Here is a 72,089-nt window from a genome sequence, read left to right as displayed (position 1 = left end):
ACTGATACCGGTTATGTAAGCGTTGTTGTCGAGTTTAGACGAAGTTGCTCTAACTTTCTTGAAATGTTATGATGGTAGTTTTTCTGGATATGTACAGCAGCTATTTACTCAGCCTGCATTGCTTGCTGTCGAATCACAGAAAAGTGACTGAATTTTTCAGCTATAATCTACTTCTCTACTGCCTGGCAAACAATCATGGCTTCATCTTATCGAGATCACGTTGGCATTTTAGGGACTCTCAACAGCTGTTCCTTGCCTTGGAAGGTTACTAATACCGCCAGTCCATCTACCTTGAAAACCTGGGAGCAACTTCCCTTTCCAGTCGCCAAGCAGGTGATCTCACGGAATTATCGCCACGACACTCGCTGCGGAAACCACAGTAGTCTCTTTGTTTGGTTTTAAGTGTTTGCCGCTATGGTGCAGCACTCTCCGATCTAGAGGAGAGTCTACTTTTACCTCCACCTGGCTACTACACTGTTAATGTTTCACTATTAATAAAATTATGATATTTATTATACAGGCTGTCCCATTTATCTTGACCACCCTAAATAACTGTTTGTCCAGATTAAAATTACAAAATGTTTCAAACAAATGTTCTTTAGCCGTGAGGGGGACATCAATCAGCATGATTGCCTTCGTTGTAGCTTTGTTTTTTAAAAAGATATGAACAGCGGCATGACTCTTTTAAATTGCATTCTGTGTTTCTTTTTCGGTAATTTATTTCCTCTCCTAAAGACCTATTCAGATATGTATTGCAGTGTCCCATTCACTGAAACACAACGTTATTAATTACATAACACAACATTGACGTAGACGCTCCCAGCGCTTAGTGCAAGTACTCGGGGTAATGGAACACATCCACGGGCTGACGTTGACAGAGGGCAAATGTAAACATAAGTAGAATGCACACCAGTCATTAAGTCAATCATCGTCAGTTGGTGTGAGTAGAACGTACACCAACGAAGAGAAGGTAGAAATATTTCTCATCTATGGGGAATTTAAATTAGCAGAACAGTAACTGGAATACTGTTTTCTGATGTACGGGTACATTCAGTATAGTAGATTAGTCCTTTTAAATACTGTTGTGTAGAGTAGGCATACAGTAAAGACTGTCCTTCCGCCAAAAGTGCATCGAAATACCGTTTCTTTTATTGTTGTTGTAGTTGTTGTTGAAGGTAGGCGAAATGCTACGCAGGCAGCGAACTGTACAGAGAGCGATAACCTGACAAGAACCCACCTTCCCGACGGATGTTTTCTCGTCTTGTTGGACCGCTTCAGGAAACAGGAAGTTTCAACTCACGACAACGCAATTGTCGTAGCACTCGCACAGTCGAAGCTGCCGCGGTCACCGTTCTCACTTCCGTTGCTATGAATCCACATGTGAGCACACGACAGCTTAACACGAGATTGGAATTCCTAAAACCAGTACACATCGTATTCTTACACTTCACCGATTCCATCCTTACCTTGTAGACCTACATCAAGAATTGCATGGGAATGATTTCCAGAATCGTGTACAGTTCTGTCAGTGGGCACAACAGCAAATCCTCGCCAACTCGAAATTCTTCTCCATTGTTCTATTTATCGATGACTGTTCCTTCTCAAACAGAGGACAGGTAAATACAAGGAACATGCATTATTGGTCCAGCGACAACCCACGATGGCTTAGACAGGTGGAACATCAGCGTCAATGGAGGGTTAACGTCTGGTGTGGGATGCTTGGTACTACAATTATTGGCTCTTATTTCATCAATGGTAGCCTAAACGGCACAGCGTATGCCAACTTCCTCAAACGAATTCTTCCTCCTCTTCTGGATGAAGTGCAGCTAAGAACCAGAATGCTTATGTGGTGTCAACACGATGGATGTCCAGCAGATAATGCCTTGCGTGCACGTCGTGTTCTGAACCGAAGGTAGCCTGCCAGATGGATTGATCAAGGAGGAACAGTTACTTAGCCTGCTAGGTCTCCTGATTTAAGTTATCTGGACTTTTATCTTTGGGAACGCATTAAAGACGTTGTATAATGCAATATTCCAACAACTCCAGAGGACATGCAGGAACTGTCGTGCTTGCCTATAATTCTCTTCAGCAGGCAACATTGGAAGCAGTTAATAACAGGTGCTTCAGTGTATCGGTGTCCAGGGCCACCACATCGAGCACCTTTGAATGTTCTACTCCTGGGATATATTACAGGAGAGTCAAAGTCAGTTTTGTGTATGTTTTTACTTAGTTTTCATTTGTTTTCTGACAACTCCAGCAAGTCGACCAGTTTGTGATCCGGGCTCAAAGTCAGTATTTTGTTATGTAATTAATAACGTTGTGTTTCAGTAAGTACACTGTGATACAGTTTTGAATAGGTTCTTAGGAGAGGAAATGAAATCGAATAAAAAACACATGTTTACATTTTAAAAAGTCACACCGCTGTTCATATCTTTGTAAAACACAGAGATACAACGAAAGCAATCATGCTGATTGATGTCCCCTTGACGGCTAAAGAACATTTGCTTGAAACATTATGTAGTTTGAATCTGGAAAAAACAGTTATTTAAGTTGGTCAAGATAAATGGGACACCCTGTATATTAGGATCAAAGTCTTAAAAGAGAGTTAGTAAAATGGGTATCTCTAATAATAAAACTTTATTTAATAACAACAGTAATGAGAAAGTGCACAACAAAATTCACATAGAAAACTTCATGATCGACTAGCGTCGTTATTTAGTTGTCCGACTGAGCTACAGTTTTGCGCATAGTGTTTTTTATTGACTAGGACAAAATAGGAGGGTGAGAGCTGAAAGCTGAAAAATAAGGGCCTCCCTAGTGTGCAAGTAAAGCTTTATCGATGGAAAGTGCATGATAGTGTACAATAAACAGATATTAAAAATCTCGTAAAAAGATAATATTATTTCTTGAAGAAAATGTGCCCGGGGCTGCAGGTTTCTACTATGCTATCACCGTACATCAATCCATACGACGTATGAGACGCCGAAGGAAACCGCAATGACAAACCTGTATTCCTTGAAATACAATCGATGTACCTTTCATGCATTAATCAGAATGTATTTTGCAGTGATCAGTACATTTTGCTATACAAGACCACTTATTTTGATACTAATTGAGCCATAGTGTTTCATGTAACTTTACTTGAATTAAAAAACCCACTTTCCATTGATAATGTTAAAATTGGTCCCTTTACAGAGTAATTGTGCAACGAGAGAGAGCTGATCTCTCTCACAGTCGTATCGGTTACACTCGCTGAATATTTTGCACGAATACTTCTATGGACTCATTCGGACTTGTAAATCAAATACATTCAATTACAGAACATGAAATTTTGTTTCGGTAATGTTCATTGATACTTGTACAACCCATAAGCACAATTACAGCATTTGAAGTTACTGTTGGGAGAACCTTCACATCGAAGGACGTAATGGTAGAAATGATTTAATGTACAACTCACTCAGCTCGGTAATGTAATCACCACCTTCACATCGAAGGACGTAATGGTAGAAATGATTTAATGTACAACTCACTCAGCTCGGTAATGTAATCACACTCATACGGCATACACAGATACTTACAGCATTTGAAATTTAGTTTGTGAGAACCCTCACATCTAAGGACGAAACTAAAATAATAGGGTCACAATCCTCCGGTTCCGACCAAGGTTTACGGATGGCTTCTCTTTTCTGTAAAGTATTTGCCATAACTGGTAAGCCTTCCCGTTACATCCCTCCCCCCTCCCCCACCTATTCATCCCCAGCTGTGATCCCCCATTGGCCCCATCTCAGCTTGTCTGAGAATTAGCTGTATAGAATCGCGACTCTTTAATGGGCGGGGTCTCGAACAGACTGCTTCACTCTAGGAGTGGAGAATGAAAAGATCAGAAAAATATGTTGTTGCAGGATGCGAAACGAACTCGTTAGACACATGATGATAAGAAATTACTCTCATTATATGATATAATACATTACAATAGTTGCCCCGTTGTTTCCTCGAGTTGAGTAATCCCAGAGAGCTTGTATCTATGCGTGGCCCAATTACCGTATCAAATACCTCACTACGAAAGTAATTTTTCGTCGATAATTACTGTGCATTTTGGCCACTTTCATAACAAGCTATGTCTATTATGTTTACAATTCCGATTAATCAGCGCTTCTTAACCATGTTATCTACCCACGTTATTGTCTGTGTTTGTCAGCTCCTTCATCTGTATTGTCTGTTTCCCTTACAGCAAGTGAACAAGTTTTTAAAACACTTCTTGAAACAGGACATCAATATAAAGTTGCTCTCCATTTCCATTTCTACACTGATTACATCAGCTTACTGACCGCTTTACACCTCATTTCTTCACTGAATCGGTCTTGTTGGCAACATCATTTCCAATTTCCTTACGCCAGTCTACTGAATTGTTTACATATTTCTGGCATGAACATTCTGGCATGTCCATTCCTCACAGCTTCATCACATAGCAGCATAGCTTTCCATGGTACACTGGTAAACCAGTGCCTGTTACCATATAGTCAACTAAACAAGAATGGTCTGTAATTACTTGTCTTATGCCTACTGGTATCAATGCTTCATGCTTCACTTGCCTAGATATTTTCCCAGTAGCACCTACTATTCTTAAACCAGACATTCTCATTACAATTAACGTATTCTTGTTAGGAATAGAATCCAAAGAAGCTTGGTACAACACACTTACTTCATTGCCACTATTGTGCCTGAAATATTTAATCCTGTAATAAGGTGGATTATTGTACTTTGTACACCTGCCGCACGAACTTCGTCAAGCAAATACTTTTCAATCAGTCTCCAGCTAAAACAATCTTTTTCAGTTGCAGTTACCATTACTCTTAGATTAATGGGATAACCAACAATCACATTTTCAGCTATCTTTTCTAACCTGTCCATCATCTTCAAATCAAAGTACTTGACGACGTCTTCTACCTTTGAGTGCTGTGTATTAGCTAAACGCTTTGAACAACAACGTTCCTTCGTATTATTGCTATATAGATTATAATCTGCTTCTCCTTATTTCAACAAGTTATCACAGCTCTTAGGTTCCTCAATCTTATTAAACTTCTGCCCCCTCCATCTATTAAATCAACCTCTTTGAAACTTTTCAGTACTGAAGCTTCTACCTCCACGGGAATTTTAGCGTGCTGATTGATAATTATCACAAATACAGGCACTTACCTTATCTTCGTTAGCACCTGTTCCAAAGGAGTTAGGTTGCTTTTCCCTGTATTTGTGGTGCTTTCCTTTTCAAGGTCCAGAACGCTTTCTATTAAATAGTGAGAATGTTAGAAGAAATCATCAGTGTTGATAATTGCTACCGAATCATCGTCCCTGTCATCTGTTTGTGTGCAGTTGTTTATCAGTTACTGATTGTGTTAGTGTCTCCGCCTAGTGAGTACCAGTTTCCTCATACACCGAAATTAGTCTCCTTCACGTGGCCTTTTACTTTCATTAAGAGCATTTTCAGATCGAATACGTTCGATTCTCCTCTCTGCCCAAGCTGTACATTCTCTGTCAGTCTGTTTTCGTTATGATTGTGATACAGAGGGAAAAAAGAGGAGGTTGCCTTCCTCCTCTTCTTCTACCTCGTCTACGTATTTCGAACTTCTAAACTTTGGTCATTTACGCTACCATTCTGATCGTTCGGTCGTTTACATTTCTTTCATAGGGAGGTATGCATCTGCTCTCCATTAGCAGATACCCTCTCTAAGCTTTCTAAATATTCTGTGAATCTATCAGCATTATTTCTAGGTGCAGAAATGATTCTTTCCTGACGATACCAACGCAATTTACTCTACAACACCATAATTATCATTTCCGGTGTCATCTTTTCTGTCAGATGCGAGAGACGCTAAACGCATTTCCTAGGGATTTTCTGTAATAGACTCACCAGGAGTGTGTTTTTTTTTACCAGTTCCGTATTCCCTTAATACAGAATTTTGTTTATTATTGGACCAATATTCTTTCAAGAAGGCAAATTTGAACTCAGTGTTTTATACTGTATCATGACATCATCTGACCTACGCAAAGCACCTTCCAACCATTGGCTTCTAACAAAGGAAATTTTCTCGCGTGAGACCACCCAATTTGCAACACATCTGCAACATCGATCCACAACCCTTAATGGATGTATTTGCTTGTCAAAACACAGAAATTGCCGATAACCGATAAAGCAGCGTCAATAGAAGCAGCATGTTGTACAGCAGCGTTACACAAAGATGCTACTCTACTTCCTAATCTTTTAATACATCCGCAACTTTCAAAATACTATGCAGTTTTGTTAACTGTTGCCCTACTGTGATCTTCAAATCATTGTGATTGGAATTAGTTTAAAAATGTAAGCTATCTGTGTCCGATTTCAACTCATCCCCCAGGGTATTATAACTGGGCTTCAACTCATGCTTCACACTACTCTTTATTTTATTATTACCGAACTCTGTCTCAGCAATAACTGATCCCAGTCCGACAACGTCTGCCTTTCCACTTTACACTGCAACTGGTTTCAAAGAAATCTCTTGCGTTGAAGTACTTGTTAGAACCCACGAATCGTCAAATCCAGTTTCGCTATCTGACCCTTCCACTGGCTTTCTCTTTACTTTTGAAAAACCATAATTTTTAAATTCTGCCTCTTCCACAATCTCTTCAGAGACAGACTGATACTAGTTTAGTTTTAACTCCGCGCTCTATTGAGGATTTAATTTTTGAAATACTAAACATTTCTCTCCCTTCATGCTCAGAATGTGGTTATACTTTAATTTTCTACTTTAATTTTTCTTAGAATTGGTTAGAAACAGTAAATATTTTAAGTACTCTTAACTTAAATGTCTGAATGCGGCAAGCGATGCCGGAGTGGCGTAGCAACAATAGTGTTGTGACACGTCACGACGAAATTCAGGGAGCAGCGGCAGTTGTGGGTATCGCCTACTGCGGTAACGCCATGGGGGAGGAAGAGGGAAAGGGGGGAGGGGGCAAAAGGGGGCTTAGCACCGTTGAATGCGCACAGCTACTAGAAGACCCATGCAGATCCGTGATGACACAACCCCCTCTGTTCTCAGCACCAAAGGTGCCCGCAGGGCAGCGCTATCTTCCTTCCTGCCGCCATACTTAACATCGGTGTGGATAGCACTCACTATTGAGGCTTCACACTCGCAAGTAACCCAGTTCTCACTGTTTATTTCACTGAATCCGGCATCTGTACGTTCTGTTTCTGTATCGTACTTAGGCCTACCGAGTTCACTTTTCATATAAATTATTTCACTGTTCACTTACCCAGACCGTACCAATGATATGTGGAGCGGCACGTGTAGAAATATACGGTTTATTATTACTTTTGTAAATGCGGACGCCAAAGTACACACTCGCACCAAAGTTTCTTTCAGTGTCAATCGCTGTAACCACACAGTACGCTTTTGGACAATTATATATATATATATATATATATATATATATATATATATATATATATCGTCGTTAGCTGAAGATCTACTCTGATCCCAAATTTTCTCTTAATACATCTGTGCTTTGTGTCAATTTTTCAGCCCGATAACTTTTAAAGTTTAGCTTCCAGGATTTTTCAAGCGGGACAGAGGTTATATAGTGGCCTTTCTTTACTTATTTCTGTACCATTCTTGAATTAAAATATCATAGCGAAAGTTGGTACAGTTTCGTTATTATTTATGACAAATATAATGCTGTCATTTTAGCTTTGTAATTATAGAGTAAGATAATTTAATCTAACCTGTTTTTATAGTTTCTGGCACCAAAACTAGTATAGGTTTCATAATTCAAATAGAAAAGGAAGCAGCCTCATGGAAATTTCTACCACAATTTTTTATAATAAACTGAACCATATTCCTAAAGTAGAACTTGCTACAGAATGTTTTATAACTAACTGAACCTAATTATAAAAGTAAAACTTTTAATTTTATTAATGTGTTTCGAAAAACTGGATTTTTGAAGAAACTAATTATCAAATTATGCTGAGACCCGAAACCTTTGACAATGGCTTAGTTTTACATGATGCGGCCAAGTATTGTAACAATATTTAAACATTTAATTTCGCATAAGATTATTATGCAATCTGTTCGTTTGCCCTGTTCATGGCATGCATTAGGTGTTGCACTTTGTCCTTGACTGAGAGAGAAAACAGCATTTGACTGGCCACACAAGACATATTGCTAAGTGCTTACTTGCCCAGAATAATAAAAAGCAAATGTAGAACTACTAGAAAATTTGTGGGGGTTAAGTAAAGAAAATTTAAAATTTGAAGAAGCTGTGAACACTGCAGGAGATGATGAGATAGAACCATTTAGTAAAAATCAAACATTCACCATGATAAAAGATTGTATACGTGAGGTAGCAAAGGATCTTTTAAGTGATACAAAATTAAAACATTTTATTGAAGAGACTCTGCCTATAAACAATATTAATGGGCGAGAAGTGCTATATGGGAAATATAACTCGGCACACTGCCTCACCAGTTCCAATCACTAGCAGCCAGCAGCAGTCGACAGATTCCCTGCGGAAGTAATTTGCTGATGTTCGTTGTCAACTGCCGCTGCTGATTGGCCACTGCGCTGTTGTATGCTGTGTCACAGGTCTGTGATTTGTTGCACTGTTTATCTGTGGAAGCTCAAAACACAGGTTTGCGTTACCTGCAATGAAAACTTCAGCTTGTGGAGGCAGAGCTCACTAACACCCACACCCCACCTTTCTCCACATCAAACCGAATCTGCTCTCCCGACACTACCTAAATCCTGCTTGTGATACGTCAAGTTATAATTCATGACTAGTATGTAAGACTGTTTTCATGAATACTGGGAACTCCATCTGCAGAATAGCAGAGAATTTTTATGAACATATTAAGAATAAGAATACAGTCGAAACTTTAGTCACGGTGTACGAATAAAATATGCTACTGCGATTTACCGTAGGCCTGTAAGCTAAGAAGTAGTTTTAGATGTAAACAGTGATGGAGAATTATTTAATCAAGCATTTCATGTGGTACCAAATATGAGTATAAATGTGGCACTTGCCATAGATTTCGTAGTAACCTTTGGGCATATATTGATTGTAAAGACCAGGTGCGGGAGTTGACTGCTGGAGAGAAAAGCAAGAGAGTTAAATTGAGAAGTTTTAAGATTTGAGGGCAAGCTCACACATAGCTCTGCGTTTAACGGATGAGATGGAGGTTGAGAAAAAAATAATAAATAAAGTGAGTGGTACAAAGGGTTCTAATTCGAGTAGAAAAGCAGTACTATATCAACTGTTCAGTGGGAATAAACATGTGTTTCCAGAACAACCAGGGAAGGTAGCAGCTTCATAATATTCATTAAGGTGAACCCACATGAACCCAGTATGACAGATAGGAGATCTGTTAGATTGGAAGTACAGCGTATGTTGGACTGGAAAGTGATAGATGCAGAAGTGAATATTCTAACATAATAACGTTCTCAGGAAAAAAATAGCAGTCTGTTGCTTTCATTTTACACGCTAGGAAGGAGACAAACAACCCAGAAATCATTAAAGAATTATTTCAGGGACTTGAAAATGTAAAGTTAATGACAAGCATGGATGTCGCTGCTGGGTTCTGGCAGGTGCCACTGGCAACAGAGAGCAAAACATATAACTCATTTCCATCTGAGGGGACATATCAATACCAAGTGGTCCCAGTTGGTTTGTGCGTTACCTATTGCAATATTTGTGAGGCCACTACGCTATGTCCTTGGAAACGAGCTAATGATAAGGCTTAGCATTTACGTGGTTGATATACTGATCACTAAATCTACCTCTTAGGACATCTTTTGTCATCAAAGGTGCTTGTACATAATGAAGACCAACAGAGAGCACAATGTGGTAAACCAAGGAACAGGAGGCAATTCAGTTCATATCTCAAAATGGCGAGCTTTTACCTTAAATTAATGAGTGATCGAAGTCTGAATTCACTGAACCCGTCACAGTTACTAAAGAAAGAAGTGTCATGGATGGAGACAGCTGACTGCTATAGCAACTTCAGGAAAGTAAAAGGCGGGTTATGTAATATTAAGTTATATTATATATACAAGACTATCTCAATGTTCCCTTTTAAGCAGAACCGCTGTCTCTCCACCTAGTCGGCCTTCTCTGTCCGTTCTATAGACGTACATGTTACGAAATATGAGCTCAGTTGTTGGACGAAGGTGCGTCTCCGATACAAGTGCGATGTCGATTTTGTGACGTTGTAAAAATTCAGTGCATTCTGTCTTCTTGTCTTTCAGTCCTTTGGCGTCCCATAAACAGATTTTCAGGCCTCTCGTAGACCCAGGGCGACCCATCTTAAGGTCTCCCAAAGGCCTTCAGTACACTTTCTATTAAAGAAAGTAAAATGGTTCAAATGGCTCTGAGCACTATGGGACTTAACATCTGTGGTCATCAGTCCCCTGGAACTTAGAACTACTTAAACCTAACTAACCTAAGGACAGCACACACATCCATCTCCGAGGCAGGATTCGAACCTGCGACCGTAGTGGATTAAAGAAATTACCCCCACTAGTTTTTGCTGCACGGCGGTGAGAAAACTGACGACATCAGAGAGCTCTGGAGCTATGGATTCCATCAAATGTGCTGGTGAGACGTAGGTTTCCGGTTCCGGTCGTCGTGGTGATGCTGGGTGGGCGTATGAATAATGCTGGCGCTGCTGTCGTGGTAGGTGTGCTTCAGGAGGAGGCTGTGGTACTGGCTGCCGTGTTGTCGTCGGCGGTTCTTGTGACGTTTGCTGACGGTGTGGCTGTGGGTGTGTCATCAAGTTAGATTTCCGTATTACGAGAGTCCTCCGATGAGAGGGCTGCGGCGGAGACTGTTGTCGATATTTCCTGAGAAGTTCCTGGTAAGTCTGGCAGCCACGCGATGTGGCAGGATGGTCCTTTTCCCATTTCACACATTTCGGTGGAGCTCCTACATGCTAAAGATCTGTGTTGTCCTCCACATGGAACGCAGCGAGCAGGCAAGCTGCAGTAATTAGCTGTATATTCAAATCGCTGGCAGTGGCGAGAGTGAACAGGTCCTTCTTGTCTGTTGTAGGTTTCAATAACGACTTTAGTATATCGAAGGTATTTGATGTTGTAAATATTGTAGTTTTGCTTTTGGGCTGGCAACGTGACGCAGTGAGCAGCTTGAGGTCTTAATTTCTTGGAGTTGTCGTGTCGATTTTTAAATTGGTGGACGTTGATGACCGGGAAACCCTTCTCTATCAGTGCATCTTTCAGTTTTTCCTCCGTAACTTCGGCGGATAGACGTTTAACAGCCACTTTGAGGTCATTGTCCTCTGCGGCCTGTGGCAAATACGACTAAATCCTATAAAATCTGAACCCAACTAGTGACCAGAAGCCAGTAACATGGTTACAAACACAACATGAAGACGAGCGGTTGCGTCAGAACGAGCTCGCGATATAAAGTGTAGTTTTGAAGTTATTTCGTGATAATTGGTTTAGGTATAAAATAAACTTTAAAAATTAATGACATTGCCTTCAGCGATTTTCGCAAACGAAGTATACTGATAGGGCTCATTACCAACTATAGGACAATTGTAGTAGATTTTTATAAACACCACGGCAAGAAAGAAAGAATGAATTGATTATTGGTGTTAATAACGATCATCCTCCTTTACCTCCTCTGCATTACTGCAGATGACGTGTCACTGAGCACATTTGTTCTGTGCATGCAGTACACGTGAGGCGCCTAGTTGTTTCCACTGCACTGTGTGGAATACGAAGGTTCTATTACAGTTCACTAACCTGCTGTCTGCAATTTGATGTCCCCAGCGCAGAAAACAGCACGCATGTCGTAGGTTCTGTATCTTGAGGCTGAAACTGACTTTAAGCGAAATTCTGTTCTGAAATAATGTATTACTTCTTTGGGATGCCACTCGCGCATTTTAATATAGCCACACGAGAAGACTACATGATCTTAACACAACACCTTCTGATACAGCAAAGTACATGATCAAATACAATGTTTACGAAAATGTTTGTGACACGTGTCTGTACCTCATGACTACCGGAGTGAATCTTTTAATACTGAATACTGGCAAACACATCCTACGATACACAATATGTCTGTTCTTTTCGACTGCCTAATCCAGAGTGAGGAACAGGAACTTAATTAAAAATTGGAAACACATCCTACGACAGACAAAATCTCTGTTCTTCTCGACTGCCTAATCGAGAGTAACGAACAGCGCCAAACACTTCGCGCGCCATACCAGAAAAGGCGTGACCCGAACGCTTCCGAAGTGCTTCGTCTGCAATTTCGTCAGTCTTTTGTTTTTGATTTAAATTGTTTTCAATGATTCCGAAATGACTGACTGATAGTCAGCTGTTTAGAGATATTTATATTAAAAAGTGAAGTCATTCCAGTGAGTAGTTTAACTAATAATAATAACTATACTTTAACGTTTTGGCTCCCTTGCTTCGAACACAGCAGCCAATCACGGAGCAGTAGCATTATGCAGGCGGTCTTTCGCACGGGAATGGTACCGAATGCAACATCTGTCACAGGTGTCTCACACCACATTTCATCATCTATATACCTCTTGCATATCAACTGCTCTGGGAACATCTTCTTGGAGCCTAATATGATGCCTGACTAAGCCAGAAATATTACAACACTACCTGCTTTGAATTACAGGCCAGACGGTACATTCTACGCGTAACTTCCTAAATTTTGGCATAAATAGGCTGCAAAACATTACTAACTAGACATTGTTAGGGATTTATCAGTGTACCTAGTTCTAATTGTGTACAATTTTTTGTAAAGTAACGCCGTAAAGTAATGTTAACCTTTACAAAATAATTATTTGTGAACGAACTCTTCATGTTTGAGAAAAACTAAAATGAGATACAAAGCTGGCGAAATTTACATGCAGATTCATAAGTAACACATTTAGTTATCATTACATCTAGATGTCACCTAGCGAACGGCAGATAGCACGTCACACCTTCGGCATCGTAGCTGGCTCACTGTAAGTGAATAGCGTATGGACTTGTAAGCCTGAGTATTTACTACTCTTTCTCTGAGGCAATGGTGTTATGTTTGGCCGAGGATGAATGCATTTGCCCTAGTTTTCCTGGCTCACCATCGCTCTTTGCCGCACCTTGTTGTCACAACAGCTTCCTTGCTTGGTGGTTTTCCGTGACGTCAGCGGGCTGGTAGGCGCTCTTATCTAACATCTACTTGTTCTTGCGGTGCCGCGCTGCCCTGTCGGAATGACGTTTTGATTCTTCCTCAGTGATGACATGTTGATGAATTGACCATTCAGACTTCTCACTAGAGCGAGGCTAAGAAATAGCTTCTCGGATGTGTCATACTATTTGCAGTATCAACTCTCTGCCTGCTTGTCATTCTGATTACTACATGACACACTGGCCTGGTTTGATTAGGGTTCACACTGGCTGGAGAATATCTTAAGAAAGTTTTTCATTTTCTCATGGTCTTTTTGTGGGGCAACAGCTCTTAAAATCACTGTCAAATTGACAGAAGATGATACATCGGTTCCTATTAAGCTTTCATTCAATTGTGTTAATGGGATCTTTTTTTTGGGGGGGGGGGGTGATTGTTGAATGGTGTCCTTGGGGGTGTACAGTCCAATTATTCAAAAATTGTACATAAAATAAAATAGACAACTCTGCTGTTTCCATTCTATGCACAATTTACAACTCGGTCATTTCACCTATCTGGATTTTCGTACGCCATTCTAAGTTCATTCATCATTCTGGCTCTAACATTCGATTTGACACATTTCTCCAATTTACTTTCACAACTTGTCGGCCCATTCTTACCTTACACATCCTCCTAGCTTCACACATATCCTCTCTCATATGCAGGCTCCAAGACCTAAATGAACGCTTCCAGAAAACTATGCCGTCAAGTGATACCCCTCTCGTCCAAGTAAGATAGAATACACTGACATCATGCAAGATTACTGCTTGCCACAGTGAGAGAAATTCATTTTAGACTCTTAATTATCATACAAGGCATAAAACGAAGAGCCTCGCAATATTATATCGTTCGTGGCAAAACGATGAAAATACGCTAACATTTCACGTTAAACAAATTTATATAATACTAACTGCAATTTCAGTGACAACTTTCACCCCACCCCGCTTCTAATCGGTCCTTTGGGACCGTACAGAAAATTAGTGTAATACTCACTCCAACACAGGCATATAATCTGTTATTATCACACAATTCACCCATGAATATAATAGGATGAAAACCTAACAGAAAAAAAAGATTCCTTTCCTACCGAGCTGAGAGCGAATAAATGACCGTAGAGGTAGATTGGCTTCGGGAAAACGGAAATGTAACATGAACAGTCGGCGAGCTATTGCGAGAATAGGAAAGTAGCTCATACAGATGATATAATCCAGAACAATAGCTAACAGCATTTAATCACCGCGACAGAGCGGTGGCCGAGATAAATCTCATTTAGTGGCGTTCGCAAAGAGCGTAAAATTTTATTAATGCGAAGCGTGTTCTGCTCTGTTCCACTTCATGAATGTTTAAACACCAAGCTTTATTAAAACCACTTCTGCATACATAAGTAGAGACATTTACTGATGGAATTATTTATTTGACGGTCTTTAAAGAAAAGTAACCACGAAAAGGCGAAGTAGTAGAAAAGTTTCGTGTGTCTTTTGAGGCGAAAGCCATTAAGCTCTGTCCATAACGTTAGTTCATTTGCTGCAGTGCTTGCAGTAGCGAAGTTTCGTCAAAGTGTTTGGCTGAACTCCCCTTTCCGATGTTGCAGTCCAGTTTCGTATATCACGGCTTAAATTTGTGTGCATCACCCACCCGTTTCATCGAGGTGTAAGCGCATGAAATACGCACGTGAGAGACTCACTGGTAGAAAATAGTGGTCACTTTTTTCCTTCAAAACTGTGAGATAGGTGACACCAGTTTAAAATCATGAAATAGGGTTGAGTACCATATGCACAAGCGTGGAAGATGGTGTCATAACGGCTGTACAAAGAAACGAACCACATTATACATTACCGTACTTAAAAGATCGCATAACACTCCAACGATTGTGATAGATCAAACATCTGCTTTGTGTTTTATATTTAATTTATACTCTATTACATCCAACATAATTATCACCTGTTCTCCAGCATAAACAACTTAGACTCAACACATGAAATTACATCTGTAATGTAATACACCTAAGTAATATAATATGATTGTAATATTGCGGCTGCGAGTACCAACGATGATGCGCTCCGGAATGTAATATGACAACATTCTTTGCTCTGACGACAACATAGAGGTCAACATGTAATCGCGATTTCAAGAATAAAAATTGAATTTTAGAAAAAGGTAAAGATCGTTTATGAACTTTTATTCGATGTTGGATACCCGGACCTTCATAAAAACTTTTAGTGTGTTTGGCAATGCAGTGCATAATCGTTTCTACGTGAATTAACAATACTGGGGGAATCTGCTACTATCATGGTCCGAACGACGTGCGTTATTTCGCCGTCAGCTTGTGTGTTCAAGACGCTCCCTAAGCGACAAGTTTGCTAGTCAGAAGATACCACACTGCCCTTGTTTGTTCAACCTTCTCATTTTGAAAGTGTTTTCAGAAAATCTTACGGCAACTGTGGGAACTTTTGTGGCCAAGAGAGAGACAAAGTCTACATCAATAGTTGTAGCAGTTTTCTCCAAACTTGCCTGGCGTTATCTGAGAACTGGAGAAACGGAAACCTCCGACCGCCAACTCACCCTGTAGCTAACTCGTTCTCTCCTTACAGCTGCCACAACAAGAACAAATTCATCTATAGTGAATTTTTTTTCACAGGTTTTTTATCTTAGGTAAAAATTTTGTAATGTATGCATCTAGGCAAAAAAATCAAAAGAGAGTTTTTTTTAATGCAATGCCTGTCTTGTCTCGACAAAAAGTCAACTGTAGAAATTACAGGCCTGTATCTCTACCCATCGCTTTTATTTCTCATTGTATACCAATGGTAAATCTTCCTCTTCGTAGTCAGCATTTGTTCCATAATGTAGGGTGGTCCGCTCTTTTGGCTGTTCCTACGTCATGATATTGTCCTTGCTGAGGGTAAGGGTCCACTACCTTGAGATTTATATGGAGGGTATTTAGCTAACGTTGTGTCGGTCTCCCCATAGGTGTTTTACCACCGACTTTCAACGGAAACCAACGGTTTGCTATTGTATCTTGATCTGCAAGAAGTTCGTGCCCATACCACAGCAGATGGCTTTGCTTCATCTTCTCAACAATACATGCCACTTCTGACTGCCAGTGTATTTCATCTTTGGCCAAATGATCATGAAGTGTCATTCTACACATCCACTGTAGCAGTCTGGTTTCCATTAAAACAAGTAGTTGCTCTGTGTCTTCTGTAGTGGGCCAATATTCTGCATCTTACAAGGCAACTAGACGGATTGAAGAACAGTGAATTTGGACTGAAATCTGTCTGGGATCTTCTAATCGGAATAACATCGATCATTGTTCGCCTTTTAAGCCTCGAATTGCTAACGCAGTATGTAATTACAGGAACAAGTATGCCATTGGCAGCGATTTTTGAGATAAGGTTCTCATCTGGTTTGTCTTCAGGAGATTTGTAACTTCGATCTTGAGTCGTTTTCATCTGTTGACAAGTATTCAGTTTTCTTTGTACTGATCCGTAGTCCATTCTTCCAAGCTGAGACTTGCCATTGGAAGTCGTTCTTGTTTTTGATTAGCAAGCAGACCATCATCAGCATACAGCAGGGTCCAAGGTGCTAATTTCTGAAGATCTCTGGTGTCCATTATCTTGATGAACAGATGGAAAGGAAGCGTGGGTCCCTGATGAACAATCAAAGAAACAAGAATGTCGTCTGATAAAAGAAGGCATTCTACTTCGAGGACAGTGGTAAAGTAGGCAGACCCGGTCAGTTAACGCTTAGAATGTATCATGCTCAGGGAGGGCAAATCATATTAGATGCAGTAGTAACCGGCCAAAAGACTCTATTTAAGTCCAGAAAAGTGAAGCGAAATTACCTGGAGCAGGTTTAGTTAATAAGCAAGCGAGCTTCGTGGATAGCATTGATGGCCCCACTGCCTTTCACAAAGCCACATTGATCGCCGACGGACTCCATTTCTGTTACCAGATTGGGACTATATTACTCAATGTCCACTCTGTTGGTATACTCTTCAATGATCTTGCTAGGGCAACCTGATAGTCTTAAAGCTGTCTCCCGATGCCTCGATCTCACTGTCAGCAGTTCTGCTGACAGATCATCTGCCCCACTGACCTTTTCAAGTATCGTCTTCTTATGTCTTGTAGAATTTGGGGCTTGGTTATCGACACGATTGGCTTTCGGACGGATGTGAACTGTTATACTAAGCAACACGGAAATTCTTAATTCGTGACTGTTTCACCAGCGCTCAGCTGCCTCCTTTCGGTCAACGGTAACTTTACCTTAATTGTCACAACACCACAGAATTTCTTTGTTTCTGCCTTAGGACTATGCCGGTTCTTTGACAGGCGACGGAAATCTTAATTTCCAGCTGGTTTGTCACGCCTTTTATGTATGTCTCTGTAATGGGCTGATTTCGCTGCTACAGTTTCCTTCTTAGTATTACTTCTAGCATCATAGTAGACACTGCTGTTTTCAGAACTTTTCGAAACAAGGAACTTGTGTTAGAACTCATTTTTTTCGCACTTCACTTCGTTATTAATTCTCTATACACAACAATATTTGATGTTTTATTGTACGGCGTCCAGTTTTTACACACATATTTGTTCACAGGTAATAGTTTCTTTTAATACACTGTATGTTGTTTCAACGCCAGTAATGGATGGAAGAAGGACTTTTGGAAAGATAACTTCGTATCATTTTTTGAACCGCCACAATTTATCCGTGCTTGGGCGTTTCGTTCTTTCTGTAAGTGGGCTGCTTCTGTGTTGGCAGCGCCGTGTAGCGCTTTGCATTGGATCTCTGACTGAGCTTTCTATGTAAGAGACTCTGTGGTTGACTGGACTCGTTGTTTTAAGTTAATCGCCAATACTGTTGGGCAGTTGGAAGTTAGTCGCCAGCACTGATGGAAGTACTGTTGGGCAGTTGGAGGTGAACAGTCAGCAGTGATGGATGTTAAATGTGAGAATTTAACATTGATGGAGGGTAGAGGTCTGAAGTCTTAGCGTAGGCTAACTATCTGGAAGTATCTGACTTGGAGATTGAAAATTGTTCATGATTGTACATCTTTGTACTGGATGTCAATGACGAATTATATTCGTGTTTGGACTGGATGTCACATTATTAAGGTAAAAAATACATTATTTGGTTTGCAACAAAATCTTTCCTTTGCTATGCCTATTAGTACTTAGTGGCTTTAGTAGTTAGAATCTTTTTATTTAGCTGGCAGTCCTGACGCTCGCCGTAGTGCAGTAGTTCGAGTAATGAAGATTTTTGTAAGTGCTTAATGAAATGTATAGGTTATTGTTAGGATTCCTTTTTACTCTGGGCCATTCTTTTGAATTAATTATTTGAAGACAGTTTTTTTTTTTTTGCGGTCAGGCTGCGTTGCGCTAGGATATAGTGGGCCTCTGTCATTCAGAAATTTAAGTACAGATTCACAGATTCACACAACCAAATAAAGAACTGTCATTTCTTCTTTGAAGTCGTTATTTTGACGCTCATTCGTGCATGACGTGGGCACTCTTTAAGAGCGACTGTTTCAAAAGGGTGGCCTTCGCGTCTATAACTAGTTGTGATTATGTTTTCAAACAAGTAGGGAGTCATTCAGGCTTATATTGCTGCCACTGTAGTACGTTCAATGATGCAATGATCGCTTCTTGAAAAACTTGTTTGTGATAATTAAATGGCGACCTTCGGCAAAATTTAATATTATCTTACCATTTTCATTCATTACGTCTGCATCAACATGTGCTGTGGCATCGATAACCATGTATTTTCGACCCAACAAAACCATTCAATAACCAGCGGTAATTATGGTATAAATCTATGACTCTTCCAGGGTCTTTTCATGGAGCATCTTCCGTATATCGTAAGTTAATGCCTTCAGGCAACCCAGACATTATATTTTAACTTCTTTGGGTAACCTATTTGCGGAGAGAACCGTGAGAAAATATGGCACTTCTGGGCATAACAGTGGCCAATGTGACAGCGAAATATTTCATTACGCACTTATTTTGTATAAAAGCTCTTAATATGCTCTATTGTATTGCATGTGACTGTGACGTAATACTGAAATTTCTGCTGTGATTGCCACGCGTAAAGCACTTGATTCAGTGTAAGTTGTGACACAGAATTGAACATGTACTTAGTATTTGGTGACTTCAAATGCAAAGGAGTGATATTCACACAATTACTAGATCAGGAACTTCACAGCCAACTGTTAGATATGCTGGTCAGGAATCTGAAGTATTTGATTTTGGAGAAATTTGTTGACCTTCATATATCTCAACTGCTATCCCCAGTTATTTGTTCAGTAACATTACGAGAACAATGGAAGTTAAGCTAAAATAGTATTTTATGTTTCGATCACAATTACCACTTTGGCAGTACTCTTAGTGCATTGAGGGATGCCATTAGTAATAACGTAAATGAGAAACTCGTGGAACTAAATTTATTTTAGGAACTTATGATTTTTGGCGGGTATCTACCACTTTTTACCGACAATTAGTAAACATTAGTATTCATAATGAATAAATCACAGGATAAATCATGTTAAAACATTAAAGTAGGTGTAGCAAAATTATAGAAAGAAAGAGCAAGTCAATAATGTATGAACACGCAGATTTGTATTTTGAAAGATCCTATACTTGTGATAAATAATTTCATTTAAAACAAAATTTCATTGCAAGAGAGTCAGGTGATCAGCATTCCTGCACAAAATAGTTGTATATAAAAGTAAATGTAATATGACAAATTAATTACCTATATTTTAATACCTATACTGGAAAGTTACTTACGATGGAAACAACTGCCACTTGATTAAAAGGTGTCTGTCTTCTCACTTTACCAATTCATTCATTAGTAAAAAAGGAGGTCTCAGTTCTGATATAAACATACATTATGGAAAAAGTTTATTTTATTATTATTCATCTATAAGCAAGTTAATGAATTCAAAGATAGAAGTAAAAAATGGAAAGTAACTAAAAACACAAGAATTTTCTGAAATAACTCAAGTCCTAGAAGTTTTAGTTACTTTAATTTTTCTTTTCTCTCAAATGAAAAATTCTTAAATATTATGCATTAAAACATTTTAGTAGGGCAAATAAATTTTATATTTAATTATTCTGAGTCCTACACCCATCACAAAATTTTCTGCTACTATTGATATTACCCATTACTCATCTGACCATAAATCCTTGTCTTCTTTCCATTTCACTTCACTGATCCCCACTATATCTAGATTGAGCGTTTGCATTGTCCCTTTAGACTTTGTAGCTTCTCTACCTCGTTCAAACTTCTGACATTCCATGCCCTGAATCATAGAACATTGTTCTTTCGTTGGTTATTGAATCCTTTTCTCGTGATTACCTCACCCTTTGCAGATCCGAGTAGCAGAATATTCCGCAATCTACATTTGCACCTACGTGATTACTCTGCAATTCACAATAAAGTGCCTAGCAGAGGGTTCAGTGAACCACCTTCAAGCTGTCTCTCTACCGTTCCACTCTCGAACGGCGTTCGGGAAAACGAGCCCTTAAATTTTTCTGGGAGTGCACTGATCTCTCTTATTTTATCGTGATGATCATTCCTCTGTATGTAGGTGGGTGCTAGCAGAATGTTTTCGCAATCGGAGCAGAAAACTGGTGATTAAAATTTCATAAGGTCCAGTCACAACGAAAAACACCTATGTTTTAATGAATGACAATCCATTTGAAGTATCATATATGTGGCACTACCTCACATATTTCGCGATAATACAAAACGAGCTGCCCTTCTTTGTACTTTTTCTATGTGATCCGTCAGTCTCACCTGATGCGGATTCCACACCGCACAGCAATACTCCAGAATAGGGCGGACAAGGACAAGACCTGTAGCACCTTCTAAGTGCACTGCCAATGAATCATAGTCTTTGGTTTTCTCTACCGACGACATTATCTATGTGATTGTCCCAATTTAGGTTATTTGAAACGTAATCGCTAAGCAATTAACTGAATTTACAGCCTTCATATTTGTGAGACTAATAGTGTAATCGAAATTTAGCGGATTTCTTTTAGTACTCATGTGAATAACTTCACACTTTTCTTTATGCCGGATCAATTGCCACTTTTCGAAACATACAAATATTTTATGTAAATCATTTTACAATTCGTTTTGGTCATCTGATGATTTTACAAGATGGTAAATGACAGCATCCTCCGCAAACAATCTAAGAGGGCTACTCTAATTGTCTCCTATGTTGTTAATATACACTCCTGGAAATTGAAATAAGAACACCGTGAATTCATTGTCCCAGGAAGGGGAAACTTTATTGACACATTCCTGGGGTCAGATACATCACATGATCACACTGACAGAACCACAGGCACATAGACACAGGCAACAGAGCATGCACAATGTCGGCACTAGTACAGTGTATATCCACCTTTCGCAGCAATGCAGGCTGCTATTCTCCCATGGAGACGATCGTAGAGATGCTGGATGTAGTCCTGTGGAACGGCTTGCCATGCCATTTCCACCTGGCGCCTCACTTGGACCAGCGTTCGTGCTGGACGTGCAGACCGCGTGAGACGACGCTTCATCCAGTCCCAAACATGCTGAATGGGGGACAGATCCGGAGATCTTGCTGGCCAGGGTAGTTGACTTACACCTTCTAGAGCACGTTGGGTGGCACGGGATACATGCGGACGTGCATTGTCCTGTTGGAACAGCAAGTTCCCTTGCCGGTCTAGGAATGGTAGAACGATGGGTTCGATGACGGTTTGGATGTACCGTGCCCTATTCAGTGTCCCCTCGACGATCACCAGTGGTGTACGGCCAGTGTAGGAGATCGCTCCCCACACCATGATGCCGGGTGTTGGCCCTGTGTGCCTCGGTCGTATGCAGTCCTGATTGTGGCGCTCACCTGCACGGCGCCAAACACGCATACGACCATCATTGGCACCAAGGCAGAAGCGACTCTCATCGCTGAAGACGACACGTCTCCATTCGTCCCTCCATTCACGCCTGTCGCGACGCCACTGGAGGCGGGCTGCACGATGTTGGGGCGTGAGCGGAAGACGGCCTAACGGGACCGTAGCCCAGCTTCATGGAGACGGTTGCGAATGGTCCTCGCCGATACCCCAGGAGCAACAGTGTCCCTAATTTGCTGGGAAGTGGGCGTGCGGTCCCCTACGGCACTGCGTAGGATCCTACGGTCTTGGCGTGCATCCGTGCGTCGCTGCGGTCCGGTCCCAGGTCGACGGGCACGTGCACCTTCCGCCGACCACTGGCGACAACATCGATGTACTGTGGAGACCTCACGCCCCACGTGTTGAGCAATTCGGCGGTACGTCCACCCGGCCTCCCGCATGCCCACTATACGCCCTCGCTCAAAGTCCGTCAACTGCACATACGGTTCACGTCCACGCTGTCGCGGCATGCTACCAGTGTTAAAGACTGCGATGGAGCTGCTATGCCACGGCAAACTGGCTGACACTGACGGCGGCGGTGCACAAATGCTGCGCAGCTAGCGCCATTCGACGGCCAACACCGCGGTTCCTGGTGTGTCCGCTGTGCCGTGCGTGTGATCATTGCTTTTACAGCCCTCTCGTAGTGTCCGGAGCAAGTATGGTGGGTCTGACACACCGGTGTCAATGTGTTCTTTTTTCCATTTCCAGGAGTGTAGATCATTAACAATAGAGGACCTACAACACTTCCTTGGGGAACGCCGGATATTACTTTTGCTTTACTCTACGACTTTCCGACTATTACTACGAACAACTGCAACATCTCGACTTCCTCAGCCACCTCTGTTGCTTGAATGTGATAGCACATGAGGGTATCGCTTGGTAAGTAATTGAAGCATAGTGCTTTATTTACTAGTTTTCTCTGTAAGAAGAATACCGACGTTTGGAAAGTTATGGACGTTTCCTGGTATGGTTTTAGACCTACAGATGTTGAATGAAACTAAAACACTATACATATAACTTCAACCAAAGAGATTACATTATGACTTTGTTATTCGCAGATGACCAAGTGTTAATTTCGAAAAATGGAGATGGACTGCAGAGAGATTCCTACAAACTAGTCGATTCGATAATTCTGTATTATTCTCTCCCCTTTGCTTAATGAATTTATCAAGCCTGAATCATTCTACTCAATGGTTTTGACATAACATTGTCCACTTGATAAAATGTACTGTGATTACTGCAATATTGAAAATTCTCGAACTTGACAAAATGTAGATTTCAAAGTATGCTATCACTTATCTTGACAAATATATTTTTAGATTAGTTACCAGAATTAAAATTAAAATTTCCAAATCAATGGAGATGACTACAAAATGTCAAGTCTTGAAAAAATGCTGAAATATTGGCACCAAATGATCAACATAGATCAGTATAGAAGGACAAGTAATTTTATCAGCCTACTTCTTTTGTCTAGTATCATTACAATAAAATTATTACTTTTGAATAAAAGAATACCTGGCTGAAGGACTAAATTAGATATACTTGTAAATTTATTAAATTCTGCTCCATATTTATGATATTCAGTCAATTTAGTAGGGCTCTCTGAATCAGGAACCTATCCAAGGTAATAACGACATAGGTCTATAATGTACTCTACCACACACAATCTACACTGACACAAAACATTACATTACAGGAAAATTACTTTTTTCAAAAGAGTCATTGGAATTTGTGGCACTCTTAGTACTATCATATTGGTGATATCGAATGTCGTAATCTTTGGAAGTGGTTGGTTGTCAGTAACAGTGGTCCATAACTGCTTCGTATTGGACAGCAACATCTGTTTAATATTGTGCACTTGGACAAACTTTTTGTCACAGTTCTGTCCACTGCAATTCGTTAGCACCACACCTGTGAGAATTTGCATGCTGTTCAGTCTCACCTGCTGGTAATGATGCATGCAGTGGCCGAATTGCCTCTGTGGCACATTAAGTTCCAAAGTCATTATTAAGTAGACGTAACTTTACGAATCTCTTTGTCTGTCGTTGCCCAGTGATTACAGCAAGCTATTTTTATTAAATTTGAGCTTCATAAAATATACATATTACTACCTTATACTGAGAAATAAATATTTATGCATAAAATACACTCTTTATGGCGTTACATGTGGCCTACCCTTTCTTGGTGAATGATTATATTCAGGGTAGGAAGGAAATATCAAGACAAACAACATATGAGTCACAACGATTCGGCGATCTGAAATACGAGCTTATAGTATCAAAATTCTTGAATAATGCTGTTGTAAAATTTAAAACTTGATGAATTATCCTTTGTGCATGAAACATATGTGTAGTTTTACATTATTTTGCCTGCATAACATTTTCTTATACACAACGTGTGCCATACATCAACAAAATTGTATTTATAGAAAATAACTTCTGGAAAAAAATTCCTGTCGCATTCACCTAAAACACAATAGTAGCCTGATGGTTGTATATTGTTAACAAAGTTGCTAAAACTATTCATTCATGAATCACATTTTTTAACTCTTATGCTTAAATAAAAGAATAATTGAATCATAACTTGCTAAAACTTCTTCTAAAAGTACTATTGTACAGCCATAGTTTATGCGCCTCTTCACCGACGAGGGTTGAACGAAAAGTAATGCCTCCACCTTCGTGAATTGGGTTTGCATAGGAACATCTTAATAAATCAGATGCAGAAGTAATACTTAGAGTGTGATCTTTAATTACCAATATTCACTTATACACATAATAACCATCCAAATGGATACATTTCTGTCAAGGATGAACAAGTTTTCTGAAACCGTCACAGAAGTAGACACGCTGTTTCGGCAATTACTGTCTCACAGTTCTCTCAACGTCTTCATCAGAAGCTTAATGATGTCTCCGCAGATCGACTTTCATTATCGGGAACAGATGGAAGTCAGATGGCGCTAAACCTCGAGGCTGCTGTACGGTGGTGGGATTCAGTTTCTGAAGTTCTGCTGTGGTGGCACGTGAGCCCATCGTGCACAGATCTTCCGATAGCCAAGCAAAGCAATAATGTGACCCACACGTTCTTGTGAAATGCCGATTGTGCTTGCAGTTTCTCTGTGACTGATACGACGATCGTCTTGAATCAATCTGTCAACATTTTGCTTGTGAAGCTCGGTGGTTGCTGTCACAGGACGCCCAACTCTTTGTTTGTCTCGCAGGTGAGATGTTCCCGCCTCAACATCTTTAAACTTACTCGCCTAACGACGCACAGTATTCACATCAACACAACCACTATAAGCTGCTTTCATTCTCTAATGTATCTCCTTTGGGATGACACCTTCTGCTGTCAAGAATTCAATGACCGCACGTTGCTTAAATAGAATTGACCGAACGTCTGCGCAGAGTTTCATATGTTAGGCTGTAACAGCACAACGGTTCAATGCTAAGGCATCCCGCCAACTGGAGCTGTCGAGAAGAGGTTACGGAACAAGCCAGTACTTGCCACATACCAATGCTGCCAACTGTTGAAGAGTTATGAAGGTTAGGCATAACTTTTCAATCAATCCTCGTACATTTAAAATCACAAGATTTGGTGCGCATCATGCGATCCAATATGTGTCCTCATCTCTGCATCCATTTTCATTTGTTCTCTTACAATTTCCATTTTCTGTGCAAGATCCATATCATGTCTTTGTGGAAAGTGAACCACTTATTCCATTAAACGTTCCCAAATTTTTCTTAACATAATTTCTTCAGGAGTAAAGCCTTGAATTCATGTATTAAGTAGTTTAATATTTGCTAGAGTTCAGTAATGTATTTGCCTCACATCCTGCAGTTAAAATGTCAATATATCCCAAACAGTCAGACTAGCTTATTCATATAGCATTACAAAAAACTTTCTGCTGGTAAGTAGCCGGTAATGTATATTTCCTCTAATGTTTCACTTGCTTTCCATATCTGCATACTTCGGAATTAAATTGCAAATCATTACTCAAAATAATGTACTATAGAGTACCCACTTTCACAAAATAGTCTTCCACTATTTGTTTTAAGTCTAATTTGGTGGTGGCCTTATGTACCGCACATGCCTTAATAAACTTTGCAAGTGCATCCAACAGAACTAGTCTGCGTGAACAATTCCCACACCTTTTGGACAGCAGTCCCTACAAGTGCACTACTAACAATTCTACCATGACATTCACACTAAAGGTTTGCACAGGAGCCCAACTGGCTTTATTTGTTACATTCACCACAGGGCAAAGGTCATACAGCTTTATCCTTCCCATGACTTTCCTCCTCATTACTCCAAGCATCACTAGTTCTGTGAGATTTGCCTAGTATTTAGTCGGCCTACAGAACTGGAAGGTAAACGGTAGTAACCAGTCTGTTCCAATGTGTACAGACTACGCAAACATGACCAACACTCTTCTTTATTCACATCTGTCCTCAAATATAGCATTTCATTATAATTCTTCTAATGGTTGCATAGATTCCTTGCATCCTTTTTGCAATATTTAAAATGAACGCACGCCTTTGGTAAGATAACGTCTCATACTTCTGCAAATGTCCCAGATATTTCTCTGAGCATCTAAGGTTGTTTTTGTTGCGATCTTCAGTCTGAAAGGTGGTTTGATGCAGCTCTCCAAGCCACTCTGTCCTGTGTGAGCCTCTTCATCTCCAAATAACCACTGCAACCTCTCTCTCTCTCATTCTGCGTACTGTATTCATCTCTTGGTCTCCCTCTACGATTTTTACCCCCCCCCCCCACACACACACTTCCCTCCAGTATTTGGCGATCTCTTGTTGACTTGGAATGTGTCCTGTTACCTGATCCGTTCTTTTGGTCAAGTTGTATCACAAATTTCTTGGCTCCTCAATTCTATTTAGTACATCCTTATTGGTTACATGATCGACACATCCAATCTTCAACATTCTTCTGTAGTACTACATTTCGAAATCTTCTATTCTCTTTTAATCTACATTGTTTATCGTCCACGTTTGCATGGCTGCACTCCATACAAATACTTTCCGGAAAAACCCTAAGACTTAAATCTATATTAGATGTTAACAATTTTCTCTGCTTCATAAATGCTTTTCTTGCCATTACCAGTTTACATATTATATGCTCTCTATTTCTGCCCTCGTCAGTTATTTTGCTGCATAAATAGTAAACCTCATCTACTACCTGAAGCGTCTTGCTCATGGGACTTCAACAGAGCTCACAATCTGCAGCACTGTCTCCTTAACTAACTGTGCTCCTCTGGTTTTGCGTCTGGTGAAAGGATTGACTAGAGACTACATTCCATTATCTTTGTTTTGCTTTAGTTGACGCTCATCTTGAATCCTACTTTAAAGGGACTGTCCATTCTGTTCGACTGCTCTTCCAAGTCCTTTGCTGTCTCTGACAGAGTTACAGTAAGGCGAAAAATGATACCCCTTACAGAAATGGCGGAAAGGGACAATGAACAACGCCAGGTGCACTTAGTGTGTAGGCCAGCCTGCCTCATTCGACATGCTGAAAAGGCTATTCCGGCATTCATTGATGGAAATGTGTTGAACCAACGGCAGACTGTAGCACACATGGAACAAATGATGCCCGACGTCTGGTCACAGAGGTCATACTTGGATATTCCAGCGTCTGGAAGACAAGGTTGCGAGGAACAGCTTTGCGCACGGGATTTCAACGGAACTGACAGTACTTATAAATGTTTTAAATTAGGTGACTCTCCATCCAGTCCACATAACGACAGCTGTAAGAGACCCAGAGGCATTAGTGTAGGATCTGAAGGAATGCCTCCCACATGCCTCCCACAAGTCCTAGCAGTTAACTGTAGAGCCATTCGCAATAAAGTGCCAAAGCTTGAAGTTCTGCTTAAAAGCAGTGAAACTCATTTAATAATAAGTACAGAAAGATGTTTCAACCTTTAGTTGATACTACTTTTTTTGGGGGGGAAAATTTAAGTGTATGTCGAAAATACTTACTGACATAGCAGTAGTGTATTTTTATCGCTCAGAGCCACCGAGATAAAAATTGAACCCATAAATGAAATTTTTAAGCAATATTCAGTATCAGGAGTGGGCATGAAACGGCATTTATACTTTTCTATTTACCACCCAACTTTCCTCCTGAGCCGGCCGCGGTGGTCGAGCGGTTCTAGGCGTTTCAGTCCGGAACTGCGCTGCTGCTACGGTCACAGGTTCGAATCCTACCTCGAGCATGGATGTGTGTGATGTCCTTAGGTTAATTAGGTTTCAGTGGTTCTAAGTTCTAGGGGACTGATGACCTCAGATGTTAAGTCCCATAGTGCTCAGAGCATTTTTTTCCCTCCTGATGTAACCTCAGTTCTGTTGTACATACGTTCACCAATCATATGGCAACCACTGTTGAAGATATTCATTATCCAACAGTCAACTGGGAAAGTTACCGTTTTGTTAGAGATGGGCACGAGAAGACATTCAATGAAACATCACAAAAAGCTTTCTTGGAAAACTGCTTAGAACACATAGTTAGGAATCCTACTCATGAAGAAAACATATTAGACCTAAAGGCAACAAATAGACCTGACCTCATTGAGAATGTCCACATCGAAACTGGTATCAGTGACCATCATGTGGTTGTGACAACAGTGGTCACCAGAGAACAAACGGAAACTAAAACATATATATATATATATATATATATATATATATATATATATATATATATATATACATACATATATATATATATATGACAGCAGCATGAAGCGCAACTAAAGTTCAAGTTTAATATAATAGTTTGCCATGAACTGGATAGAAATGTACCCAGTGGAACAGTTCATAATGGGAAGGGTCATCCATGGTATACATTAATGTATAGAAACTTCTAACGGCACAAAGACTATTGCATAATAGGTGTAAAACAAAGTAAAGGGCACAGATGGTGAATGACACACGTTTGGCTGTCAAGAGAGCAATGGTTAAGTCTTCAGTGAGTATCGTAACAGGATACTAGGAAACGATCTTTTACAAAACTCAAATAATTATGGTCATATGTAAAGTTGTTAGTGGTAGCAAAGTTTTTCAGGTCACTGGCAGGTGAGAAACTGAAACTGAACTGGAATTAAGGGTACCAAACCAAATGCTGAATGCCCAACTCCGTTTTCCTAAGTTCCCTTGCAACCCAAGAGAATTGTCCCAATGTAGTCCTCGTATCACTGAAAGGATGGGTGAATGAACCATTAGTGTTAGTGATGTTGAGAAATAGCTGAAATAATTCAAATTGAACAAAGATCTATGGCCCGGTGGAATCCCTATCAGATTCAGTACTCAATTTGCTGCTATCTTAGCTCATCTTTGAACTATAATCCATCGCGAGTCCCTAGAGCTGGAAACAATGGCCGTAGATGGAAGACCGAACGGGTCACACCCGTTTAAAAGAAGTCTAGCAGACGTAATCCACAAAACTATAGTTCAATATCCTTGATGTTGATTTGTTGCAGAGTCTGAAAAAATAATGTGTGGTATCTCGAAGATAATTACCTCCTCCATGCCATCCAGCACGGTCTCCGACGACGTCGATCATGTGAAAACCAACTTACACTTTTCTCACATGACGTAATGAAAGCTTTGCATCAAAGTAATGATGTATATGCAGTATATCCTGACTTTCGAAAAGCATTCGACTCTGTACTGCATCTATGATTATCATCAAAAGCATCAATGTATGATGTATCAAGTGAAATATGCTATTGGATTGAGACGTTTTTAGTAGGGAGGATGTATCAAGTTGTCTTGGATCGAATGTCATTGACAGATGTTGAAGTAACTTCGGGTGAGCCCTAGGGAAATGTGTTGGGACACTTGCTGTTCATGTTGTGTGTTAATGACCTTGCGGATGTATTAATAGCGTTGTCGTTGTAGTCTTCAGTCCGAAGACTGGTTTGATGTAGCTCTCCATGCTACTCTATCCTGTGCAAGCTTCTTCATCTCCGAATAATTACTGTAATCTACATATTTCTCAATATGTCTGGGTCTTCCTACAGTACTAAACTGGTGATCTGTTGATATCTCAGAATGAGCCGTATCAGCTGATTCCTTCTTTTAGTCAAGTGCCACAAATCTCGTGTCTCCCCAATTGTGTTTAGAACCTCCTCATTTGTTACGTGGTCTACCCATGTAACCTGCAACATTCTTCAGTAGCACCACATTTCAAAAGCTTCTATTCTCTTCTTGTCTAACCGCTTTATCGATCACGTTTCACTTCCATACGTGGCTACATTTCAAACAGATATCGTCAGAAAAGATTTTATATCACTTAATTCTCTTCCTCAGAAGTGTTTTTATAAAATTTAATTCTATTTTTCAAAAGCGCTTTTCTTGCCATTGCCAGTCTACATTTTACATCCTATCTACTTCGACCATCACTAGTTTTCCTGCTGTTCCAAGTAGCAGAACTCATCTACTACTTTAAGTATCTCGTTTCCCAATCTAATTTCCTCAACATCACCAGATTTAATTCGACTACATTCCATTATTCTTGTCTTGCTTTTGTTGATGTTCATCTCATATCCTACTTTCAAGACATTGTCCATTCCGTTTAACTACTCTTCCAGGACCATTGCTCTCTCTCACATTTTTAAAATGTTATTCACAAAACCTTAAAGTTTTTATTTTATTTTATTCTTTGCTGAACTTTAATTCGACCTCAAATTTTTATCTGGATTCCTTTACTGCTTGCTCATTTTACAGATTGAAAGACTGCAGCCCTTTCTCACTTGCTTCTCAATCACAGTTTCCCTTTGATGCCACTCGACTCTTATAACTGTCGTCTGTTTCCTACACAAATTGTAAATAGAATTTCTCTACTTGTATTTTACCACTGTTACCTACAGGATTTCAAGGAAAGTATTCCAGCCAACATTGTCAAGAGCTTCCTCTAAATCTACAAATCCTATAAACATAGGTTTTTCTTCCCTTAACCTATATCCTAAGGTAGATCTTAGGGTGAGTAGTGCCTCGCGTGTTCCTACATTTCTCTGAAATCCAAACTGATCTGCTTCTACTAGCTTTTCCATTCTTCCATAAGAAATTTATGTTAATATTTTGCAACCATGACTTATTAATCTGACGGATTGGTAATTTTCACACCTGTCAGCAACTGATTTCTTTGAAGTGGAATTAAGACATTATTCCTGAGGTCTGATGGTATTCAACCTGTCTCATACATCTTGCACAGCAGATGGGAGAGTTACATCGTCACCGACTCTTCCAAGGCTGTCAGTATTTCTGATGAAATGTCGCCGACTCCAGGGGCCTTCTTTCGACTCAGATCTTTCAGTGCTCTGGAAAATCCTTCTCCCAGCATCACATCTCTCATCTCAGTTTCATCCACGTCCTCCTCCATTTCGATACTATTACTTTCCAGTTGCATACACCTTCTATACGTACAAACCTTCCACATTAATGATTTATCTTCTTTGCTTAGTACTGGTTTCATTGGAGGTCTTGATATTCATACAGCTTGTTCTCTTTTCTTCAAGAGCCTCTTTAATTTTCATGTAGTAGGTGACTGCTACTGAAATGTGCTCCTTGAATTCTTCGTTTGTTCTGTAGTCCTTCCTGCTTAGTTATTTTTTACTTCCTGTTAGTCTCATTTGTATTCCCTTCTGACTGTTTTATTTGCTGCATTTTTATATTTTCTCCTTTTACCGATTAAATTCGGTATTTCTTGTGTTACCCAATTATTTCTACTAGGCTTTGTCCTTTTACCTGTTCAATTCTCTGCTGCTTTCACTATTTCACCCTCTTAAAGCTGTCGATTCCTTTTCTACCATACCTCGTTCCCATGTTGTAGTCAACCGTAGCCAAGTGTTTCCTCTGAAACCCTCAGAAACCACCGGTGCTTTCAACTTATCCAGGGCTCATTTTCCTAATTTCCTACATTTTTATAATTTCTTCAGTTTTAATCCACAGTTCAGAATGAATAAGTTGTGGTCAGAGCCCACATCCGCCCCTGGAAATGACATACAATTTAAAATCTGAGTCAATATCTCTGTCTTGGCATTATATAATGATATATGGCTATACGTACTGACTGTTCTTTTGACACACACACACACACACACACACACACACACACACACATATATATATATATATATATATATATATATATATATATATATATATAAGATGACGAGATGCACGCCAGGCTCGAACTCATACAGGGATCGGCGAAATGCCACGAGTAATGAGTAAGGATAATGGGCAAGAGGCGCTACATTAGTAGCGTGTGGAGAAGATGAGAATATGGTTCTGACGGAGGGCATGCAGGGTGAGCCGTGTATCGACTCGTGCTACAACTTGTGTTTAGATTGCATTGGTTTTCCTTTTCTTCCCCTGACATGATTGTTTGATATGTTCTCTGTCATTAAGTGGCTGCTTGGTTGTCTTTTCGCTCTGCTATCGATATCTGCGTTTTTGCTTACGGGAAACTGCTATTGACCGGTTGTAACTTCGTGTGGTGGCGCGAAAGTAGGGGCGTTGCGCACAGAGAATGTGGCGGACACGAGAGGGCCGTGTGGCTCTCCAGCGCGAAGCAGGCGTGGTCGGTTGTACCGAGTCACCACGTGATGTATGTCGGTTGTGTGTAACGAGCGGGTCGAGTTGACGGAAGAGCTCCCGCGTGTTGGTTGTATACAGAATCGCCCCACGAGTAGTTGCTGTTCATTTCGCCTTGGTAGGACGTTAACAAGCTTCTTTAAATCCTCCGTTTCAACACTGGAGTTTAAAAGGAGACGTCTAACATGAAGGAGCGCTCCGCCATTTTTGTTTCCCTTGACCTCCAAAATGCCTATGACCGTGTATGGCATCCCGGTCTCCTCTTTAAACTCCTAACCTACGCCCTGCCTATCAATTTTGTCCGTCTGGTCGCTTCCTTCCTCTCGCACCGTCCTTCCTATGTCACCCTCCACAACACCAATTCCCGTATCTTTTATCCCACGGCTGGCGTCCCCCAGGGTTCTGTCCTCTCCCCTCTCCTTTATCTCTTGTATACAGCTGATATGCCCAAGCCACCCCCACCAGTCCACCTTCTCCAGTATGCTGATGACACCCCCTTCCTTGCTCTCTATCCTACCCTTCAACGGTCTCAACGTACCCTCCAAACCCACCTTAACCAGTTCACCACTTGGTGTAACCAGTGGTTCCTCTGTCTCAACCCCTCCAAAACCCAGACAATCGTCATAGGCCGCACCACTCACTCCTTTCGCCTCCATGATTTCTACCTCACCCTTTATGGTCGTCCTATCCAACTCACCCCCACCCTGAAATACCTTGGCCTCACCCTTGAGCGACACCTCACCTGGACCCCTCATCTCCTGACCATCCAGCAGAAAGCCCATTCCCGCCTCCGCCTTCTGAAACTCCTGTCTGGCCAGACCTGGGGATTGCATCCTTCTACCATCCTCCACACCTACAAATCCCTAATCCGTCCTATCCTCTGTTATGCCAGCGTTGCCTGGATCTCCGCCCCCACCCGCTTTTACAAGGCCCTCCAAATCCTTGAACGCCATGCGCTCCGCCTTGCCTTCCGTATCCGCCTTCCTTCCCCCACACGGCTCCTGTATGAACTGATCCCCTTCCCCCACCTCCTCCTGTTCCTCCAACATCTCCGCATCCTTTACATTGTTCGCAGGCTTGATCCCCCCCACCCTCTGGTTTCCTCCTTCCTCTCCACCCCCCGCCCGTTGCCGCGCCTCTATCGCTGTATCCCTCCCTCTCTTCACCTCCACACCCTCCATATCCTTCATCAGGGCAATTTCCAACCCCTCCCCCTCCTGGATGACGAACTTCGCCGTGACATCTACCCTTCCTACCAACTATAACCTGGCCTTGTTCCCCCCCCCCTCCCCAGGGCCCCCTTTCCTCTTTCCTCCTTCTCCCAGAGCGGATTTCCCTCCGTCCCCCCTCCCCTGAGACCCTGCACCCCATACTTGCCTCTCTCCTTCCCACCCTACCTGGCCCTCTCCGGTGCGCCCCCTGCTCACCTCCCCCATCTCTTCCACTCCCTCCCTTCTTCAGGTCTCCCTCATCTCATAGCGCCTGGCAGATCCTCTGTATTGCTCATCATCAGTGTGCCACATCAGTGTTGTGTTTAGTGCTGTTACTCGTGTGCGTCAAGAGATGTGATTTTAATTGTGTCCTGCCTTGAGGTTCGCCGTCAGTGTTACGTTATGTGCTATGCCATCCGTCGCTACTTTTATGCTCCAGTCATACTGTGCCTTGTGTTCTTTTAACCGTCGCAGTGTGTGGCTTTTTATATGTGCTACTTTTAAACAGTTTTTTGTTATCTCCATTTTACAGTCACCCCTTTTTTTTGTCTTCCATGCTGTTCCCCCTTTTTTATATCTATGTTCACCTTATTCTCTCCTTTGCTGTTTTTCAATGTCTTCTATTGTTTTGTTCTGTCTTTCGGCTGAAGAGCAGCGCCTATGCTGCTGCCAGCCCGCCCCGATGGGGAATTGAAACACAATAAAGAAAAAAAAATGAAGGAGCGGTCACTGCCCGTCAACGTTGCAGGGAGGACGTGAACTCCGGTGACAGAGCGTGTTGTCGCGTGACCGTGGCGTGTTCGGTACGCTGGCGAGGCGTGCGCCGTCGGATGTGTGGATCCTTGCCATCGAAGGTCGTGTACTCCCTGTTCGAGCGTAATTGCAAGTTAAGTCCGTGGAAGGTTTAATTATTAAGTAATTTTGTGTAACCAGCGTCTCTTCTGCCTTGTGGCGTCCGGAGATCGGGTTTCCTGTCCCTGGCACCGGTGTAATTGAAGACAGTGATCTATCTTTCCTCCTCCCCTCGTTACTGTCCGATGGGAGGTGTAGTTCTGGGAGTATAATTGTTTCACTATTCTATCGTGGGTTATGAGTAAATTCATGCGTCTTGTTGGTTGATCATGTGGTCGCTCATTCACGACTGTGTGGTGCAATGTTTCCTTGCACGAGGTTAGCTCTAATTCTGTCAGCAAGTTAAGCCATCTTATAACAAGTTTTCGCTGGCTAAAAGTTGGTGCAGCGACCAGCCTGAGAGTGACAATTGTGTTTACGGGCGTATTTAAATTTGTCAGTATTGTCTAGCCTGAGCATCCCTGAGTGGGTGATTTGTGGACGCCTTACACGGGTCCGTCATATCTGTTGTGTTCTAATGATATTCCAGGACACTTTTGTTTGAATTTTTTTTATATTCCTCCAAGTTTCTGAATTCCTTTTGTTGCCATTAATCGTGTGTTTGCTGAGACCTCTTTAATTTTTTTAATGGCGGTGTTGATAGCTTCACTACCTCACCGTACTTTATTAACAAAGTTCTGTATTTACTTTAGTAACCTGTTAAATAATGTTCTTTAAATTCTTTTTAAAATTGTTGTGTTGCTATAAATTACTTGATTGCCGTTAGCGGTGGGTTTAAAAGGCTGTTTTTGCCCTACTGTTAGTTTCTGTAAGATACGAATAAAACATTTGTGAAAATACTCAGTAAATGCCTGAAGATGGCCTTGTAAGCCGAAAACCGGTTAGCAATAAAAATAATATTGTAAAACAAAAGCAAACTGGTGCTTTTCATTTATTATTATAATGTTGTTCTACCAAGAACCGACGGAATATTCTGTTAATATGATATTCTGTTAATATTTGTGAAAATCTCAACTCGAAAGTAAACTACTAGAAATTTGGCCCCGTTTCCCAACATGTGGTGTGGCTCGTAGTAATTGTAACCACTGTGTGTCACTAGGGTTGTTTGTGCAGCTGCGATGACCACTGTTTTCGGTGGCGCAGTGGTCAGCGCTTCTGCCTAATAAGCAGGAAACTGGTGTTCGAATCGCGATTTAACAAAAATTTTAAGCATTACCCTTCGATTGAAGCCATGCCCACTTGCAACCAATGTCTGAAATTCCTTTGTGCTTTATATAATCTGTCTGAAACGTTCTGGTGTCTACAGGTCTCTTCCACATATACAACATTCTTTTGTGATTCTTAAACCAAGTGTTAGCGATGATTACCTTAAGCTCTGTGCAGTGTTCTACCAAGCAGCTTCCTGTTTTATTCCTTTCCTCCAAAATATATTCACCTATTTTTCCTCTTCTTTTCCATTTTATCAAATTCTAATGTCCCGTCACAATTAAATTTTCATCTCACTTAACTATCTGAATAATTTATTATGTCTCATCATATTCTTCGTCAATCTCTTTATCTCTGCGTAGCTAGTTGGTAAATAACCCTGTACTACTGTGGCAGGTGTGGACTTCCTGTCTATCTTGGCTTTGTACTGCGTTCACTGTGCTGTCCATAGTAGCTTACCCACATTCCTATTTTCTCGTTCATTATTAAACCCACTCCTGCATTACCCCTGTTTGATTTTATATGTATAACCCTGTATTCACCTGACTGGAAGTCCTGTTCCTCTTGCCCCCGACATTCCCTAATTTCGACTGCATCTAACTTTAACCTATCCATTTCTCGTTTTAAATTTTCTATTCCACCTATCCAATTAAGGGATCTAACACCTCACGCTCCGATCCGTAGCACGCAATATTTGTAGCTCCTGATGACAACATCTTGGTGAGCAGTCTCCGCCCGGAGAACTGAGTGGGGAACTATTTTAACTCCGTAATATTATACTCAAGAAGACGCAGTCATCATTTAATCATACTGTAGATCCGTAACCCCTCGGGGGAAATTAAGGCTGTGGTTTCTCCTTGCTCTCAACCATTCGCAGTAGCAGCACAGCAAGGATGTTATGGTTGGTGTTACAAGGCCAGATCTGTCAATCATAGAGACTGTTACCATGCAGTTACTGGAATTGCTGCTGCCCCTCTTCAGGGACCACACGTCTGTCTGTTCTCTCAACATATACCCCTACATTGTGATTGCACCACTTACGGTACGGCTGTTTGTACCGCTCAGGCATGGAACCCATCCCATCGAGTGCAATATCCATGTTTCAAGGAGACGGCGGATATTAACAGTAACCTCGTCCTTTTTGCAGATGATGCAGGTATCAATAATCTGCTGCCTGATAGCAGCTACATAAATATTTAATTAGATCGTAATAAGAATTCAGAGTACTTCAAATATTGTTAACCTGGCTTAAATCTTCAGAATGTATAATTATGCTCTTCACAAAACTGAAAAACATAGTAGCCTATCACTATAAGGTCAACGAATCATAGTTGGAATTAATCTACTCATATAGATACCTGAGCGTAACACTTTGTAGAGATATGAAATGGAATGATCAGATAGGCTGAGTCTTGGACAAAGCAAACTGTGCAATTCAGTTTATTGGTGGGATACTAGGGGGTATGGAAATAAGTCTATGAAAGAGAATGCTTACAGATCACTCGATCTGAGGTGTGTGGTATCCATACCAAACTGGACTAACTGGAGATATTGAAAGTATGCAGGCAAGGGCAGCACGAATGGTCATAGTTTTGTTTGATCTGTGAGACCGTGTCACAGAGATGCTGAAGAAATTGAACCGGCAGGCACTTGAAGACAAACTACTCCAAGTAGCCTATTTACAAAGTATCACGAAGCGGCTTCAAATGACGACTATAGTAATATTCTGCAGCCCCCACCCCATGTATTGCTCTCTTAGGGATGATGACAAGATTAGAATAATTAGGGCACACGCGGAGACACGCAATCATTCTTTCCGTACTCCACATGTGAACAGAGTTCGAGAAACTCTAATATCTGTTACAATGGAACGTACCCATTGCGATGCATTACACCGTGATTTGCTGTGTATAGACGTAGATGTAGATGTGGCTGCCTTACCTGACATCACTCGTGAATGAACTGTAGATTCTGTTCCAGTCCTCCTGCCAAGGAAAAATATTTGACAGTACCACGAATCGGACCAGAGTGCTGTGCATAGCCGCCAGACTAGCTGATCAGTGAGCTACGGAGGCCGAAAATATGAACACTGCCTGCTAGTTAATTTAGATTTACTCATGAATTTTTCCAAGGAACCAAATTATTGATACATAGTCTATAAATCTATTAAATTCATTCTATGTTTACGACACTCGGTCATGTAAATAGGAGTCTTTGAAGCAGGAAACTACACCAGGCATTTATGCGATAGATCAGTTACCTTGTCTGTCGCAAAGAAACACCGAAACAAAACACTGTTATAGGAAAATTACCGTTTTCAAGAGTCACTGCGATTTAGTTATTGACCACTGTAAAAGACAGTCATACAGTTTCATGATGCTAGCACCGGTAAACGTCGTAATCTTCGAGAGAGTTTGGTCGGCAGCAACAAAGATCCAAAATTGCTCTGGGTGCTTAGTTTTTCTGTATCTCAATCTTGTGCAGTAGCATTAACTGTGATTAGAGTTTTCTTCTCTGTCCACTGTAAGTCATAAGGTGTCACGCTCGTGAGAAATCTCATGTTACTAAATCTCACCTCGCAAATGCACAACACTGTACACCATTTACGAGCCCACATCGCAGCTCAGACATGCTGCTGACGAGTTCTACAGCAGCAGAATTAGTGTACACATCCAAACATTCCAAGTTTCAAAGTAAATGTTAGCAAGACATACCAGTCATAATTTCCGCTATTATCTTTGTCTTAGGGTATCTCAGTGATTATAATAGCTCCATATCAGCATTAAAATCAATTTTTTTAAAGTGCAGTTCATTCAGAATTCAGAGGAAACGATAAATCTATGTAATTTTATATCTGAGAAGTAAAAAGGTATATGGATTACTGACACTGTGCAAGCATGGAAATGGCTCAACGTGGAACTCAGTCTTCACAGCAGCAGCCAAGCACTACCCAACGCATTTGCAACGCAATAACCAGCTTCTTCATCCTATGAGCAACAGCGATGGAAACTACTGCTTTGATAGACAAAGACCTGTCACCACTGTCTATGATGTCATACCTTACACAGGCAGTTGGTATGACCGGTAAAATGGCACACAGTTTGAGCACGTTTAGGGACATCAGTAGCTTATGACTGCAGTGAAAATAAAATATAAGTAGAGGACGCTTGTTGCCATGGATATTGGTAACATACAGACTCTGGAATTTCTTTCCTTGCTCCAGGAGTGAAAAACAGACGAAGAATACTATCTGACAGGAGGTGTGGAGATAAACTACAAAACATGCAGGAGTACACTGACTGGATGCAGCTGGGGAACTCAATAAATCGGAAACTATAGTTGAGTCTCTTGGGTTGTCATGTAGCTAGTGGTGATAATAATGATCGTTTAAAGGATATGTACCCGATGTTTCACGTAAAGTTTCAAAATTTCCAAGAATTACAAAGGTCCCTTACTGTTAATTTTTAATTTGTGAACTCTACTTCTCCTCCCTTCATTGACGCAGTCCTTACTGTTGTTTCTTTTTAATATCGTCTACGTGTTTTTTGAATTCTTACCTCAAAGGAAATATGATTAACACATATTACAGTTGTACTTTCTAGATATTTATTAGTACATCCACTTTGTCAAATCTATAATCCAGCAGAAGTTACAATTTTTCTTTGTCTAAGATATAGAAATTTAAAGATGATCATATCCCCCTTATCGTTATTTTAAATATACTTTGGTTGGGTTAAATAAAGTAGTATTTTAAAATAACAGCCAAGTGTGAACATTATCGTTCTTTAAATTTATTGAGGCTATGGTGCCCACACAGAAGTAGTGGAAATGTAGAAAGTAGTAGTGTTTCTTCTGTTTTTTGTAATTTGCAACGGATATTCACGGTAATTTCCCAAGAACGGAATAGATTAATTTGTAATTCTAGCTCCGAACCAATTTTTGAGTATTAACCAAAGCATACATTTCAAAGTTAGTGTCATTCCTTTGTATTGTGACTTTGTGAGGGTTCCCACTGACGGGGAATAGAAAATATTTGTGATTATTTTTATTTACATTAACATAAACCACTTTTGTGTTTATTTTCTTTAGCAAAACAATGTATAATGACTCCCTTGTTAGATTCCACCTATTGATTGTCAATCATAATCTTGTTGTTGTATTAAACGTCCTTGCGCTTTCTAGAAAAGGAAAAAATCTGTATTCATTAAGAACTACGTTTGGCAGTCTTCCAAAGAATTTTAATATTTCATTTTTATATTAATATGTCGCTCTAAACCACAAATAACATTTATACTAGTGCTCAATAGAAATTGAAGTCTCTGTTTATAATCAATTAGTTCACATAGATAATTATTTTAATTCATAAAATCTGCAGATCCTACGCTTCTTTTGAACTTTCAGTAGCTTATGTTTAATTTCTATATCTGAAGGTATTTACAACTCCACAGAATGTCCTCCTACTGTTCTTCTTCTTTTGGCTGTCTGAGCACAACGTTGACTAGTATCACCTTCATTTCTTCTGATTCTTAAGGTTTCCTAAATTCTTTCTCATACTTTGTAAGCTTCTTCATCTTTATGTTTATAATTTTTTTGTCCTGTGACTAAATCTGTACGGGAAACCTGTGGAAGCTTAATTTTCTTATTTGGAGTCATCTTGAACCCTACATTTCCTGTATTCTTATTTCTTACAGATCCCTTTTTGTCTCCTGGATCAAGCGTATTTTGGGTCTCTTGTTCATAAAGAACTTTAAACACTATGATTTTTCACACTGCAGCTGCGGTGGAACCTGAATCGTACTTGAATAGTTCAGTCTGTAGATCAATTGCCCGGAAAGGCGAAGATTCCGCTTTCGAGTCCCAGTCCAGCGTACAGTTTGTTTCTCAGAAACTTTCAAGAAGCTTCATTATCTGATGCGTCAGCTTCCCGTGGTTTGGCATAACGATGTGTCCGAAGGACGTAGCCCTTTCTTTCCTGATAATGTCAAGGAGTAATGGTACGTGGGAACGTTGTTCTTGGTTCACTGATCTTTTACAGTGGGCGTCTCCTGTTCTTCCAAATCTCAATATCCTCCTGAAAATCCTTTACACCAAAACGTTAGTCTTCGAAAAAACTGTATTGTTACGAGGTTCAGGCTTCCTGCTGCATACAACGCTTCACTGAAGATTACTATCTTCATTTTGCACTGGCTGACGGTATTTTATGTGGTCATAGTGAGTTTTCATGCTCAATAGTTAATCTTGTTTATTCGTGCTTCCATATCATCATCCTCTGTCATACCGGTGTCAATCCATTGTCTTCTAGATTTTCCCATGTTATAATATCCACCTAGAAGATATCCTGACATTAGTTACATACTTTGCCTCCTCGGTAGCGATCTAGAAACGTGCATTATAGGTAGGTCCTTGAAACTGGGTGCTTGATTATGGGCCTCTTCCAATGAGACCGAGAATGTCTCATTATAGCCAGCAAATTCCAGAAATACAGTCTACACCGCCTGGAGAAAAAACACAAAGTGCCTAGAAGGGGAGGAGGAAACAAAAAAAAAATAACTTTTCGGTTAAGAGGGTACGTGAATTTATTTCGATGATCGCAAAATCGTGTCAAATTTACAATTAAATTGGATGTATGAGCCTCCTGAACCTCTGCGGTCCGGATTATTGCACTAATTCTTTTATTGCAGGGGAGGGGGACGGGGGAAGGGGACTATCATAAACCCGTTGTGTCCTCTCCGGAGGCAAGCCGAGCAAAAACTGCTGTAACTGGTCCTTCATAATCTCAATACTGGCATTGGCGCAGAGTTGACGTCCAAGCTTTCCTCACACATATCGGACACAGAGCTTAGATCTTGGTGGGAACTGGAGTACCTCAGCATAACGCAGGCGGTTCATAGGCACACGTGCCATGTGCTGATGCACACTTTCGTGCTGAAAAATCTTACCATGATATGAGTGGTAACATACGGGGGTGCAGGGTGCCCGTGAAGTACTGTTGTGGCGTCAGTGTTCCGTCAATCAGTATCAACCGTGACCTGAAGCAGTACCTGATGGCTCCCCACACCATGAGGTCAGGAGCAGCACCACTGTGCCTCTCCAAAGCACTGGCAGAGTGGAACCTCTCTCCAGGTCGCCGCCATACTTCCCAATGAAGGTCATAATGAGTAGTTCAGAAGTGTGATGACCTTCGTCACCAGCCTGTGCTTGTCACGCCATCAGCATTTGTGTTGCTGAGCTAACGGCAATCTACACATGAAACGGTGGTGGCTCACACAACATGTTGTGGGGTTCGATCACCCGTTCGTGAATGGCAGACAGAAATTTGAAAGGAATACGGTTTGCGTGATGCACAATACGGCGATCATCGATTGTGGTGGTCAGAGGTGGTCGACCAAAAGCATGAGTATTCCTGCCCTCACATCTCCATTCAATCTTGTCACGTCTGAATGCTGCAAAAACCTGGACGCTGCACGATCCGAGCAGCTGGCTAAATTGAGACTATGAATGAGGCTCTTTGTAATCTTTCAGGTGCTTATAACGCTGTTGCACACGAGTACCAGATATCTCCATGTCCTTCACAGTGATCACTTAACATCTAGTGCTCCCCCTGCGGGTCTGGGGATTAGAATAGGCCCGAGGTATTCCTGCCTGTCGTAAGAGGCGACTAAAAGGAGTCCATCCCCCTCGCGGGGGTAGTTAGCGCCTGCGTCCGGAGACGGACGGTACCACGACCTATAATCGTGGTCTTTTTGGTTTTTCACTTCTCGTTTCTTCCTTCCTTTTGTTGGTTCCTTTCTTTGCTCTTCTCCACCTCACTGTCTTCCTTACTCTTTCCCTTGACTTCTCCTTGCCTTCTCATTGCCTTTTTCTCCTTGCCTTCTCGTTGCCTTTTTCTCCTTGCCTTCTCGTTGCCTTTTTCTCCTTGCCTTCTCGTTGCCTTTTTCTCCTTGCCTTCTCGTTGCCTTTTTCTCCTTGCCTTCTCGTTGCCTTTTTCTCCTTGCCTTCTCGTTGCCTTTTTCTCCTTGCCTTCTCGTTGCCTTTTTCTCCTTGCCTTCTCGTTGCCTTTTTCTCCTTGCCTTCTCGTTGCCTTTTTCTCCTTGCCTTCTCGTTGCCTTTTTCTCCTTGCCTTCTCGTTGCCTTTTTCTCCTTGCCTTCTCGTTGCCTTTTTCTCCTTGCCTTCTCGTTGCCTTTTTCTCCTTGCCTTCTCGTTGCCTTTTTCTCCTTGCCTTCTCGTTGCCTTTTTCTCCTTGCCTTCTCGTTGCCTTTTTCTTCTTGCCTTCTCGTTGCCTTTTTCTCCTTGCCTTCTCGTTGCCTTTTTCTCCTTGCCTTCTCGTTGCCTTTTTCTCCTTGCCTTCTCGTTGCCTTTTTCTCCTTGCCTTCTCGTTGCCTTTTTCTCCTTGCCTTCTCGTTGCCTTTTTCTCCTTGCCTTCTCGTTGCCTTTTTCTCCTTGCCTTCTCGTTTCCTTTTTCTCCTTGCCTTCTCGTTGCCTTTTTCTCCTTGCCTTCTCGTTGCCTTTTTCTCCTTGCCTTCTCGTTGCCTTTTTCTCCTTGCCTTCTCGTTGCCTTTTTCTCCTTGCCTTCTCGTTGCCTTTTTCTCCTTGCCTTCTCATTGCCTTTTTCTCCTTGCCTTCTCGTTGCCTTTTTCTCCTTGCCTTCTCGTTGCCTTTTTCTCCTTGCCTTCTCATTGCCTTTTTCTCCTTGCCTTCTCGTTGCCTTTTTCTCCTTGCCTTCTCATTGCCTTCTTCTCCTTGCCTTCTCTGGTCTCCGCCTTGGCGTTTGAGACAGTCTGTCCTCTTTCTCCCTCTCTCTTCTTTTTCCTCTTCTTCCTTCCTCCCTGTGCGTGCCTGAAGGCCGACCCACGCGTTCGCACGGTAGCCGGTGACAGGGTAAGGCGTAAGTCCCCGCCCTGGGTAGACATGTAAGGCACGCGCGTACCCCCTGGTAAAGGCCAGGCCCGGGGAGGGGTGATTGCCTGAGCTGATACCTTCTGACCATGCCGATTGGTCCCTCCGTCTGTTTCTCGGGAGGTGTGACCTGAGGTGTAAACATTCACCTAAGGTGGGAGTGCCCTCTGAGAGGGTCCCCACAAGGAAGGAGCGCGCCATCGGAGACGCTGGCAATCATGGGGGATTCCTCCGCAATGGATTCTACTCCATCTCTTTCGACTTCGACCCAAAAACGGAAACGTGACCAGCCAACAGTGACAAAAGTACTACCGCCTGCCCCACAGTTCCTCGTAGTTTATCGATCTGAGGACGGAAAGGATTTTTCCTCTGTCAACCCTTTCGTCATTCAGAAGGGCGTAGATGCCATAGCCGGATCTGTCAAATCTTGTACCAGGTTGCGTAACGGCACCTTATTACTAGAAACTGAGAGTGCCTTTCAGGCACAAAAACTGCTTCGGGCCAACCTCCTGTACACGTTCCCTGTCCGGGTGGAGGCCCACCGAACTTTGAATTCGTCTCGTGGTGTAGTCTATACTAGCTCCCTCGAAGGATTGACTGACGAGGAGCTTCAATCTTTCCTCGCTGAGCAGGGCGTGACGGCTGTCCATCGGGTCATGAAAAAGGTCAACAATGACCTTGTACCGACCCGGACACTTTTCTTGACCTTCGATAGCGTTAAGCTGCCATCGCGCATCAAGGCGGGCTACGAGGTTATTTCTGTTCTCCCCTATGTCCCGACACCTACGCGCTGCTACCAGTGTCAGCGTTTCAATCACACTCGACAGTCTTGTTCCAATGCGGCTAAATGTGTCACTTGTGGCAGGGATGCCCATGAGGGTGACTGTCCACCTCCGTCTCCTCGTTGTGTGAACTGTCAGGGTGACCATGCCGCATCCTCCCGCGACTGTCCTGTCTATAAGGAAGAACGCTGTATCCAAGAAATTCGGGTCAAAGAGAAAGTGTCCACCTCGGCTGCTCGCAAGCTATTGGCTAGTAGGGAGCCCACGCTGCTCCCAGCGGGGAAATACAGTACTGTCCTCGCCTCTCCTCGGACTACCCGGGAGGTAGCAACCCAGACATGCGATCTGACCTTCAGCACCACGGTCGTCCGTTCGGCCAGTGTTAAGATCGCGCGGTCGACGTCTCCTCTTCCTCCCATCACCCCAGACACCAGCCCCTTCATCAGCTTCTGCTAAGACGAAGACCCCGAAGTCAGATGCACGGGCCTTCAAGAAGGAACCATCCCGTGCAGACTTCCTCCGTCCCTCGACCTCCCAGCCTTCGACCGGTACTTCCAACAAACGTCCTTCCAAAAAGGGGCATAGGAAGCACAGTTCTCCTTCTCCGCCACGGCGCATTTCTTCTCCTGCGCCACCCAGCGGTTGCCGCCCCAGGCCGTCATCCGTTTCGCCTGGCCGCACCGCTGGTAGCCGTACATCTGGCCGTTCACCGGCGGAGGAAGCTCCCCCTCCCGGCCATCCTCCCGAGATGGCCGATGACCCTATAGACCCCATGGACGCTGACTGTCCGCCTACTGATAGCGGCGGCAGTGCTCGCTCGAAGCCAGGCCCTAAGCGGCCTTCGAGGTGACCCCTTCTCTCATCTTCCTTTTCTTACGATGGCACTTATTCACTGGAATATTCGCAGCATTCGCTCCAACCGAGAGGACTTGAAGTTGCTGCTCCGCTTGCATCGTCCGCTCGTCGTAGCCCTCCAGGAAACGAAGCTACGCCCATGCGATCACATTGCCTTGGCACACTACACCTCTGTGCGTTTTGACCTACCCCCTATGGTAGGAATCCCAGCTCATGGAGGGGTTATGTTGCTGGTCCGGGATGATATTTACTGCGATCCCATCACGTTGCACACCGGCCTGCAGGCAGTCGCCATCCGCATTACTCTCCCCACTTTTACGTTTTCCTTTTGTACCGTTTACACTCCCTCGTCATCTGCCGTTACCAGGGCAGACATGATGCAACTTATTGCTCAGCTACCTGCACCGTTTTTGTTAACTGGAGACTTCAATGCCCACCATCCCCTTTGGGGTTCTCCAGCCTCCTGCCCGAGGGGCTCTTTGTTAGCAGACCTTTTCAACCAGCTCAATCTTGTCTGCCTTAATACCGGCGCCCCTACTTTTCTTTCGGACACATCTCATACCTATTCCCATTTAGACCTCTCTATATGTACTCCCCAACTTGCACGCCGGTTTGAGTGGTATGCACTTGCTGATACATATTCGAGCGACCACTTCCCGTGTGTTATCCATCTCCTGCAGCATACTCCTTCTCCGTGCTCCTCTAGTTGGACCATCTCCAAGGCAGACTGGGGGCTCTTTTCTTCCAGGGCGACCTTTCAGGATCAAACCTTCACAAGCTGCGATCGTCAGGTCGCACACCTCACGGAAGTCATTCTCGCTGCTGCTGAATATTCCATCCCTCACCCTACTTCTTCTCCACGTCGCGTACCGGTCCCCTGGTGGACCGCAGCATGTAGAGACGCTTTATGTGCTCGTCGACGTGCTTTACGCACCTTTAAACGCCACCCTACAGTGGCGAATTGTATTAATTATAAACGATTACGTGCTCAGTGTCGTCGTATTATTAACGAAAGCAAGAAAGCCAGCTGGGCTGCTTTCACAAGCACCTTCAACAGTTTTACTCCTTCTTCTGTTGTCTGGGGTAGCCTGCGCCGGCTGTCTGGCACTAAGGTCCACTCCCCAGTTTCTGGCTTGAAGGTCGCGAATGAAGTCCTTGTGGCCCCTGAGGCTGTCTCCAATGCCTTCGGCCGCTTTTTCGCCGAGGTTTCGAGCTCCGCTCATTACCACCCTGCCTTCCTCCCCCGCAAACAGGCAGAGGAGGCTAGGCCACCTGACTTTTGCTCCTCGAATTGTGAAAGTTATAATGCCCCATTCACCATGCGGGAACTCGAAACCGCACTTGGCCGATCACGGTCCTCCGCTCCAGGGCCTGATTCTATTCATATTCATATTCAGATGCTGAAGAACCTTTCTCCTGCGGGTAAAGGTTTTCTTCTTCGTACATACAATCGCATCTGGATTGAGGGACATGTTCCCGCATGCTGGCGCGAGTCTATTGTTGTCCCGATTCCTAAGCCGGGGAAGGACAAGCACTTGCCTTCCAGTTATCGACCTATCTCACTTACCAGCTGTGTCTGTAAAGTGATGGAGCGAATGGTTAACTCTCGATTGGTTTGGCTGCTTGAGTCTCGACGCCTACTTACAAATGTACAATGTGGATTTCGTAGGCGCCGCTCTGCTGTTGACCATCTGGTTACCTTGTCGACCTTCATTATGAATAACTTCTTGCGGAAGCGCCCGACCGCGGCTGTGTTCTTTGATTTGGAGAAGGCTTACGACACCTGTTGGAGGGCGGGCATTCTCCGCACCATGCATACATGGGGCCTTCGCGGTCGCCTCCCTCTTTTTATTCGTTCCTTTTTAATGGATCGACAGTTCAGGGTACGTGTGGGTTCTGTCCTGTCAGACACCTTTCGCCAGGAGAATGGGGTGCCACAGGGCTCAGTTTTGAGCGTCGCTCTCTTCGCCATCGCGATCAATCCAATAATGGATTGCCTCCCAGCTGATGTATCAGGCTCCCTTTTTGTGGACGATTTTACCATCTATTGCAGCGCGCAGCGTACACGTGTCCTGGAGCGCTGTCTTCAGCGTTCTCTTGACCGTCTTTACTCCTGGAGTGTCGCCAATGGCTTCCGTTTTTCTGCCGAGAAGACGGTCTGTATTAACTTCTGGCGCTACAAAGAGTTTCTCCCACCGTCCTTACGACTTGGTCCAGTTGCTCTCCCAATCGTGGAGACAACCATATTTTTAGGCCTTACCTTTGACAGGAAACTTAGCTGGTCTCCACATGTGTCATATTTGGCCGCCCGTTGTACCCGTTCTTTAAATGTCCTCCGTGTTCTCAGTGGTATGTCGTGGGGAGCGGATCGAACCGTCCTACTTCGTCTATATCGGTCGATCGTCCGCTCCAAGCTGGATTATGGGAGCTTCGTATACTCCTCTGCACGGCCATCCATCTTACGCCGCCTCAACTCCATACAACATCGGGGTTTACGACTTGCGATCGGAGCATTTTATACCAGTCCCGTAGAGTGTCTTCATGCTGACGCTGGCGAATTGCCGCTCACTTACCGGCGCGATATACTGCTTTGTCGGTATGCCTGTCGGCTACTGTCAATGCCCGACCATCCGTCTTATCGTTCCTTTTTTGACGACTCTCTCGACCGTCAATACGGGTTGTATGTCTCTGCCCTGCTACCCCCTGGAGTTCGCTTTCGTCGCCTCCTTCAACACCTTCATTTTTCACTCCCTGCAACCTTTCGAGTGGGCGAGAGCCACACGCCACCTTGGCTCCAGGCTCAGGTCCGCGTTCACCTTGACCTCAGCTCGCTCCCAAAAGAGGTCACCGCCAGTTCGGTCTACCACTCCCGTTTTTTGGAACTTCGTTCGAAGTTCATCAACATGACTTTCATTTATACAGATGGCTCTAAGACCAATGACGGGGTCGGGTGTTCCTTTATAGTCGGGGCACAAAGTTTCCAATACCGGCTCCATGATCATTGTTCGGTCTTCACAGCTGAGCTCTTTGCCCTCTACCAGGCTGTTCTTTACATCTGCCGCCACCGACATTCTGCTTATGTCATCTGCTCAGATTCCCTGAGCGCCATCCAGAGCCTCAGTGATCCGTACCCGGTTCACCCTTTCGTACACCGGATCCAACGCTCTCTTCAGCGGCTGGTGGACGTCAGTCCGCCAGTTAGCTTTATGTGGGTTCCTGGCCATGTCGGTATCCCTGGGAACGAAGCTGCAGATGCCGCGGCCAAGGCTGCGGTCCTCCAGCCTCGAACAGCTTCTTGTTGTGTCCCTTCGTCCGATTTTAGCAGGGTCATTTGTCGGCGCGTTGTGTCGCTGTGGCATGCCGATTGGGCTGCACTTACCGACAACAAGCTTCGGGCCTTAAAACCTCTTCCCGTGGCTTGAACGTCCTCCTCACGCCCTTCTCGGCGGGAGGAGGTCGTTTTAGCAAGGTTAAGGATTGGACACTGCCGGTTCAGCCATCGCCATCTGCTGACGGCTGCGCCGGCGCCGTTCTGCCCATGTGGGCACTTGCTGACGGTTAGACACATTTTAATGTCCTGTCCCGATCTTAACCTACTGCGCCTCGATCTTAACCTGCCTAATACTTTCGATGCCGTTTTAGCGGATGACCCACGAGCAGCTGCTCGTGTTCTATGTTTTATCAATTTGACAAACCTCGCTAAGGACATTTGATGTTGTTTTTTAATCCTATGCCTGTCAGTCTCTTTTAGCGTGTTTTCCCTTTTAGTTGTCAACTTGTGCCTCGCGGTGCATTTTTCGAGTAGTCAGGGCGCTAATGACCATTGAAGTTGTGCGCCCTAAAACCACAAAAAAAAAAAAAAAAAAAAAAAATCCTCCCGAGATGGCCGATGACCCTATAGACCCCATGGACGATGACTGTCCGCCTACTGATAGCGGCGGCAGTGCTCGCTCGAAGCCAGGCCCTAAGCGGCCTTCGAGGTGACCCCTTCTCTCATCTTCCTTTTCTTACGATGGCACTTATTCACTGGAATATTCGCAGCATTCGCTCCAACCGAGAGGACTTGAAGTTGCTGCTCCGCTTGCATCGTCCGCTCGTCGTAGCCCTCCAGGAAACGAAGCTACGCCCATGCGATCAAATTGCCTTGGCACACTACACCTCTGTGCGTTTTGACCTACCCCCTGTGGTAGGTATCCCAGCTCATGGAGGGGTTATGTTGCTGGTCCGGGATGATATTTACTACGATCCCATCACGTTGCACACCGGCTTGCAGGAAGTTGCCATCCGCATTACTCTCCCCACTTTTACGTTTTCCTTTTGTACCGTTTACACTCCATCGTCATCTGCCGTTACCAGGGCAGACATGATGCAACTTATGGCTCAGCTACCTGCACCATTTTTGTTAACTGGAGACTTCAATGCCCACCATCCCCTTTGGGGCTCTCCAGCATCCTGCCCGAGGGGCTCCTTGTTAGCAGACCTTTTCAACCAGCTCAATCTTGTCTGCCTCAATACTGGCGCCCCTACTTTTCTTTCGGACACATCTCACACCTATTCCCATTTAGACCTCTCTATATGTACTCCCCAACTTGCACGCTGGTTTGAGTGGTATGCACTTGCTGATACATATTCGAGCGACCACTTCCCGTGTGTTATCCATCTCCTGCAGCATACTCTCTCTCCGTGCTCCTCTAGTTGGACCATCTCCAAGGCAGACTGGGAGCTCTTCTCTTCCAGGGCGACCTTTCAGGATCAAACCTTCACAAGCTGCGATCGTCAGGTCGCACACCTCACGGAAGTCATTCTCGCTGCTGCTGAATATTCCATCCCTCACCCTACTTCTTCTCCACGTCGCGTACCGGTCCCCTGGTGGACCGCAGCATGTAGAGACGCTTTACGTGCTCGTTGACGTGCTTTACGCACCTTTAAACGCCACCCTACAGTGGCGAATTGTATCAATTATAAACGATTACGTGCTCAGTGTCGTCGTATTATTAAAGAAAGCAAGAAAGCCAGCTGGGCTGCTTTCACAAGCACCTTCAACAGTTTTACTCCTTCTGTTGTCTGGGGTAGCCTGCGCCGGCTATCTGGCACTAAGGTCCACTCCCCAGTTTCTGGCTTGAAGGTCACGAATGAAGTCCTTGTGGCCCCTGAGGCTGTCTCCAATGCCTTCGGCCGCTTTTTCGCAGAGGTTTCGAGCTCCGCTCATTACCATCCTGCCTTCCTCCCCCGCAAACAGGCAGAGGAGGCTAGGCCACTTCCGCTCCTCGAATTGTGAAAGTTATAATGCCCCATTCACCATGCGGGAACTCGAAACCGCACTTGGCCGATCACGGTCCTCCGCTCCAGGGCCTGATTCTATTCATATTCATATTCAGATGCTGAAGAACCTTTCTCCTGCGGGTAAAGGTTTTCTTCTTCGTACATACAATCGCATCTGGATTGAGGGACATGTTCCCGCATGCTGGCGCGAGTCTATTGTTGTCCCGATTCCTAAGCCGGGGAAGGACAAGCACTTGCCTTCCAGTTATCGACCTATCTCGCTTACCAGCTGTGTCTGTAAAGTGATGGAGCGAATGGTTAACTCTCGATTGGTTTGGCTGCTCGAGTCTCGACGCCTACTTACCAATGTACAATGTGGATTTCGTAGGTGCCGCTCTGCTGTTGACCATCTGGTTACCTTGTCGACCTTCATTATGAATAACTTCTTGCGGAAGCGCCCGACCGCGGCACCTGTTGGAGGGCGGGCATTCTCCGCACCATGCATACATGGGGCCTTCGCGGTCGCCTCCCTCTTTTTATTCGTTCCTTTTTAATGGATGGACAGTTCAGGGTACGTGTGGGATCTGTCCTGTCCGACACCTTTCGCCAGGAGAATGGGGTGCCACAGGGCTCAGTTTTGAGCGTCGCTCTCTTCGCCATCGCGATCAATCCAATAATGGATTGCCTCCCAGCTGATGTATCAGGCTCCCTTTTCGTGGACTATTTTACCATCTATTGCCGCGCGCAGTGTACACGTGTCCTGGAGAGCTGTCTTCAGCGTTCTCTTGACCGTCTTTACTCCTGGAGTGTCGCCAATGGCTTCCGTTTTTCTGCCGAGAAGACGGTCTGTATTAACTTCTGGCGCTACAAAGAGTTTCTCCCACCGTCCTTACGACTCGGTCCCGTTGCTCTCCCAATCGTGGAGACAACCAAATTTTTAGGCCTTACATTTGACAGGAAACTTAGCTGGTCTCCACATGTGTCATATTTGGCCGCCCATTGTACCCGTTCTTTAAATGTCCTCCGTGTTCTCAGTGGTATGTCGTGGGGAGCGGATCGAACCGTCCTACTTCGTCTATATCGGTCGATCGTCCGCTCCAAAGCTGGATTATGGGAGCTTCGTATACTCCTCTGCACGGCCATCCATCTTACGCCGCCTCAACTCCATACAACATCGGGGTTTACGACTTGCGATCGGAGCATTTTATACCAGTCCCGTAGAGTGTCTTCATGCTGACGCTGGCGAATTGCCGCTCACTTACCGGCGCGATATACTGCTTTGTCGGTATGCCTGTCGGCTACTGTCAATGCCCGACCATCCGTCTTATCGTTCCTTTTTTGACGACTCTCTCGACCGTCAATACGGGTTGTATGTCTCTGCCCTGCTACCCCCTGGAGTTCGCTTTCGTCGCCTCCTTCAACACCTTCATTTTTCACTCCCTGCAACCTTTCGAGTGGGCGAGAGCCACACGCCACCTTGGCTCCAGGCTCAGGTCCGCGTTCACCTTGACCTCAGCTCGCTCCCAAAAGAGGTCACCGCCAGTTCGGTCTACCACTCCCGTTTTTTGGAACTTCGTTCGAAGTTCATCAACATGACTTTCATTTATACAGATGGCTCTAAGACCAATGACGGGGTCGGGTGCTCCTTTATTGTCGGGGCACAAAGTTTCAAATACCGGCTCCATGGCCATTGTTCGGTTTTCACAGCTGAGCTCTTTGCCCTCTACCAGGCTGTTCTTTACATCTGCCGCCACCGACATTCTGCTTATGTCATCTGCTCAGATTCCCTGAGCGCCATCCAGAGCCTCAGTGATCCGTACCCGGTTCACCCTTTCGTATACCGGATCCAACGCTCTCTTCAGCAGCTGGTGGACGTCGGTTCTCCGTTTAGCTTTATGTGGGTTCCTGGCCATGTCGGTATCCCTGGGAACGAAGCTGCAGATGCCGCGGCCAAGGCTGCGGTCCTCCAGCCTCAGACAGCTTCTTGTTGTGTCCCTTCGTCCGATTTTAGCAGGGTCATTTGTCGGCGCATCTTACGGCTGTGGCATGCCGATTGGGCTGCACTTACCGACAACTAGCTCCGGGCCTTAAAACCTCTTCCCGTGGCTTGGACGTCCTCCTCACGCCCTTCTCGACGGGAGGAGGTCGTTTTAGCCCGGTTAAGAATTGGACACTGCCGGTTCAGCCATCGCCATCTGCTGACGGCTGCGCCGGCGCCGTTCTGCCCCTGTGGGCACTTGCTGACGGTTAGACACATTTTAATGTCATGTCCAGATCTTAACACACTGCGCCTTGATCTTAACCTGCCAAATACTTTCGATGCCATTTTAGCGGATGACCCACGAGCAGCTGCTCGTGTTCTTTGTTTTATCAATTTGACGAACCTCGCTAAGGACATTTGATGATGTTGTTTTTTAATCCTCTGCCTGTCAGTCTCTTTTATCGTGTTTTCCCTTTTAGTTGTTGTTGTCAACTTGTGCCTCGCGGTGCATTCTTAGAGTAGTCAGGGCGCTAATGACCATTGAAGTTGTGCGCCCTAAAACCACAAAAAAAATCTAGTGCTGTTAACGCGCATTTTACAACCTACTAGTCCAGGTGACACGAAACATGGACAACATTAACCCACTCCGGTAGCCGTTCAGAGAGTAACAGAGAATTGCAACTCTAATCACTTACATACCAGCCGTCGGTGTGTACGTGTACGAAGTTACGTTTACATCCGGTCGAGTCTTCTAGATGTTGCATTTCTTTTTGTCAAGTAGTGTATACTCCTTTTTCAGTGTGTGCCAGCTGTATGCTACCCATATCCAAATAAACTGATAAAGCACACAGTTTAAGAGTAAGCTAGAGTGTACATTGTTTTGTCCAACTCCAGTTGTGATCACGAAAGACACTGAAAACTTCCATTATTTAACTCCATGGATGTGATTTTGGTTACGATTTGTTTAATCAATTCACTAGATTTTTATACAAATATGTTCCCTCCATTATCTGCGACAGTGTATCTACAGAATGTTAGGCTTTATTAAAGTCTGTATACTTTCCCTGTTTTCCATGTCTAATAATCTCGCCCCGTTAACGTATGTTTGCTCAAGATAAGGAAACATGTTACTTTCAATCTTCTAGCCAATCCTCATTTTGGTATGGAAAAAAATTTGAACAAGATAACATTTATATTCAATGTCTGAATTTTGTTCAATATAGGCATTGATTCTTGACTTCTTCTTTACACAAATAGATAACTTAGAAAACGGAATTTGTTATTTGGACACGAGGAGAAGGTAGTTGCAGCTCTATTCTCAACAGCTAACAAGAGTTACAAAATCAACTCATATATTAATGATTAATTTTAATTAAATTCAAACATTCCAAAAAAAAAAGAAATTATCTATTTGACACAACACATCTATACTTTTTGACTGAAGTGAAACTGGCATTCCTTATTGAATTGTGTACGAAATACGCTGACGTAATTTTTAGACTACACATTATCACAGCAGGTCCGAAACGGCTCAGTAATCTCGTAACCGTTTAATTAGCAGGTCCTTGTTCGTTCATTATACTACTGTGACAACGAAACTGTCTTCTATGAGGGGTACGGCACGTGGAAAAAAAGGACAAGAGAAGCTGTGAATGTACACAGCTTTCCGAAAGCCATCAAACAAAAGGTTTTAAATTGCCTCTGTAATGAAAATTCATTGGTGCTTATGTTCCAGAAAGATATAAAAAGGAGTTTTTTACGAGAATGAACGCTGACGTGCTTAACTAGAAGAGCATCTTAATTTAATTTCGATGGAGTTCGAAGAAACATTTTAATAAATTCTTATCTCGTTTTAGACCGGCGGAATTTAATTCTGTCATCGATTGCTATAAAGAGCGAAGTAATTTCCCGTTACTGAAAACAGTGGACTTGAGGCCCGAAGATGACTCAAAAAGTGGTAGTGCTTGGATCTTCCGCCTCGAGTGTTTGTTGTCTTTATCGTTAGAGCAGAATGGAAAAAAGTCAGTTACCGTTCAAAGGATTCTCCTTACAATGTTAAGCCAATTATGAATTTATGACAAAGCTAAATTTGTCCTGCCTGATTTAACAGATAATATACTGTTGCATTATCAGATTGATGTGTTCAGAAGATCAGTTAGTATACGAAAAATTAGACCATTACCTAAGAAAGCAGAATGATAAAACTAGCTTTTCCGATTAGCACAGACATTCACATACCAAAGGAAAGCGTAGTGCACATAAAACATAAATATCTCGCGGAGGCGCGGTTCTTTCCGTCCCTTTACGACGTACCTGTGAACATTGTCTCAGCACATCATTAGGAAAGCCGAGCGAAGCCTACTGTACTTCGACGTGAACCAGGCTGCAATTAAATTCACTAATCTACGTTTCGGGAGAAAGTTTTCACAAGACATGAAAGGTTGGAAATTTTGTCCTCAATTAATATATTCTTAAAGTTAGGTGAAGAAGTATCACTGCCAAGCCCGTGCTAGTCTTCACACAGTCGCTCACAATCCCTTTCACTCACGTTAACAAGTTTATGGTGTTGCATATCCTGAAAACGTAATAGCTACAAAAATACTGATTGTTTTTGATTGAGAAAGCTCGCCAAATATTAAGTCTGTCTGTACCTAATGCAGTCACAGGTTTTAGCCACCGACCTGCTCAATACGCCACGCGGAATGTCTTTTCTCGTCACAAAATTCACTTAAAAATTCCGAAATTTCTACACACCCATCGGAATTATTATGCAGTCACTTTACAACACTTTTTATGTGTGAAACACTGCTAGATACGACAACTTATCATTTCTATTCGAACTACAACTGCACACGTCCGAACTGTTTCATGGCTAGGCTCCGCCTCTTCTTTAGAATACTCTAAGTCTTCTCTACCAGCAGAGAAACGCGCGCGAAGAATATTGCCTTACCATTGGTCAGTTTACTCAACATTCAATAGCAAAACAAAATTTCCCGCGTCAATCCGCGCTTTTCATCAATAACCAATCGCAAAATAGTAAACCTAACGACTGCACTTTTTACCGACAGAATTATCTAATATGCTGAAGATTTTCTTATGCATAAAGTTATTTAATTTTCTTATTTATACCTGAATTAATTTTCCCTATACCATAAACTTACTTTACAAATCTATTCTACAAAAGTCCCCTTTGTCCATATACATACTTCTTCGAAATGTTCCCACACTAAATCCTACTAAATAACTCGTTAAACAATTATCTTCATATTAACCTTAAACCACACTCACGCATCATTCCTACTGCTAAAACACATTTATAACATTTAACATACACAAAAAGAGATAACACTTTATGAAAATACTAGAACAGTGTATGAAAAACATTCTAATACTTTAGTGGACTCTAGTGGGCACAATCGAAACTAAAATCACAGTCCCTCTATCCAATATTGTCCTCTATCGGATGATACATACACTACGTGCGCATCCAGTCTCGCGTCACGATCTGTCACTATCCAGCTGTGAGACACATCTCCCCCGCCTCCAAGGTAGGATCGGTATATGGCGCTACGCCTCAATCTCCTCAGGCGTGTAAAACAACCCCATCGCATGAATTTCTTGACCCGAATAGCTATTCGTCACATATTTCTACTGAATGTCGCCATTTTGACTCATTCAGACAAGGACAGGGAAGTAATTCGGTATTATTCTAATTCAATGAACTATCCAAGGATTTTGTTGAGGTTTGTAACGTCTTGTAAATACCCACAACCCACTATGAACCCATTTTTCTTCTGATTTATAGTACATATTGGGGCACAGTGTGGTAGCAAAGTGAAGCATCTTGTGGATCATGAACTTATCTTTGAAGAAAATGTACCCAATGGAGACTATTATAATGACCAAAATTTTAACCTGTTGCTGACTGGCAACTAATTCTAGTCACTGCAGAGAAATCTAAATGTGAACATTTTAATACACAAATGAGTCATAAATGAATACAGTAGTGTGTAATACCTGATGTTAAAAATATACGTCTGTATCTACATCTGTGCTCTGTAAATCAGGATGTGTGTGGAAGTGGGTGTGTCTCCGTGTACCAGGCATCAAATTCTTTTCCGTTCCACTCACGTGTTGAGCGCGTATACAACGATTCCTTAAATACAGTTTTTCATTCGAGGGATCTACCATAGTTTACAGTTAAAGACGGAAAACTCAGCAGCAAATTCGCTATAGAATCTGGTAGGAATTTGATCGGGTCCTGGAGCTTTATTCAATTTTAATATCAGCTTTTTCTCAATATCACTGACATTAACGCTTATTTCACTCTTTTTTCAGTAGTATGGGATTAAATTGGGGCAGTCCTTCTGGGTTATGCTTTGTAAAGGAACATTTGAAAATGGAGTTAGGCATTTCAGCGTTCGGTTTGCTACACCCGGTTCCAGTTCCTTTTTCATTCACGAATGACTCGACACTAAATCTGATGTCACTAACAACCTTTATACATGACAAGAATATCTTTGAGGTTTGTGAAAAATCATTTGGCAGTAGCCTGCTACGGTAGTCACTGAAGTCTACAAGCATTGCTCTACTTAAGGCCAAACGCGTTTCATTCTGTCTGTCTACAGCCCTATACTTTGTTTTGCACCTATTGTGTAGTACTCTTTGTGTCTTAAGAAGTTTCTTTACAGTGATTGAATACCACTGAGGGGGTCTCCCATTATGAACTGTTCTACTGACTACATATCCATAAAGTGCATCGTCAACTATTAATCTTGAGCTGTGGTTCCTTTACGTGCTCTTATCCTGAACCAGAAGTTCAGAGTTGTTCACTGAGATATGACAGTTCTTCTCTCTCTAGTTTACTGAACGTATAAACCTTCCTAGTTCTTTTAATTTCTTTGCAGTTTATTAAATACCGTTGCTACGACTATATCATGGTCACTGACCCCAATTACAATGCGGACATCCTGAAGGAGGCTAGGCATATTTGTTACCATTAGGCCCAATTTATTTCCGTCATGAGTGGGTTTCCAGACTATCTGTTCTATGTAGTTTTCAGAGAAGGCATTTAGAAATTTTTCACAGGATTGCTTGTTATGCGCACTTCTAAGAAAACTGTAATGATCCGAATTGGTAGTTGGATTATCAACGTCTCTTCCAATGACTACGGTATGATTGAGGACCTCCCGAACTAACGAAATCTGATTTTCTCTATAGTTCATGGTTACATTCGGAGTTGAGTCTAGCGTTCGCTAGAAGGATCCAATTATAATTTTATACCCACCCCTCATTTAGTCTTGCCGGAACAGCAGTTTTAATTTCTGTCACAGTGGATTTAAATCTATTGCGAATAATCCAGCTCCTCTATTTGCATTTAGCCTGTTCTTTCGATGTACGCTTAAATTTTACCCCTAAATTTCACTGCTTACAATTTCGGATTTTAACTGGCTTTCTGTACGTAGTATTAATTGATCTAATCTTATTTTTAAGAGCACCGACTATAGTACTTTCTTGCGATTGCTTTGGCAGTTACCCTCTAGAAACCTAACATTCTCATCTGTCTGAAGCTTTTATTTGGATATGCTGCTTACGGATCTCTTACAGCTATCATTATCTGGACTGGACGGGGAATCACTAACGTAGAAAATCCTCTTGTGGACCCTGAAACGTACCTTCCATACATACTGAGGTGTTTCAATGAAACAACGATGCAAAATATTTCGAGTAATATGAGACATCGCGTAAATTGTCGCCATAAGTATGCACGTTCTAAAGATGATAGCAAAGAACGCCTTCCGCAGACGCACCATGTGGTTCAAGTAAGGTGAAAATCCCGAAGTTAGAATTCATTAACTTTTTGGTATATCACCACCCTGAAATTGGAAGGGGGACCTTATCAAGTTAGGTAACGTTTTCGTTATATGATCGGTGCCCGATCAAATTAGAACAACTCTTGCGCAAAAAATACACAAGATAAAGGAAAACATCGAACAGTTAATCTTAATGGAGGAGGCGGTTGTCTTCAGTAAACGTAGAATTGACTAGAGAACACGAACAGCGTTTCGTCGTTTCGTCATCGAACAATCCGCTTCCATCTTCCCGCATTCATTAACTGCAAAACACGAAAATATGATTACAATTACATTCATGACAAAGATTTAAGTTGGGTAGTTAGTTTTGAAATCTTACACAGTTTTATGTGGAACTAATAGCTTAATCATTTCCAGCGAAAATTACTAAATGAGACATATGTCCAATCTTTACAAGTTCACATAGACGGAAGGTACAAATGTAACGATAAAATAACTGAAGATCAATCCGTCCATTTTTATTTGCGATATACCTTAAAAGTTCTATACAATTCCAGAAGCTTCTTCTTTGACATTTACTTCGGATATAAAGAGAAATAAGGTAGTTCATTGGTTTTTTGCTAACGCAGTTTCAAAGAAAAAATATATTAAAATCTATATACTTGGAAATTCAGTATCCTTTTCTCACAGAGTTGATTAGAGGTCACATAAAAAATAGTACTTCAACCTCCGCAATACGTGCGGGTAAGCGATCACGTTAGCTTATTTGCAGGTAAAGCAAAAGGCAGGGTTCGGTTAACTGGAGGGAGACATGGAAACAGCTGTTACGCTACCAAAGAGCTCGAGTACCAGTCATTTGAACGGCCGGTCTTGGAATAATCCTCGTTATGACAAATGACTTGTCACCTGGGTTTAGCAAAGGAAATCAGGTACAGACATACCTGGCCGCCGGAACAGCAACAACCTTCTTCAATTGTGCAGAAGAGTGTAAGAGAAATACTGAATAATCTTATTGATAGCCTCTTAAAGGAAGACTTATCTTCCAGCAATAGAAATGGAAAAAGCTGGATTGTTTGGTCCGTCTACCAAACACGTTTCAGTGACTCACTGAGTATAGATTAAGCATAGTTAACCACTGTTACCACGCTCATGAGACACAACTATACTTACTCAAATGGCGTCGGTTACATGTATATATGATAAATGATGCAGTATTCATAACCTGCCTCTGTTCACTTGAAATCACTCTCCTGTGTTGTGAATTTTGTTGTTGAATAGGAAATTTTGGTAATGATCATGCGCTGAAACGTTCGCTGTTCTGTATGGTGCCTTTTCTGACGTTACGTTTTTTTTTTCTCAAGTCCCATCTTGTCTCTTACAGCAGTCCCGTGGTAATTTTTAATTGGGAAATGAAATTACATATTTTTTAAGTTAGCCTATTGTCATTTATTGTGTAAATAACTTTCATCTCCTGTTTCTTGTTTGTGGTTGTTACTATGTTTTCTTTATTCCTTTGTGGTTCTAAAAATTTTCTGAGTACTTTCCTTTGTAGTTCTTCTTGTTGACGCCTTTTATTCAGTGTTAGGCTTTGAGATCTGTAAAATAGTTCCGGATTATTTACTGTTGCTCAGTGTTTAACCTTCGCCTGTAATGATAATGAGCTTTCATTACATTCGTTTTGGGTGAGTGTGAATACTAGTTTCATTTTCTTCTATCTTCATTTACTTGTGGTGTTACCTTACCCATCTGATTGTATCTATTCTCAGATATACTTAACCTTATTTCAACTCTCTTGATGTTTCAGTGATTTTTTTTGTAAATATTATTCTCTTTCTGTTATGTTTGTTAGATGTATTCCTTTTCTCATGAGTTTTGGCATCGACCACCCTGTATATATACACCACTGGCCATTAAAATTGCTACACCACGAAGATGACGTGCTACAGACGCGAAATTTTAACCGACAGGAAGAAGATGCTGTGATATGCAAATGATTAGCTTTTCAGAGCATTCACACAAGGTTGGCGCCGGTGGCGACACCTACAACGTGTTGACATGAGGAAATTTTCCAACCGATTTCCCATACACAAACAGCAGTTGACCGGCGTTCCCTGGTGAAACGTTTTTGCGATGCCTCGTGTAAGGAGGAGAAATGCGTACCATCACGTTTCCGACTTTGATAAAGGTCGGATTGTAGCCTATCGCGATTGCGGTTCATTATATCGTGACATTGCTGCTCGCGATGGTCGAGATCCAATGACTGTTAGCAGAATATTGAATCAGTGGGTCAGGAGGGTAATACGGAAAGCCGTGCTGGATCCCAACGGCCTCGTATCGCTAACAGTCGAGATGACAGCCATCTTATCCGCATGGCTGTAACGGATCGTGCAGATGGGGACGTTTACAAGTCAACAACCATCTGCACGAACAGTTCGACGACGTTTGCAGCAGCATGGGCTATCAGCTCGGTGACCATGGCTGCGGTTACCCTCGACGCTGCATCACAGACAGGAGCGCCTGCCATGGTGTACTCAACGACGAACCTGGCTGCACGAATAGCAAAACGTCATTTTTTCGGATGAATCGAGGTTCTGTTTACAGCATCATGATGGTCGCATCCATGTTTGGCGACATCGCGGTGAACGCAAATTGGAAGCGCGTATTCGTCATCGCCATACTGGCGTATCACCCGGCTTGATGGTATGGGTCACCTCTTGCTCGCATTGACAGCACTTTGAATAGTGGACGTTACAATTCAGATGTATTGCCACCCGTGGCTCTACCCTTCATTCGATCCCTGTGAAACCCTACATTTCAGCAGGATAATGCACAACCGCATGTTGCAGGTCTTGTACGGGCCTTTCTCGATAGAGAAAATGTTCGACTGCTGCCCTGGCCAGCACATTCTCCAGATTTCTCACCAATTGAAAACGTCTGGTCAATGGTGGCCGAGCAACTGGCTCGTCACAATACGCCAGTCACTACTCTTGGTGAACTGTGGTATCGCGTTGAAGCTGCATGGGCAGCTGTACCTGTACACGCCATCCAAGCTCTGTTGACTCAATGCCCAGGCGTATCAACGCCGTTGTTACGGGCAGAGGTGGTTGTTCTGGGTACTGATTTCTAAGGGTCTATGCACCCAAATTGCGTGAAAATGTGATCACATCTCAGTTCTAGTATAATATATTTGTCCAATGAATACCCGTTTATCATCTGCATTTCCTTCTTGGTGTAGCAATTTTAATGGCCAGTAGTGTATATGTATAGTGTGGTCCATTGATAGTGACCTGGCCAAATATCTCAGCCGGCCGGTGTGGCCGTGCGGTTAAAGGCGCTTCAGTCTGGAACCGCGTGACCGCTACGGTCGCAGGTTCGAATCCTGCCTCGGGCATGGATGTGTGTGATGTCCTTAGGTTAGTTAGGTTTAATGAGTTCTAAGTTCTAGGTGACTGATAACCTCGGAAGTTAAGTCGCATAGTGCTCAGAGCCATTTGAACCAACCAAATATCTCACGAAATAAGCATCAGAAGAAAAATCTACATACACAGAACAAAACTCGTATTCGAGTATATATACTTGAATACTTCTGGTATCTCAACTGTAGATTTTTCAGCGCTCATTTTACTTTGGGATTCAGTATCTCAGAATGAACAAAACTGGGCTTGTACTCCTATTGAAATAAGCCCTTCAGATACAAGTTGGAATATTTATTGTAAGCACAGGTCATTGCAGTGTAGAATTCTATAACAACTGAAGGGGTTATTATTGATTCCGAATGTGCAACAATGTGGTTGAAACTAAGCATCAAATATGGTTCAAAAATGTAATAATGCTAACTGGATGTCTTTACAGACCGCCTGCGTCAGGAGCAATAGTGGCAGATAGGTTCAGATAGACTTAGCAGAATTAGGTGGATAACCTTCCTCATCAAACTTATTTATGTATCGCTTGGTTTTTAAGCCCAATAGTAATACAATGTAATACATGTAACTTACAGACACATCAGTTTTTTCATATAATCAATTGCGTCTATCAGTGCTGTCGAAAGTACCACGATAGTCACTGTCGGGCCATTCTATGATTATGTGACGAACGGTTTGTCTGGCTGCACCATAACCGCAATATGGAAATGGAGCCTTAGCCCATCCATGAAGAGGGTCAATACTTCTCCCATAACTGTTGCGTATTCTGTTAAAAGTTGTCCATGTTCCACGCGAATAGTCAAAAGCATGGGGTTTCTTACTTCTGCAGGGCAAATTTGGCAACGTGGTGGGCAAGTCCAGTCTCGTTCCCTTGTGTCTGTCAGGATGAAGTGAGACGTATGCAGTCCCATGGCTGTTTTCATGGATGGTTTTCTAGATCGAACTCTGTTTATTCCTAGGTTAAAAGCATCTTGATGGATAGGGAGTTGCAGGTTGCCTTTTATTGGTTTAAACTCACGGAGTAGTGCTGTGTTTCGTTGAACACCAGGGGACACGATGTGGCTCAGTATGGACAGCCATTCGATGGGGGTTACTTTAGTGTGTTACTGATAATTGTCATTGTGATGTTCAGCTGTACTTCGGGAGTTGGTGTGTGTGCTCTATTTAGTGACACAGGAGCATCATATTTCGCAGTAGAGTAGACTAGTCCAAATACTGAAGTGCGCAGATTTCCAGCAGTGAAGCCTAATGTTGTTTCACACACCTTATGTAGTATGTTGTTACTAGCCAGCACGCCAGCTACAGAATGTGGAACCATGCGTTCTAAACTGGTGCCAGAAACAGGGATTTGTATGACACTATTCTGAAGGTCTGGTCCGAAAATTACTTCTATGAAGAAATGTGAACTTTTCGAATCTGCTAACATAAAGTAAATCAACAGTGATTGTCTCGGATGCATCAGTAACTACGGGTGTAACTATAGGAAACTGGTTTCCCTTAGCAAGAGTGACGGACACTAATTGCTGAGTACTCATCATCAAATATCCAGTGCTTAGAACGGAGATGTGGAGCAGTAAAGGATAAAATTTGAAAGCATCACCCAACTGAGTTGCACACGTACCTTTAGAGAAAAGTTTTAAGGGATGGCAAAGGCCTAACAGCTGTGTTAGCATCATAAGAAAGAGCTCCATCATTAATTTAGGAGAAGTCAAAACCTAACTGACAAACTGAAGGTGAACGAAGCGAATATGAACGTAGAAAGAGGAATGAGAAAAGCGTTTACTGAGTGCTAAACTAAAATTTCGCAAACTGATCTGACCAATAATGTGTAAAATTAACAAACCGGTCAAAATCATGTATTAAATCATTCAGTGACTGAATGGAAGACAGCAGAGAAAAGGTTGAAATACTGAATTCGGTCTTCCCAAATTGATTCAATTACATCATTTATGACAAATTACTGGAAAGCGTATTTATAGTAAAGTATCTAGGAGGAACTATCCAGGACAATCTTAAGTGGAATGATCACATAAGAATACTCCGTAGTAATAGGAAAAGCAAGCGCCAGACTGAGGTTCATAGGAAGAATCTTAAGGAAATGTAAGACCACGAAATAAGTAATTTACAAAACACTTTGTGATCCTTACCGGGTTGGAATAACACAAAAAGACAAGATCAAACGGAGAGTGGTGTCTTTCGTCATGGGATCGTTCACTAAACGAGAGAGCGTTACGGAGATTCTAGATTCTGAACGAACGCCAAAGACGCTTCAAGAGAAAGGAAGGAAGATTGCGTTTAACGTCCCATCGATATTGAGATCGTTAGCGACGGAGCACAAGCTCGGAGTTTGTCAAGGATGGAGAAGGAAATCGGCTGTGCCCTTTCAAAGGAACCATCGCGATATTTGCATGGAATGATTTAGGAAAATCACGGAAAACTTTACTGGATGGCCCGACGTGGATTTGATCCGTCGTCCTCCCGAATGCGAGTCCAGCTCGGTACGCTTCAAGAGACGCGATGAGCTTCACGGAGAGGTCTACTATCGAAATTCCGATACAGTATGTGCAGCGAAGATTTCATAATATTACAGCCCCGCCACAAGTCTCGCGAAATGACCATAACGAGAATTTACAGCTAATACGGATGTCTGTGGTTAATCATTCTTCCCACGCGATGTTCGCGACTGGAACACAGAAAGGGGATCAGATATTGGTACCAGAACTATCTGCCGCCACACATCGTCGGCGTATTGATGTAGATGTTGTTATCGCCGTCACCAACAATGCCTTCCAGGAAGCACAACACAGAGAGGCGAGACGCGCTATGTCTGATGTCTTGAGTTTATGTAGTTTAATTTCAGTTGCAATAAACTCAGTGTAAACCGGTAAGGAAATCGGCAGTACGAGACCATTTCCTCTCCATCGCAAACAGTAATGTGTGCACCATTGGGTACATACACTGTTTCGGTTGGGAAGCATATGAAACAGCAGCTCCAGCCGAGGTACATTGGCCCATGTCTGTTATAAATGTATTTTTAAACCACATGGTAAGGAGGTAACAGCGATCTGTTGTTGACGATGACGTAGAAAGAACAGTCAAGTTGGCAGTATTTGTTAAAACGACCGGTTTCGGCACGTTTAAACGCCCATATTCAGATTATGAGCACCATTTGGCTGTAACTGGTGGCGTGGGGAACAGCCGTGTGTGTTCAGTTATCGCTGTGACCACACGCAGCTGTTCACCACGTCACCAGTTACAGCCAAATGGTGCTCATAATCTGAATATGGGCGTTTAAACGTGCCTAAACCTGTCATTTGAACAAACAAGATATTCAGTGAACCTGACTGCTTTTTCTAATTGAAGAGGTCAGAAAGATCCAGCTTAAGCCTCAATGTCTCGAAGAACGAGATTTCGCTAGGTACATTGGTGAATTGGTTGGTTGATTTTTCAAAACATGTTAAGCTAAGGTAAGCATATTTTAAATCATCGAAACTTATTAACTTGATTTACATATTTTTCCAAATCTTTAGTTTGCACTCCCGTAAAATTTAATTCCTGTGGCTTAGGTTTGAACCATTATGACCTCTTCAATTGTTGTAACTGGCCTTGGACACTTACTAGGACAGAGTCAATGAACGATCGGGCCCTACACTATGGCGAGGACAGATCGGAGGGCTTTTCTGGCCAAGGCAATAAACGGAGCAAAATCCCTGATTGTCTCAAGGAGGTGGAGAAAATCGGCAGTACCCTTCGCAGTACGACGATCTTCCGTTGGTGTGGTCAGATTATGCCGAGCAGAAACTCGACGACTGACGTGGTTTTCCTCATGCTCTTTATCACTCAATCATCCGACCACTGTCGTGTTCGAACACTTCACATGTCTGGTTATTGCACGAATCGATAAGCCTGCCACATTTAGATCTACAATGATGTGCCTTTGGAGCTCTGTCACACGATGATGACATAGTCTTATGCAAGCGCACACTATTCTCTATGCTGCCCCACAATTGTAACTATCTGATGCTTCCCACGTTCATTATACAGGGTGTAAAAGTACATCATCAGAGTTGATAGGGCTAAACGTAACAAGAGAAAGAGTCTGAGATGTGAACGCTTGTTCCAAAGAGGGGCTTAAAGACGTTTGGTTGCAGGTATAAGTACTCATTGCATTGGCTCTCTATGAAAACTGCCATCAGAATATTCTGATTCCTTTCTGTTTCAAAGTATACTATGTAATTATTAGTCTGAACATTAGAAACTGAGCAGTCGCTTGTGTGATACGAGCGGCATTATGCTGTAGTTTTTGTCAACCAAAGTCAGTACAGAACAATTACATTGTTTACTTTTCGGGGCGCTAAAGAACCCCTGTCCCTAAGATGCTGCACAAATTATAGGACCTGGTAGTCAGTGATGTGATTCAGTCTAGTGTGCAGGCTCTCCAGCTGCTTACACTTGATAAACTGTTAAAACGCAGATCATCAGTACCGGATTTCCAGTGGTAGGGTTTCATTGCACAGGAGATGCCGGCAAAATACAAGGTACTGAATCATTCGTATTTAGACAGCGCAGTAGTAGTCCACACAAAATGTTTGTCATATGTGTAACTAATAACACATAAAATCCGCAATCAAACGTCTTTGGGCTCCCTTTATGAACAAGTGTTAATATTTCAGAAAGTATCTATAACAGGTTGTGTTAGTGATTTGTTGTTGTTGTTGTTGTTGTGGTCTTCAGTCCTGAGACTGGTTTGATGCAGCTCTCCATGCTACTCTATCCTGTGCTAGCTTCTTCATCTCCCAGTACCTACTTCAACCTACATCCTTCTGAATCTGCTTAGTGTATTCATGTTTTGGTCTCCCTCTACGATTTTTACCCTCCACGCTGCCCTCCAATGCTAAATTTGTGATCCCTAGATGCCTCAGAATATGTCCTACCAACCGGTTCCTTCTTCTAGTCAAGTTGTGCCACAAACTCTTCTTCTCCACAATTCTATTCAATACCTCCGCGTTAGTTATGTGATCTACCCATCTAATCTTCAGCATTCTTCTGTAGCACCACATTTCGAAAGCTTCTATTCTGTTCTTGTAAAAACTAATTATCGTCCACGATTCACTTCCATACATGGCTACACTCCATACAAATACTTTCAGAAACGACTATCTGACACCTAAATCTATACTCGATGTTAACAAATTTCTCTTCTTCAGAAACGCTTTCCTTGCCATTGACAGTCTACATTTTATATCCTCTCTACTTCGACCAACATCAGTTAATTTGCTCCCCAAATAGCAAAACTCCTTTACTACTTTAAGTGTCTGATTTCCTAATCTAATTCCCTCAGCATAACCCGACTTAATTCGACTACATTCCATTATCCTCGTTTTGCTTTTATTGATGTTCATCATATACCCTCCTTTCAAGACACTGTCCATTCCGTTCAACTGCTCTTCCAAGTCCTTTGCTATCTCTGTCAGAATTACAATGTCATCGGCGAACCTCAACGTTTTTATTTCTTCTCCATGGACTTCAATACCTACTCCGAATTTTTCGTTTGTTTCCTTTACTGCTTGGTCAATATACAGATTGAATAACATCGGGGACAGGCTACAACCCTGTCTCACTCCCTTCCCATGCGCTGCTTCCCTTTCATGCCCCTCGACTCTTATAACTGCCATCTGGTTTCTGTACAAATTGTAAATAGCCTTTCGCTCCCTGTATTTTACCCCAGCCACCTTTAGAATTTGAAAGAGAGTATTCCAGTCAACATTGTCAAAAGCTTCTCTAAGTCTACAAATGCTAGAAACGTAGGTTTGCCTTTCCTTAATCTAATTTCTAAGATAAGACGCAGGGTCAGTATTGCCTCACGTGTTTCAACATTTCTTCGGAATCCAAACTGATCTTCGCCGAGGTCTGCTTCTACCAGTTTCTCCAATCGTCTGTAAAGAATTCGCATTAGTACATTGCAGCTGTAACTTGTTAAACTGATAGTTCCGTAAATTTTCACATCTGTCAACAACTGCTTTCTTTGGGATTGGAATTATTATATTCTTCTTGACGTCTGAGGCTATTTCGCCTGTCTCAAACATCTTGCTCACCAGATGGTAGAGTTTTGTCAGGACTGCCTCTCACAAGGCCGTCAGTAGTTCCAATGGAATGTTGTCTACACCCGGGGCCTTGTTTCCACTCAGGTCTTTCAGTGATCTGTCAAACTCTTCATGCAGTATCTTATCTCCCATTTCATCTTCATCTACATCCTCTTCCATTTCCATAATATTGTCCTCATGTACATCGCCCTTGTATAAACCCTCTATATACTCCTTCCACCTTTCTGCTTTCCCTTCTTTGCTTAGAACTGGGTTTCCATCTGAGCTCTTGATATTCATATAAGTGGTTCTCTTTTCTCCAAAGTCTCTTTAAATTTCCTGTAGGAAATATCTATCTTAGCCCTAGTGAGATAAGGCTCTACATCTTTAAATTTGTCCTCTAGCCATCCCTGCTTAGCCATTTTGCACATCCTGTCGATCTCATTTTTGAGACGTTTGTATTCCCTTTTGCCTGCTTCATTTACTGCATTTTTATATTTTCTCGTTTCATCAATTAAATTCAATATTTTTTCTGTTACCCAAGGGTTTCTACTAGCCCTCGCCTTTTTACCTATTTGATCCTCTGCTGCCTTTACTATTTCATCCCTCAAAGCTTCCCATTCTTCCTCTTCTGTATTTCTTTCTCCTATACCTGTCAATTGTTCCTTTATGCTCTCCCTGAAACTCCGTACGATCTCTGGTTCTTTCAGTTAATCCAGGTCCCATCTCCTTAAATTCCCACCTTTTTGCAGTTTCTTCAGTTTTAATCTACAGTTCATAACCAATAGATTGTGGTCAGAGTCCACATCTGCCCCTGGAAATGTCTTACAATTGAAAACCTGGTTCCTAAATCTGTGTCTTACCATTATATAGTCTATCTGAGACCTTTTAGTACCTCCAGGGTTCTTCCATGTATACAACCTTCTTTCATGATTCTTGAACCAAGCGTTAGCTGTGATTAAGTTGTGCCCTGCGCAAAATTCAACCAGGCGGCTTCCTCTTTTATTTCTTAGCCCCAATCCATATTCACCTACTAAGTTTCCTTCTCTCCTTTCTCCTACTCTAGAATTCCAGTCACCCATGACTATTAAATTTTCGTCTCCCTTCACTACCTGAATAATTTCTTTTATCTCATCATACATTTCTTCAATTTCTTCATCTGCAGAGCTAGTTGGCATATAAACTTGTACTACTGTAGTAGGCATGGGCTTCGTGTCTATCTTGGCCATTATAATACGTTCACTACGCTGTTTGTAGTAGCTTACACGCAGTCCTATTTTTTTTATTCATTATTAAACCTACTCCTGCATTACCCATATTTGATTTGTATTTATAACCCTGTATTCAGCTGACCAAAATTCTTGTTCCTCCTTCTTCCGAACTTCACTAATCCCCACTATATCTAACTTTAACCTATCCATTTCCCTTTTTAATTTTTCTAACCTATCTACTCATTAACGGATCTGACATTCCACGCTCCGATCCGTAGAACACAAGTTTTCTTTCTCCTGATAACGACGTCCTCCTTAGTAGTCCCCGCCCGGAGATCCGAATGGGGGACTCTCTTACCTCCGGAATATTTTACCCAAGAGGACGCCATCATCATTTAACCATACAGTAAAGCTGCATGCCCTCGGGAAAAATTACGGCTGTAGTTTCCCCTTGCTTTCAGCCGTTCGTAGTACCAGAACAGCAAGGCCATTTTGATTAGTGTTACAAGGCCAGTTCAGTTAATCATCCAGACTGTTGCCCCTGCAACTACTGAAAAGGCTGCTGCCCCTCTTCAGTAACCACACGTTTGTCTGGCCTCTCAACAGATACCCCACCGTTGTGGTTGCACCTACGGTACGGCTATCTGTATCGTTGAGGGACGCAAGCATCCCCACCAACGGCAAGGTCCATGGTTTAGTAATAGGAATATCGGGAAGTAAATTAACGATCCATAAATGACGTAGGCCACACAGTTTAGGTTTGGTTAGAGTAATGTTTATTGTAATAAAGTACGTGCCGGGAAGGGGGGATGTAATTGTTACATCCCATTCCTAACACCGATTGTAAAAGATTACGTGGTTTGGGGATGGGGAGAGAAACTTCTGACACCAATGTTAATGTATAAAATGGCATGGAAGGGGGAAGAAAGTTGTTAAATACGCCTCGTGGTGGCAGTGTGCAGGAGGTCGAGCGGCCAGGATTTGATAGTGGGCATCCAGGGTTGCCGTTAAATGACAAAACAGGGAATTAAGTACATATAGGGGATATTTTTCCATATACAGAGTACAAAGGGCGCAACTAAGGTCGGGAGTTAGCAGGTTTAGGCAAGTATAGGAGGTCGAAAAATTAAATGAAATTGGCAACAGTAGGGGAAGAACTTCATGTTAACTTACGTTTGGTGTCCGGTCGTGAAAACCAGAGCCGGAGGCTCTGCCTTCCAAAAAGACGTGTGCTCTGTTCGAGGTCTGGAAGCAACTGTGTTCGGCAACTCAGAGGACTCCAGCGTCCACACAGGTGATCGGTATCCCATGCACGCTATTAGCTAAAAAGAATGGCGTGAATTCATTAGCAGTTTCAGCAGAGGTCTCAGGGTGTGTCCTGTCAGCAGCTTTAACTGGACAGAACTGCCTCGGTTTTGAAAGGCAAGCGACTTGTATCACGTAGACTCGGCGTGAAATACTCTGGGAGAAAACATGTAAGGTAGCCACTGGGCCTTTGAAATATTTTTTTAAACTAATTCCCTAAAATATTCCTTGAGTGGCTGCCATCCTGTACATTATTCACAGAGCAAACTAACTACGAAAGTAGTCGTATTTAGAGTTACTGTTACACTTGAGCGCATATCCATTTGACACAGTTCGATCATTCACAATCTCATCGCGAAACACAAGTTCGCTATTCCACCTCGTTAACTATGCGGAAAGTTTCAGATCATACCAGGAGCACGGCTGCTCACCGCTCGGAGACCAAGTCCCGTGATACCACACAACGCGAAATTTTCTAAGTCATTTCACTTCATAGCTGCCTAAAGACCGACTGTCCGCTTTCGCGTCTCAATCCGAATTGTCCCCTTTGGTGTCTCGATCAGAACTGCCCTCTGCCCGTACCTCGCTGCGTTTCTGCCGTGCCGAGCATCCTCACTCAACGGACTAGTGCAGTTCTCTTCCCTGAAGCCGTCCATCTGATTGGCTACAGCTTATTCTGCATTATTTTACATTTTAACATATTTAAGTAATCAAAGCTTGACCACCTTCATGTTCTAAATAAAGTAACAATAATATCCATAACATAATTTACGTTAAATTGTTTTTCATAAAACCAATACAATTTCCTTCTTAACTTTGAATGTCACGGCCAATAGCCTTGCACCAATATGCTTTCTGATAAATAAATAAAGAACAAAAGTGACTATTATGCACTAAACTTTACAACAAATATTCTATTACCCAATGATCCACTAAGGTGTCATGCTGTCATCGTTCAATGTGTTTTGTGTGGAGGAAATGAAGATCTAATGCTTAACTGAAAATACTGATAATTTAAATTTACTGTATCTTTTAAACAAAAAGTTACATCGTTGACGTTTACAACATTTTCATTTTAACGATGCGCTTTTATATGAAATGTCGATCGTTAAAATCGACTTAAGAATTCAGATTTTAGCATTCAGGTCTTTGTTACAAAACTTGTGAATTTCTCATTAACAGTAAATCCTAAACTATTATAGATATGGCTAATATTCAAGTTTTATTGGGAGCACCATGAAAATTTATGGAGGTTGGCAGATTAAAATGGCAGTGACTTCATTCTTTGCATTACTACAGAATTAAATAGTTTCCATAAATGTTCCCCTTAATGGCCGACCTTAGGTCCGCCATATTTAACACTGCTACGTCTCCCCGGCCACAAGACTTCTACTGGGTTTCCCTAGACGTACGTTCACGTCTGTCCCATTCGCACACTACAGCACTGAGGCCTCAATACACAATAG

The 72,089-nt window shown here is 42.5% G+C and overlaps 1 protein-coding gene across 1 annotated transcript; it reads right to left on the bottom strand.

Annotated features, from left to right (window-relative positions):
- Positions 1 to 16,675: 16,675 nt before the first annotated feature.
- On the bottom strand, positions 16,676 to 43,615 carry LOC126176261 (octapeptide-repeat protein T2-like). Its single transcript, XM_049923408.1, has 2 exons — positions 42,983 to 43,615; positions 16,676 to 16,858 (listed from the first exon to the last, which is right to left on the bottom strand). The coding sequence occupies exons 1-2, from the start codon at positions 43,613 to 43,615 to the stop codon at positions 16,676 to 16,678; spliced, it is 816 nt and encodes a 271-aa protein (XP_049779365.1).
- Between the last annotated feature and the right edge of the window lie 28,474 nt (positions 43,616 to 72,089).

This window comes from Schistocerca cancellata, chromosome 3 (assembly GCF_023864275.1).
Source record: "Schistocerca cancellata isolate TAMUIC-IGC-003103 chromosome 3, iqSchCanc2.1, whole genome shotgun sequence".
Lineage (NCBI taxonomy): Eukaryota > Metazoa > Arthropoda > Insecta > Orthoptera > Acrididae > Schistocerca > Schistocerca cancellata.
Note: the sequence above shows the minus strand (reverse complement) of the source record. Positions and strands in the feature narration are given on the sequence as shown.

Excerpts from the sequence above, each read along its gene's own strand:
- LOC126176261 (XM_049923408.1), bottom strand. The coding sequence starts at position 43,615 with ATGAGAAGGCAAGGAGAAAAAGGCAACGAGAAGGCAAGGAGAAAAAGG. Across the intron at positions 16,859-42,982 it reads GAGAAAAAGGCAACGAGAAG|GGACCCACGCTTCCTTTCCA; the intron begins GCAAGGAGAAAA and ends ATTGTTCATCAG.